The sequence below is a fragment of the Lygodium microphyllum genome, chromosome 13 (genome assembly GCF_053477565.2).
Source record: "Lygodium microphyllum isolate KBCC chromosome 13, Lygodium_microphyllum_v1.1.10, whole genome shotgun sequence".
NCBI classification, from domain to species: domain Eukaryota; kingdom Viridiplantae; phylum Streptophyta; class Polypodiopsida; order Schizaeales; family Lygodiaceae; genus Lygodium; species Lygodium microphyllum.
This window is the reverse complement of record NC_141147.1, coordinates 17232637-17304725: the sequence shown is the minus strand read 5'-3', so window position 1 is coordinate 17304725 and position 72089 is coordinate 17232637. Positions and strand designations below refer to the sequence as shown.

The 72089-nt window shown below is 40.3% G+C and overlaps 1 protein-coding gene across 1 annotated transcript; it reads right to left on the bottom strand.

Moving 5' to 3' along the window:
• Positions 1–19241: 19241 nt before the first annotated feature.
• On the bottom strand, positions 19242–62884 carry LOC148026380 (Chaperone DnaJ-domain superfamily protein). The gene is made up of 5 exons (XM_087690819.1): positions 62485–62884; positions 24127–24201; positions 23895–24034; positions 20214–20351; positions 19242–19633 (listed from the first exon to the last, which is right to left on the bottom strand). The coding sequence occupies exons 1-5, from the start codon at positions 62855–62857 to the stop codon at positions 19424–19426; spliced, it is 936 nt and encodes a 311-aa protein (XP_087546945.1). The 5' UTR covers positions 62858–62884; the 3' UTR covers positions 19242–19423.
• Positions 62885–72089: the final 9205 nt, after the last annotated feature.

Here is a 72089-nt window from a genome sequence, read left to right as displayed (position 1 = left end):
TGCAGGACATACAAATAGTAGGAAGTCCACCTCTTGCTACATCTTCACCTTTGCTAGAGGTGTCATTTCTCATATATCCAATGTGCAAAAATGCACGGCCATATCTACTACAAAGGTAGAGTATATTGCAACCACCAAGGCTTGCAAAGAGACTCTCTAGTTAGGCCATCTAATGGTAGACCTCGGGATTACTGATGTGATCCCTACACTTTGTCCGAATTCTATGAGTGATCTTCCATGCAAAGACAAAGCACATTGAGGTGTGTTACTACTTTATTTGGGAGGTCGTTGAGGACAAGTCCATTGATCTTGTCAATGTCTCAACTCACCAAAATCTTGCAGCTCTACTCACTAAAAGTCTCTTAGCAAAGTATTTTGCCTTCCTTAGGAAGTTGATGGATCTTGGATGAGATGACATCTTTCCTCATCCTGTTATACTTATATACATTTGTATTTTGTCACCCTTTTTTCTTATTCTCTCCTCACTAGGGGCACATTCACCTTTAAGTGGGAGGTTTTTGGGGGCAAAGGTGCATGTGCCTAGCCGCCTGTGTATTAGTTACACTGACAATACTGGCACCATGTATTAGTTACACACACACTTGTACACTGCAGAAGAAAAATGCTCATCAATATTCTTTATTCTTTCAGTGACATTTGAATAAAGGGAAGGCCGGTCACACATTGTGAATATTGGAGTTGCCACATCTCTCTCTCTCTCTCTCTCTCTCTCTCTCTCTCTCTCTCTCTCTCTCTCTCTCTCTCTCTCTCTCTCTCTCTCTCCAAATCTCTTGCTTCCACTCTGTGCTTCCACTTTAGGGCTCACTCCCTTCACATTGGCCTTTAAGTGGGAGGTTCTTGGGATAAATACCAATGGCATATAGCTTGGTAGGCACCCATTGTATATATACACAATGTATATACATATATGAGTGATAACAAAGAATAAGGGTAGCATTCATTTGTACCCCTATAACTGTGCTCTCCTATCTCAACTCTCTTATGCTTCATAGCTTTTGCTTTGCATCCCACCATTGCTTCCCTCTCATTGTCTCCTTAAAGTTTGATAAAGTTCAATCGTGTAATTGCAAGTGCTTTAGTAATCCATCATTTTTATGCTTTAACAACATATTATAAACAATTACATCCTTGGCTTACAAAGGTAAATAGTAGTCTATTAGTTTGGTGTCAAATCAAGGAATGGAGAAGGCCCATTATCAAGCTTATTTTGGTTATTTTAGCCATACAAGGTATGGCCAAGGAGTGGGAAAGTTCACAGTCTAGCCAAGTTAACTCAATGGACCTACAAAAAGCTTATCCGTACTTATAGGCAATAGAAAAGAAGCATTGAGAATATTTGAAATTACCAAAGCAATGCAATGTTTAAAGGATAAAAGAAATGAATAATAGAAAATTTTAATACCACAATGAAACATGCTTTATGGAAACAAACCATAGAAAGATAAGAATGACTTGGATACCCACAACAAAAAATGTTTCATTATTTGCATGATAAAATAGTAGTTAATTTATGAAAACATTCGTTACATCGTAAAAATTGGAAGTATTGATATACTAAGTTAATCGTTCATTGCTATATTCATGACCTCTTTGAAGATGGCCCAGCTTCATCCTCTACTTGTAATGTTTGCTCTTGTGAAGTTCTTCTATATTCAAGGAGTTGCTATTTTTTATATTTTATTAGCAATTTTGGATCTTAAATCCCACACATTAAATTATACAACACATATAGCCATTCTCAACATCCAAGAAGGGCAAAATAATGATAGTAGGAATATACATCTAGTCTCACTCATCATTAGGATAGGGGATGTATTTCATGAGCGGTTTGGTACGGTTTTAGTATCACCCTTCAATAATGTAGAGATAGTGTCCAGACCATCTTTCTATACTCAAATTACTTGCTAGTGCTTTATGGAGTTCCTCATTCTGAACAGATTGTTTGGTTGTTGGAATCCACATTTGCAAAGACTTCGAACATTGCTAACATAGTCACATGTTTCCTTTTTGTTTTTGTAACTTACATTCATCAATTTGACAATCAAGCTATTTGTGGACCCTACTTCCAAGAATCTATTGATGAAGAGGTCCTTAAGCTATGAAAGTCATAACATCATTCAACCAAGTTTGGCCTTCTTCCTCTAGACACAACTTGAAAGCTTGTGCACATTGGCTAGCATCTTTGAGGTTTTTGGCCTCACAAAGTTATTCAAACTACTCTACAAATCTACATGAATCGTCTCCTACCTTGTACTCCTCGACTTGTTTTGTGATTATAGGGATTTTCACTTAGTTCCTAGTGTTGGGTGATATTCCTAATTCACCTAGATTTGAGCTAGAATTGAGACAGTTAATCCTCGCTACTATGGTCATTGGTCGAATTATCTAGCAACCGCTTGGTCATCTAGAGTGGGCTCTACCTGTGCTTGGATTGACTAAGTTCAAGTATCATGACTTTGGACATGTATGTGATACATGTCAGTTTGGAAAGCAAGCACGGTTTCCATTTATGAGACATGTACGGAATAGCTACAACCCTTGCAGTTGGTACATTCGGATGTATGGGGTCTGTCTCATAATGTTTCGTTTGGTGGTGCTCGTTACTATGTATCCTTCATTGATGATTTCAGCAGATATACTTGGCTTTACATACTGAAACATAAGGATGATGTGTTTGATGCATTCAAGGATTTCATTTGCTAAATATCCACCTTACACATACAAAATGAATGGACTAAAGTCTAAAGCGGTGACTCCTAGGCTTTAACAAAAGGTGGTCATGAAGCCTATGAAAAAATGGAGCCAAATCATTGAGGAAGGAATGCATTGAGTACTACACATGTGGAAATGATTGGAAGTTTGGGCTTTCCACATGCTTACCTTTGCTTGTTTGTGCATCAGGGATTATATTTTTGGATGTTTAGTATTGTAAGTGAATCATTTCCCTTTTTTAGTTATCACCCCATTACAATTTTTTATGTTTAATAGTGTAAGGTGGATACTTTTCCTTTTTTAATTATTAAACCTCCACTTGTAGGAGTTCCCATTTGTGGGGCTCATCATTTGACTTGGACTTGTTGAAGAAATGGTTATTTTCTAAAAATGTACTTGATCTTTTCACATTTATCACCTCTTTTGGGCTTTCCACATGCTTATCTTTGCTTGTTTGTGCATCAGGGCTGCCAATTCTTATATTGTCTCCATGGAACGTACCCAATGGGAATCAATATCTCCCCTTTCTTTGCCTGATTTTTCAAACTTTGAGTGGCCTGCGCCAAGTCTAGCTACTAGTGAGGACTATATATGTAAAATATTTTCTAAGATATAGAGAGCATTAAAACCTAATATCTCAAGTAGACTAAGCAAAGTTACTTTGTTCATGCATATTAATATATTTGTCGACTTCTTTTCTAATGCTGAGATAAGAAGATGAAAGGACATGCTTTCAGTGTGAAGAGAATAATATACGATCGTGTCATACAATTTGTTGATGAGGGATGGGATATTAGGATAGAAGGAGAAATTATAAGTAACATAGATCAAGACTCTATAGCTTGTAAATATATGATTGTTACTCAAAATTTCATCCTTAGCTTTTATTATAGTAGATGGCATTATGTTGGTGGTAGTACATTGGGTGCTTTAGACCAAAATCTTGATCATTTTAGCAAAGATCCTATAGTGGATCTTGATGTTTTTGGTTCAATGAAGACATTGTTGCAATCTTAAAGGTTAGATCATCATGTATGCTACATCAAGTGAGGATGGATTTACAAAATGAAGATATTGAACCACATGCTTATTTGTGCTCTAACTTAATAACAAACAAGTAAGTTTTTATATCATATTATATTTGCTTATGTGTATGTCTGATTTCACTTCTTCATTAATAAACATTTGTAACATATTTTTTGTAGATATCAACAAGGAGAGAGAAAAATATACAATGCAAGGATGCTAAAGAAAAGATCTCTTTACTATCAATATAAAATGCACGTACAAATTTGGTGGTAATTTTTTGTCAGCCATCTCCATGGCTTATATACACAAGGGCTTACAAGTAATGAGGCAAAGCTACTTCTTTTTTTGAGAACTTTTCTTAGGAGAAGGGACATCCTTTCTAGAAGTCCTTTTGTCTTTCTTTAATGCTTTGGTTGCCTTGGGTGTTGAAAGCTTCACCTGCTATAGTTACATGCACATTCTCTCCTTCAATGTCCAAGCCTCCACTGTTGTCCATTCTTGTCGGTTGCATACAATTGACCATTATGTACTTCATGACCTTTGCTCTTATATACCAAATATGCTCACTTGTATAGCAATCCTTTGTAAAGTGTCATACATTTATAATAAAATATTTTTAGTTCACTGTTATTTTTACAATGAACTATATTATTATCATAAATTGACTATTTTGCAACAAATCTCTATCTTAAAGTTTACTATATTTCACATTATCTTTATAAGTTTATCTTCATTAAGATAAATAAACTTAACCAATCTTTTGGCATTTACAAGTACTCTCTAGCCACAAGAGTGATTATCATTGTGATAAGGACACTGCAATCAATAATATAAAGTAAAACTATGAAACTTGTTTGTGGTAGTTTATAGAATAAATTTTCTTATTATGTTCTAACCATTCAAATCAAGATCTTACCACAACTTGTCTATATTGCATTGTTGTAAGTAAATAAGAAGACATGGGGGGCTTTTTCTCTAGCACTTCAACCAATCTTTTTGCAACTCTATACCAAAAAGACAATAAAATTTAGAGTAATTACAAAAAAAAAAACAAAAAATCAAGGAGACAATGGATTATATAACTTACAACTTGGCATTTCCATGGCTTCTTTTCATAGATTTGATGAGGAAACATTGCCTCTCCACATAGTCTACTCCAATTGGGCTCCAATGAGAACTGAAAACAATCATATTTCAATAATTTAGCAAAAAAAAACTCATAAAATATAACAACATATCAAATTACTTACTTTTCATTGTATGAAATTAGAAGATCCTCCAAAGTTTCAAAGTCAATTGGATTGAACCAATGATCAAATACACTTGCATCAAGCTCACTCCTCATACAATTTGAGATAGATGGATCAAGAACCTCGATTTTTTATTGTATATCAAAGGGGAGCTAATGCATTACATATCTAGCAAAGGAATGGAGATAATGAGCATCAACATGAAAGCCTATTGCTAGAAAAATATAGTGAGTAAAAACAAATTTTGGTATATTATACCTCATCCTAGCAAGAAAAATAGAGTCATTTTATTCTTGAGGATTTAAATACAATCACAGTAAAAAAATACCATATCATATCTTTTGTTAATATCATTAGGTAAAAAGTAACATACATTGAAACCCTCAGGATCAGCCATGTCAAGAAGGGTAGATAGCTCTTTTTCAAAAGATGGTAGCTATTCTGCCTCATTTTCTTCTATCCTCTTCCTTCTATACTCTCTCCATCTATCTGCCTACTCTTCTGTGGCCTTTTTCTATTTCTTATGTTTTCTTGTGTCTTTTTCATGGGTGACATCTTCAACCTTAGGACCTAGATTACCTTTCTGTTTTCTATATATAAAGGCATATTAAAATATTAAAAGTCTTATCATCGATAAGGGGGACTGGCTCAAGGATCTTTAAAAATCTGTATCTCAACCTCCTAAGAATTATCATGTCTTTGTCCATAAGTGTAAGCCTATATGCATGAGCAGCACAAATATAGGAATCTTGAAAAAACTCAATCAAAAAATCTTCTGTAGCTTCCTAGATGCAATTGAGAGCTGTTCTTGTCCATCGAATACTATCAAGACTATGCTTGTCACAAATTTCTCTGACAAGCCTTTGAAAGGGCAGTTTTGGAATTGCATTATTGAGAGCCTTCATTACAATTTTAATCTCCTTCAGGCATCCATGCTGTGAAAGCTTTCTCCTTGGCTTTGATCTCTTTGTAAGTTTGGAAGGCTTGGAGAATTGATGGATCTTTGAAGCAATACCTCTAGGATCAACTTTCTGCTTTCTTGCAATAGCCTTAGTTCTAGCCATCTAAAATCTCCAGATAAAACAAAAAAAACTCAAAATTAGGACAGATCCCCAAATCTTTAGTTTAATGTCATTTGCAATCACTTAATGGTAAACAAGCACTATTTAGATAGTCTCAATCTCAAGTTGACCATATATTCACTATTTAACAATAACTTATTCTATCAAATGAGAAAACCAAATTTCAATCATTCATCAAAGTTGTGATATCCTTCTAGCTTGAATTTCTATCAAACAATGCAGTCCTTTGACATATAAAACGCGACCTGGACTTCTAGGTAACGAAGATCTATGCCCTTTCACATTTCATACGTCACTTTTTTGTGAAAATTTTGGTCAAATTCAAAGAAAATTTGAAAAATAAGTTCATTAGCAAATTGAATATAATTTTACTATTGAACTAGCTAGGATCTTTCAAATTTCCAGTTCCTTGAACACAAAAGCGTGGTAACCAATACATTTTAGTTACCCAAACCAATCTTAGTTGTGAGTTCAAGAACAAAAGAACCAAATAAAATTAGGCTATTTTAATTAGTTGTATAGTAGTATAAGATTGGGCCAAAGACCTCCAAATCTTTAATACAATTTAATTTTAATCACTCTGTGGTAAACAATAGAGCCTCTCTCGACATATGAAACAGGAGATGGCTACTCTCCATGGAAAAGAGCTATGCCTTATCACATTTCATTCGTTAAATTTTTTTGGAAAAAATTTGGGCATATTCAGAGAAGATTTTGAAGAAAAATTCAGCATTAATATTTAGAAATGACATCATTGTTGAGCTAACTAAGTTTTTTCAAAAAATGACATTTTTGAGACTTTTGAACGTTGTATGTTGGGTGATGATGTCTTACCCTGTGTTGTGGGTGCTAAAGAATTTTGAGCTGTGATTGAGTTGCCCATGCTGGTGTTCCCGAGCAGGGAAAGAGCTTGGTCTTTGAAAATTTGCTTTTGTGGTTCAAAAATTTACTTTAAAAGGACCTTCATTTACACGTGTGGCTATTATAATGCGTAGTTAACTTGACACATGCGACGGGTAAACCGTTGTTGCCTCAGAACTTGTTTCATGTGTCACTGATGTTTTTGGACATGATGGCACTTTTATGGCACCACTTCTTGGGTGTAAAAGAGAATTGTAGCTTCTTCTTTTTCACTTTAAATATAGCTCTTCTGAATGAATGTATGATACTTTTTTGAATGACCATTGACATACATATATAAGATCTCAGGCTTGTGCTTATGTACATTTTTTTCCATGCATTTTGTTTCCTCTTTCACAACCATATCCTTTGTGCATCGCAAGTTGAAAGTATGTGTATTCCTAACAAATCCCATTTATTCTCAAAAAACAATACAATTTTCAAGTAATAAACTTATATTTGTCACTATTTTTTTACAATATTTGAAAAATAGTTGAATGAGTATTTTGAGGAATTAAAGATAATTAAATCTGTTATTTTTCATATGAAATGATTGATTGCAGAATGAAACGCGATATTGTCAACCTATAAAGGGTTTTGAAAACCTATTGTCGTGTTTCATAAGTCCTCCAAAACTGGAATAATATTTGCATGATGAAACATGAAATTTCATGCTTGCTCGGTTGCCCAAAGAATCAATTCATGTTTCATAAGACACTATTATTTTGTTTTGTCCAATTTAACATGTCTGATATGTTATCCAAGCATTTGTAAATGTGGAGGATAATATATGGGTTTAGACATGCAAGATGAATGAAATAAATTGTCATTGTGGTCCATTGTAAGCATGTCAAGTTTTCTTAGTAAGCATGTCATGCATAGCTTAGACACATTTCATAGATGTGAGCAAATGTGGATTGGTATATTATATCCCTAAACTTGTCTTGTTGTTTTTAAAATTTAGTTCTATGAGTAATTAGGATGTCTAAAAGGAAGTTTTCTCTAAAGGGAATGAAGAAAGAGGATTTGGAGGATACCTGTGATGAGAAGCTCTTTGATTTCCTCAACACAAATGGAAATTCATCCAGATTTATTTACATCAGAGATATGCTCAACGTTCCCTTTGATTTGCAAGAGCTCTGGAAGGACCTTGAAGACAAACTGAAGGATTATAAGGAGTTTTATGATAGATAATTTTCAAGGCAGCTCTATAGCCTTGCATTCATGTATTAATCAAATCATGGAATATGAAAAGGGAGGGCTACATACAAATGAAGAGTTCTTATAAATTCAGCAAAGACTTGGTATTGATGACATGGGATATGAAGAGAAATTGAAGTCTCCATTAAAGGAGAATCCAAAAAGTTCAATAAATCTTTATGATGATAGTCTTCTTGAAGAAGATGAAAATCCTAAGGTACGGAAGATAATTCTAAGATATCCGTTGTGGTTTATATTAGAGTATGCTATGGATTATAAACAAATATTATTGGATATTTATCTATTGACATCTTACACTATTGCAGTTTATTGTGCAAATAGAAATTGAAGATGCAGACAACTTTATTGAAAGAGCCAAGGACTCAAGGCCATTGAAGCTTGGCAAAAGTCAAGGCCTTGGTCATTATATTGGAATCTTAAATAATCAAATAGTTGCAATTTATCATAGCAAGTTGTCGAGCTCTCCAAGCTTACCAATGATAGCTTTGAAAGTTATCTCCAAGGTGATTGGATCCCAAGTTTTCAATAGAGGATCAGATAAGATACTTTTGGTGGAGAAGGAAGAAGCTATAAGAGTTTTTGGCTTCATGTGTGGATATAGTGGATCTAGGGCAAAATACTTTGGAGTTCTTAGCTCTTATTTTCTCTCCCATATAGGAGATGCTAAGAATTTGAAGCTCCTTCCAGGCTATAGGAAACAAGAGTTCTTAAAATATAGAGGTCTCATTGAGTGGGATGAAACAAAAGATTCCTCTAGAGGACCTAGTAAATTGCTTGAAACTAGAGACTCTTTTGCAACAGAGTCAAACTAAAAGATGTCAAGGGTTTCATGAAACCGATCTCTTTCTATCTCTTTGTCTAGTTTGTAACCATTCTAAAAATCTTCCTTTTCACAAGAGTTTAAATATCCCTCTTTTCTTCTTTGGGTGACAGCTTGTATAGTCCTTGCCAAAGATAATGTATTACATGATGCACTTATGTCTTTGAGCTTGAATTTGTGCCAAATTTGTATGTGGAACCATTGGAAGACCTCTAATAAACTATTTTCTTTGTATCTTCCACCTCCATGTCCTGCGTATCTAAAGTATTTTGTTCTTGCTTGATAAAGTGATTTTTTCATACCTTGGATTGACCAAAGAGATAGAAATCCATATTTCTTAATAAAATATGAAGCATGGTTGTATAAAATATGTTGCATACACTACAAGGGAATGGGATAATAGCGACGGCCATTTGCGACGCAAAAAAGTGGTGTCGCTAAAAGCGTCGCTATTTGCATCGCTATTAGCATCGCTAATTCTATTAGCAACGCAAATAGCGACGCAAATAGCAATTAGCAACTCAAATAGTGACGCTAATAGTGATGCTAATAGCATTGCAAATAGCGACGCATATAGCAATGCATATAGCGATGCCGATCTGAGGAAAAAGTTTTGAAAACTCGAGCGTAACATTTGCCGAGAAAACATTTGCGAGAAAGAATGAAAGAGAGAGCGAGAGAGCTTAAAGCTTTGAGAGGGAGAGAGAGAGAGAGAGGAAGAGGGAGAGAGAGAGAGAGAGAGAGGGAGGGAGGGAGCTCATCACCATTGTCACCGCCGCCGCTGCTATACACGAAGAAGAAAGAGAAGTGTGCAAGGGAGAAGGGAGGGAAGGTGCAAAGAGAAGGTACAAAGGGTTTCATCTTCAGGCCTTTGAGGTAGGTACATTGCCTCTTCTTGCTTTATTTTTGTGTTCTCTTGTATTCTTTTTTTGTTTTTCTTTGCAAAGAGATACATGGAAAGAGAGGGAGGGAGAAGAATGAAGGGAGAGGAAGAGGGAAAGAGGGAGAGAAAGGAAACAAAGAGAAAGATGAAGAGAGAAATGAGAGATGAAGGGAGGGAGAGAGGATGAGTGAGAGAAACAACGAGAGAGAGAGGGGGGAGAAACAAAGAGAGAGGAAACAAAGAAAGGGAAATAGAGAGAGAAAGAGAGGGGGGAGAGAAATAGAGAGAGAGAGAGGGAAGGAAGAGAGGAGGAGGAGGTAGAAAAGAAGGGTAAGGTAAAGAGAGGAAGGAGAGTGAAAAGAAGAGAGAGAGAGAGAGTGAGAAAGAGAGATAGAGAGAAAAAATAGAGAGCGAGAGAGAGGGAGAGAGAAATAGGAAAACAATGAGAGAATGAGAGAGAAGGTTAATAAAGAAAAGTAAAGGGAGAGGGGGGAGACAGAGATAAAGAGAGGTGGGGTGACATTTCTTTCAATATCTTTATTTCTTAAGCTTTTTATTTTCTATCTTTGATTGTCTTTGCAATGAGATGAGTTGAGTGAGAGTGGGGAGGGAAGGAGGGAGAGAAATAGAGAGAAGAAGGGAGGGGAAGGAAGAGAGAGATGGAGAGAAATAAAAAACGAGAGAGAGGGGGGCTTCATAAAAAAGTGTCAAAATCGTTCATTTGCCCTATCGACTCTCTATGCTCACTTGGGATTGAGATAGTTATTGTCTAATTCACCCTCACCACTAGTAAGGTGCATTGATAGGTAGGGTCTAGGTCATTTGTTTCTCTTGAACATTTCCAAGAGTTGTATTGTGTTCCTTAATCCAAATTTTGTCCTATGGTTTTTTTCAAAGGAACCTATTTAAGTGTTCTGTATTCCTTTTAGTGACAAGAAATCCCCTTGCCACTTTGTGCAACTAACAGTGTGCGGTGCACAACCAAGCTTTTGGTTTTCCATAAACAATGTGACTGAATGTTTATGCGGCTACTCATGTGACAATGTTGCTTCAAGTAAACATTCTTGTTTTATTTTAGTACAATGCATGAACAAGCATTAACCCTTAAAAACACAATACAATCCCCAAATTCCCAAGTTCAATTTCAATGGTCTAGAAAATTTGCCAATTGTGTGATTTAAACTTGTCGCTATCTCTTAGATATGGGTAGTGAGATTGGCATGCCTGTGGTAGTTTATTGATTGAATACATATGCCTTCACAATTTTTTTCATTCCAATTTCCCACTCAAATCTCTCTTGAAATTGGATCTAGTGATCCATAATAGGCCCTTGCACCATTCCTTGAGTCTCTCAAAAATCCCCAACCTTTTAGAAGGTCTTTCTTGTGATCCACGATGCAAGAGTGAGGATCTCTCTAGCTATGCGTTTCAATTTTCTTTAAATTGCAAGGATTTCAAGTACTAAGGTTTCCACGCCCACTCTCAATCACTAAGAGTGGTGATATATCCCAAGTCAAGCAAGCATTTCCCATTCATAGTATTTAATAACTTTGTCTTGCATTATCTTGGTCTTATGGTATAGGAGATGCCACCTTGCACTACTTTTGTTCTTCTAAGACTTCAAGTCAAGCTCCGTGTGACTCTCACTATAAAAGTTCGTGGCATTGCATGATAGTTGATTGATATGGGTAGCTCCAAGATTGAGCTTACAAGGGGATGATAGCTCAAGTGAGATATGCTCCTTAGTATCATAACAAGGGTAGTTTCCTCAAGGTCTATCATAGAGTGAGCTCTTCTAAATTCCAGAATAAGATTCAACTCAGGGCATAACACACTTAAAGTTATCCCAACTCCCATTGCTAGGTTGTTTCGACCTTGATATTCAAGAGTATATAGCTCAAGTAATGCCTAACGAAGTGGTCATAGCTCCAAGTCCTTGTACAGTGCAATTGACCCTTGCCAAGGTGTGAATGCTTGTCTTCTTCATTAGGGGCTAGGGTCTGTCTAAAATGCAAAGAGTCCTAGGGGCTTTTTCCAACTTGCTAGCCAGGATTGTTCTTGAGTTTGTTCTTAATGTAGCTCTAGTTGCTTCCTCTATTCCTTGTCTTACATTGTCACATTGCCCTTGCTATGGTCACACTACCTAGAGTTTCTAAGTTGTTTGTATTAATTGTGACAATGACCTTTGTACTCTAGTTCTTTGATTATGGGATACCCACTTGAGGGTCTTAGATTCCTCTTGGAAGCATACTATATTCCCTTAGGCTCACTGCACAATAACATACTATTAGGGTGCTATCATGATGAGTTCTACCTACACAAGTCGCAAGGATTAAGGGGATACATGCCACATTCAATGAGTTTTTGAGTTATTCCAAGTTGAGTAAAGTAGCTATTACTTGGCAAGCTAAAGTGTGATGCTCCTGTGCCTATTCTTGGTAGTCAAGGCCTTTCAATCAGCTATGTTATGGCCTTTAAGGCCCAAATAAAGGCCCTTTGACTAATTAGACAATGTAATGGCCTCTAAGGCATCAGTGCAATCCAATACGACTCGTTTCATTGCTTCATGGCCACTAAGGTGTAGGATAATTATGGCTAATGGCCTTTAAGACCCATCATAAAGCCCTTTTGCCTAACTTAAGGCGAATTGCCTTTAAGGCCTAATTTGAAATGTGATGGCCTTTAAGGGCCAACCTTGAGGATCAACAATCGAATTCATAACTCATGGCCTCAAAGTCCTAACCAATAGCCAACTGAATTAAGCATACAATGGCTCTAAGGCCTACAACTATGGCCTTTCAGCCAAATTGTCAATGCTATGGCCTCTAGGCCTAATCCAAGGCCTTTCGGCACATTGTGTAATGATTGGCCTTTTTAAGGCCACCTCAAGCCTTTAGCCGATTTTATTTTTACTTTTTCTAAATAATATTTTTAAAAAGTTAAACTTTTAATGCCTTATCAGTCGTTAAATAGGCTGAATAAGCCTTATGGCACTTATTCATCCATTATAAGCCGTCTACAAGGTTGTGAGCCTTATGGCTCTTTTTAGGCCATGTGTGGGTCATTTAATGGCTTTTTTAGCCTTAGCTCAAAATTGCAAATATCTTCTAGTAGATTCAAACATCAAGGATAGAAAATTCCACTCTATTACACTTTAACTATGATTTACAATTACGCACTCCGACACAAGGCAAATCTTCCCATTGAGAAAGAGACAAAGCAATGCAAAGAAGATTATATCCAATATGGAGAGACCATAAAATAATTTAACTCCTTTTTCTTTGGAGATTGATGAATCCAATATTAGATATAGAGCAATGAGTTGCTTATCTATGGTGAAAATCAAAAGTGTATTTCAAGCTTTGTTCTTATTTGGACTTATATAGAAATTTTGTGAGAATCTTATTTTTATTAATTGTGTGCTATTTTACAACTTTTGGTATATGACAATGATTTTATTAGTCATATATATGGAAAATGCGAGGGAGATTTGGGCAAGGATTCTGTTTTGGGTAGTATATTTAGCACCTCGCCTTTTTTATGTTTGATATTTTTCATCGCAAATGCTTTAAAAACCATGTAGAGATCCCTCTTTTTGCAATAAAGACAATATCAAGGTATCTTGGAGGGTTTTTCTATTATATGGAATGCTAGGAAGATAGTATTTATGAAAAAATAAGAAGCACTACAAGAAGTTGTGGAGCTCATCCTCTCTATCCAACATTATGAAACTACACAACATGCGGATCTTGGGCCACTACATCAATAGTAGGCTATAACAAGCTATCTAACTAGGGCTAGCTATAATGTAACAAGAGGCTCCTCTTGAAAGATCACCCTTCATATCTCAACTACCTGCTCTAATCTCATATGCATCTTTTCCTCATAGAATCTAACATCATGGTTGTGGATAACTTGTGAGCTTGCACATCCCAAAGGTGATAGCCCATCTCGTCTACAACTCTATACTTAAGAAAAATGCATTTGACAGACTTTAGATCTAGCTGATTGTATTTTTCCTTGAAAATATGGTAGAAAGACTTACATCCAAAGACTCGCAAATGAGCATATGAGGGAGATTTTCCAAATCATGCTGCTTGAATTACCCGACCACCAAGACCAATGCATGGGAATCTATTAATTAGATGATAGCGATAGTAACTACCTCAGCCCAGAAGTACTATGGTAAGCATGCCTAACTACACATACTAGAGACTCTTTCTTAAATAGTCCTATTCATGCACTCTACAATACCATTCAGGGATCGGATGTATGGGGCGATCAACTAATGCATAATATCCCTCTCATCACAAAACTGCTAAAGTGCCTTGGAGACATATTCACCCTCGTTGTCAGATCACAGGCATTTCAATCTATGCCCAGATTGGTCCTCATGCATAGCTAGAAAGCACTGAAATATAGCCAAGACATTCAATTTCTACGCCCAAACCTTATGCGAACAATCATCAATAAACGTAACCAAATACTTAGCAATCATCTAATGTCTCACAAGTCATGGGATCACAAACATTTGAATGCACAAGAGCTAATAGCTCACCCATGCATGTAGAACCAGACTTTTTATGAGAGTATTGATCTTGCATGTCATATAAACAATTATCACAAGAGTCAAAACATGAGTAATCAAAAGGTGACAAATATTGCAAACAAGTGAGTGCTTTCATTCCTTTAAGAGGCATATGCCCAAGACGATGATACCAAAGAGATACATGAGGAAGATTACTCACGGCCAAGACATGAGCAACAAATCGAGATATAAGCAAAGAATAGGCTACTAACCTTGGCACCTCAAGCAAAAACAAGACTACCACGAGTAATCTTCCATATAGAATCAACAAAAGAGACTACGGTACTTATCATCATCCAACCATCCAAAGAAGATAATACTTTTAGTCAAAGCCAAGACATAACATATATCATGAAGCACAAATGGAACACCAATGCCAATTTGTAATCTCATATCACCGATGCTAATAATATCCAATGTAGTGTCATATCCTAGTCTAATTAAACTTGTGGTAGTATGGTAAGTATAAAATCAATGACAATGCAAGGTAGCATAAAATAAAGCCCTTAAATCAAGATGTCAACACTAAAAGTAAGAAGACAAGAGCATTGGTCAACTGAGTAGCATTAAATGATGAAGCAACAAGTATGTAATCATTTGAGTTGTACTCTTAAGGCATTTATATTTTCTATCTGAATATTGAACTTAGAAACAATATTGCACTCATCAAAAGATTTGGCGTTATCCTACACTTTTCCCTTACCTTTCTCATTGGGTATTTTATGGCACTGCGGCCCAATGTAACCTTGCTATCCACAATAATGGCATGTGAAAGAGAACTTATGACCGCGGGACTTTCTACATGATTGCCTATGAAACTGAGATGCCCTTGTTAGGCTATGAGTCCCTATAACAAATATTATTATCATTTTCACAATTTTCATAATTAGCTATAAGTGCATTAGAAATACATGCTACATCAATATCCTTCCTGTTTACTTTTTTCGTAAAGCACTCTTGATATTACTATATTTAACGTCATCTTTAAGTGAGCTAGTACTCATAGCAATACAAAATTTATCCTACAACTCTCATATTGTGACAAGCAATAATAATAGACTTATCTTGAAATTGAATGCTCTATGAGATAAGCTGACTGAAAATAAAGTGTAACTCATTGAAAGGAGTAGACATAGGGGTACCCTTGTTTATGCCACGGTCCACAAGCTTCTTCAACTAATACAACTAAGATGCAAAACTCTGCTTATCATGACGATCACATATCTTCTGTTGTAAATCATATGCACCACCATTAGTGAAAATAACATTGAAGTACACATACTTAGACAAAGACCATGTAATAGTAGACTTACGTAACTCATCAAGCTCATCCTAATTATCATCTTTTTTATTTTTTGACTTTATAACCTTGGCTTTCAATGGCCTAATATGCTTCTTTTACACCAATACCTGCCATATTTATATCTTCCAGTATTGAAAGTTACCATCCAACTTTTAGATGTTAAAAATAGCAATACCATTTAATTTATTAAAAGTACTTGCCATTATATTTACAAAGGATTGCAAAGTACGAGAGTATGGAATACTGTATTTATAGTATTTATAGTAAAACATCTACAAATTTGAGCCAAAGGTGAGGGTAAGAAATGGGGTACAAAAGAGTATATAACTTCTACAAACAATAGTTACTAGATTGCACAAACAAGGCAATTGCTCTCAAAGAAGCTACTCACATAATATTTGCTATTGTTATCCATAAAACTGTGATAAATGACCATATATCTATGGGCAAATGAACAAAGAAGTAAGCTCCCACTACTAGAAATATTTCAATAGTAACCGAAATATATAAAATGCAACTAGCAGTATAGCAATCAAGTACCATGAACTATTAAAACATACAGGTATCACATACATAGATGCATACAACAATGTGTATCAAGCATGCATCTACCACTAACAATGATAGATATAAAATATCCAAGCGCAAAAGCAAATCAACCCACAGTCATGAATCTCTACAATGAACAATGTAGCATAAACCAAAAGAGTATAAAGAGTCTCCCATTGACTCAACGAACTAAGTTCTACAATATAAATATAAATGGCTTCCATTGGAATCAAATTCAAAATGCCCAAGAGTAGAATAAAAAACTCAATACATCAGGCACATGACATTTGAGAAGCCCAAGCACATAAATGATATATTTGAGAGCATATACATCCAATGTCTTTAATTCACAAGTAAAAAATCACTAAAGAGAATAATTAATACATAAATACACCCAACAAAGCTCAAATCCAAACTCCATAGATCATCATAAATATATCTGAGTATAAGCATCAATGTTGAGAATCAACATAAGCATATGAAGACCCAAATAGCATATAAGCATATAATTCATAAAGTCTTCCACTTGTAAGCTTGTTATCCAAACTAAAATTGTTTTATTTCATGTAAAACAAAGAATTAAAAACTATACAAAATCAACTTTGTGAGTGCTTAAATCTATAAATCTCACTACACTTTTCATTTTTAGCTATGAAACATCTAGATCCAATATAACTACGCTCTTCATTTTCAGTTATAAAACATCTCAATTTGATATCGTATGCAAAAGTTAAGGCCAAAATACGAAAGTGTTGCCAAGTTGTCCATAGCTATCGATGACTTCTACAATATACTTTGAATCCACTCAAAATGGATAAAATAGTTGCTACTTAACTCAATAAGCACTCAACATGGCTCAATTAAGCCTTGGAAAGCTCCTTAACCAACCTAAAAAAGTATTGAATATAAGGAAGCTAATACATATTTTACATGGATTGAAATTGAGCTACCATGATAATTATAGGTCAAGCTATTTTCCTTGGCTGAATGCAATGTTTGTAAAGCTTTTGAATGCCCACTCTAATACCAATAGAAAGGTGGAGTAAAAGAAGTAAGAGCTATGAAACAACCACAATGTGTGATCTACCTTCTCTTATTCTATTATCATTATCATAATAAGAATAAAGAATAAAGTGACAATAACGAGCAATCACTACTTGCAATGTTTACGTGTGGGGGTAATAAGTACAAATAAATGTAAGAAACTAGACACAAGCAAACCCTTAACCCCCAACAAAACATATACTACATGATGTACACAAATACATTCAATAATTGTTTAATGTATGGCTATGTACTTGTAGACATACTCTTGATCACATACCTTGTTCATTGTAAGGTAGCCCGAATACCTTGTATCATGATCTACAATGCTCATTTAAAAACAAACATCAACATTGATATAAAGGAAATCCAAATATGCTTCTCTCTCTCTCTCTCTCTCTCTCTCTCTCTCTCTCTCTCTAAATTTTGTGTTTCCTATGACCAACGTTTTAAACACCCTTTCCCCTTGGCCTCCTTATATAAAAGAATGTTCTTATGCAAGAGTTCTTTCTGATCTTTTGCATCACCTCTCTACAATGCAAGAGCAAGATATTGGCATGAGGACTAGACTTGAGCTCATCCTAATACTAAGATACACCCAAATCTTTCTGGACAATCTTAACAAAACCATCCAAGCCAACCACAGAGACAAGCCTACCTACATTAATAAGTTTCCAACTTGAAAGTAGAGAATGTAGTTTTGAAATACTTGCCAAATTGCTAACACACTTTGCAAAGCTAGAGAAAAGCTCAACAACATAGGTGGCTACAACCAATAAGAAGATTGAGAATAAAGTCAAGAAAATGACAGCCAACGCATGTGAGATACAAAAGAAAATTGAACATGTAGATCTTCCTAACTAGTGGTATGAAGCAACACAAGAGATGATGAAGACTGCCATACATACTCAAAGTCATATAGACTAGAGACCAAACTAAGGCCAATATTGGAAGAAAAAGGGTTCGGTTCGATGGTAAAGTTGCAATATTTAAGCAATCAAAATGTTCGAAGGAAACCAAAATGTGAATGACACATGCACTTAAAACCATAACATAATGATGGAAGTGTTGGGCTTGTGGTGGTGAGAGAGACAAATGGGCAATTTATCAAATGCAACAAAGCCATCATAGAGGAGTTCAAATCACCTAAACATTGAATTGTTTTAGGGTCATAATGTACTTAGTAATATTTCTAGCTTTGGCAATTGGTTTTCTTGTTGTGTCAATGGCAACCAAGTAGATTGTAACCAAAACCTTGATGCATAGCTCTTCCTCTTATACACCTTTTAAGGCGTCTTAGAGGATTGTGTGTGCGCGCACAGACGCACTCCTTGAGACTCATGAAGTTTTCAACCTATACTCTTTATTTAATAATTTCAATACCCCGCTCACTATGAAATCGGACATTGAAACCAAAGCATTGATGCATAGCTCTTCCTCTTACACACCTTTTAAGGCATCTTAGAGGATTGTGTGTGCGCGCGCGCACTCCTTGAGATTCATTAAGTTTTCAACCTATACTCTCTAGTTAATATTTTCAATAATACCCCACTCACTATGAAATCGGACATTGAAAAAAGTCAACTTGCAAAACCAAAATGCAAAAATTAGGTTATGCTTTACCCATGCAACGAATGGAGGAAATTGGACACCCTGCCTATAGACTGCTGAACCTAGCTGACCATCAAAAAAAAGGAATCTCCTTAGTGCATTATTCACTCAACATGGATGCATATGTTACATAGGCTTTTATCTAGAGATGTTTAAGCCACAATTTCCACAACTGCCATAGGCCTTCAATGATAAAAAATTTCCTATATGGGACTTGGTTTTTACTGCTTAGGGGTACCCCATTGGGCTAACAATGAATAAAATCACATATAGATCAACTTTTTAAGAATCAGTTAGAAGTGACCTCAGCAGTGCAGTGATGTTCAGATTCAACACAGTCTGAGGTCCAAAGCTTCCTTTCTTTACAGGTCTGTACAAATATACCTATATACAAATGGCATCACCTACCTTCAATCAAGGTCGCTTTCCTCAGCAAGCTCAAGTCCTTCCGCAGCTAGAAGATTCTGCACTAATTGTTTCTGTGCATTTGCATCTGCTTTCCTCCTCATCAAATCCCTTTTCTTAAGAACCAGAGTGTGCCGTCTTAATGTATTCTCAAAATTTATGGCAGATGCCTGTTTCTCCCTCGTCAATATCCTTCTCTCCTCCTCAGGATCCATCTGTGTAAGTGGTTATGACTTAGCATTAGACCATAGAAAAGTAATTAAAAGTGCATGTTTAGAAATTGAGAGAAGAAATTCAACAGTGATGCTTACATTTATGAGTGAAAATTTAAATTTACTATGCCTTTTTTTAAACAGCCACATAGCAAATAAAAAAGGCATTTAACAGCAAAATATGGGAATGATTATGTCCCATACAGGATTCTGAAGTTTACTGTAGTGAATCTGAAATGTTTAGAATTAAGAATGAGAATCCCCTCACTCAGTTTGAACTTGCATTGAATTTTGTATTTTTGTCAACATTGGACAGGACAGTCATACGTGCAATGATGTTGTAACCCAATTGCCATCATATTCAGATCAAAGAAATGAGAATGCAAACTCGCGACAATTGAGGCTGTCATAAAGGCAGCCGCCAACGATCATGCATGTGGACATATGTGGGCCAGTATCATGCATTCATGAAGACTGAAATCATGGCCGCATTTGGAAGGCTGATGAGGAGTCGGTATGTATGTCTTGTGTGCAATATTCACTTCAGTTTCTCTTTTTATATTACCAGAATCGAAAACACTACCTTATGCTTTGCTAAGCGCCTTGCTTTAAGGTTCATCTCCCGTTGTTGCTGTTCAGCCCAAGCAGATACTGCCATATCCCCCCTCTGTTCAAATGCTTTCTTTTTTTTCATAATCCATTCCATCCATGCTTTGGAAGCCTACAGGCATAAGAGACAAAATAAGGATAAAATTAAGTTACAAATGAAATAAACATACATCTACAACTTGTGAGACAATATACAAGTTGGCAGTAATTAGAACAACAACAGTATACTACCACAAGTTTACCTGCTGTCCAACAAATTGCATGAGAAGATAAGAAATAGTGTCACTAACAATTACTAAAGGCCAAAATGACCTATGCAACCAAGATGGTGAGTACAACTGATTCATGATATCTTACATCATGGATGGACAAAGAAGATACAAACAAACAAAAGATAATGACATCAATGAACACAAAAGCTCGAGGCTTTCCTGCCATCATCCATCCTACAAGATCCATCATAGAATTATGGTGGACGGATCTCATATGAGTCACATGTATGATAGAGTCTATAATTGAAACTCCTCCGAAGGTCCAGCAGTGCTAAGAGAGAGAGTATGATCCTTAGATAATCTCATGGGCACCAACTAACCCAAGGATGGGGCCTCCTAGCTCTACATTGCTTTGTAGCTCTTTTCTATAGTCAACCCAAATAGCTGCGTAAGCTAATACTCATGGTCAACTCTTATCTTGGTGGTACCACAACCCTGAAGAAGTTTGAGTATGCATCTTCAACATGTCCTGTCCCCTCTTATGCCGCTCTGGGGTATCTCCATGTCTCAACCCAGAGCTAGTATGAGGAAGTTCACACCTCAACTATGGCACATTTCATCCCAAATGACTTACGCATGTCCACGTATTGTCACCTAATCATAAAGCCATATTCAGAAAGCTGAAAAAAATGGCCCTTGTAGAAGGCTATCTTTATGCCAAGTGGGTCTCTATGGTGCTCTGAGGTTTCACTACTAAGAAATTCTGTATCACATGAGTCCAACCCTTCCATATTTTTATGAATTAAATGACCCCTTTTTTTCCACAAATTAAATGACCCCTGTTTTTCCACAAATTTATGGGTTTTTTCTAAACTTGATTCTATGAACCCCTTCTATAACTGCAGGACAGTACATTTAACTCCAAAATATGAATTTAAAAACCCCTCCTAATTACTCACATGCTACACTTAATAGTTCAAGGTGAACCCCCTTGGGCCTTGTGAGATACATGCCCTCTTGATGCATATGCACATCCATCTAGAGCCCTTGGTCCCCCAACTATGCACTGATTGGGCAAACAAACACCCAGTGTTCTTACTGCAGCGAGCTGCTATGAAGATTGTAGCACCAAGTTCCATGAGGGGGTACTTGTCTACAGTCAATTACTGCAGTCTATGGACGTGCATGATCACCTAGAAGTGAGCCTCAACCACCGTGGGGCAGCAGCTACACAATCTTGTGTGTACTGCTGGTTTGCTGCAAACCATCCTGGCGATTATGATTATTGGTAGCCTCTCCATCCTCAGCCATCTACAGTGAAGGTCTACTCCCCGACTCCATACATCACAATTAGGGTCACTAGTGCGGTAACAAGCCATAGCTTTGTCATGGCTCTTAAAACCAGATCGAAGCACTCTCTCTCTCTCTCTCTCTCTCTCTCTCTCTCTGGGGCAGCCATGAGCCCTCATATCAAAGTCTAGAACCTACAGCTCTCCTCATAGAGAACTTGGGTCCAAAGAGACCCCAAGGTAAACATAGAGGCATGCTTGCTCCACCATATCGCATTGGATGGTGAACCATGGTATTTGAAGTGTTGACACAACTTGCTAAGGTGTTACAAATCATGAGTTTGGTCTTCCCTAGATTTCTAAGGTGTTACAAATCATGAGTTTGGTCTTCTATAGATTTCTAATGAGATCCCTTCCGGTGAAAAAGATAAAGGGTATCAAGTTGTTTGGCATGCCAATCCCATCAATAGAATAAGGTATCTCATTGATGCATACTCCAAAAGACATTGAGTGAGAAAGGGCAGCCCTGCTTCACAATAATCATGCTTTGGACTATGTCAGGCATCACATTTGGCGCATGTGCCCTGTCTCACCCTTACTCAAATTGTAAGAATCCCCTGTCATCTCTGTGATGGTATTTAATGTCCTAGAGTATAACCTGGCTCATGGTATTGTATCAAATGCATTACAAAAAAATTTAATCCACAGCAGAAATTATCCTCTCTCCATGTGCCCGCAAACCCTCCTAAATGATAGACCATTATATGGTCAGCAATAGAGTATCTTCATCTAAATCCCACCTGTCCAGCTGGTCTTTGCTCATGGCTCTCAAAGCAATCTACTCCACTAATGCTCAAAGTTGAATCAGAAAACTTGGCTAGACCATAATGATGGTTTGATAGTGTTGGACTCTATAAGGTTTCCTGCCTATGGATTGACACTTTAGTGTTGATGGCCCAACAAGAGAACACTGCACACATAGCTCTATTAACGATATGTGCTACCAAGGGGACATGCAAGAAATGGTCAGTCCCTTAATCCATCATCTCGGGTTTTTGGGGGGGCACATCTAAATGATAAGAAATGCTTTTCATCTTTGACTATCATTTGAATTTTGTTCATCAAGGCCCTTATTGCTAGAATTCAAGTGGCCATTTGGCATTTTCCAATACAGGGATAGCAAAGTTAGAGGACAAGATAAGCTACATGTGACAAACTTTGTTGAGGATGGTCAGAAGTACTAAATGTAAAGGTGGTGTTCATCTAGGATCACTATGAGTTTCAAACTTGAGTTTATATGGTCACTAGATAGTAGAAATACATGAAAAGCAGAGGAAGAAGGGAAGAGGCACCTAGGGAAAGAGGGAGGCACACGGAGATGACAAGAAATGCTTTTCATCTTTGACCCTCCCCTGACCATCAAAACCCATTATTGCTAGACTTAAGGTGGCACCTTTGCATATGAGGATGGCATATGTTTGAGACAAGACAAGCTATAGCCTTGATTAAGCATGGTAACAAATGCTAAATGTCTAGCTGACCCTTATCTAGGATCACTGAGTTTCAAATAAGCTTCACATTGTCACTGGAAATCTGTCTGATTATTTTCTAATACACTATGAGTTTCAAAATGGGCTTTACATGGTCACCGGAAATCCATCTGATTATTTTCTAATACAACAACTACTACAGGAAAAAATACACTCACACAAGTGTGCTGAGCAAACATGAGTTAGGAAGGCAGAAACTTACATATGACAGATTTATTTATATCATCGTGCTATCAGCTCTCTAAGGCTGCTGCACATAATCTATTAACCATCAAGCTATCAAGCTATCAAACAGTTACATATGACAGAGATTTATTTATATCATCCTGCTATCAGTTCTCTAAGGCTGCTGTACATAATCTATTAACCATCAAGCTATTAGGAAGGCAGAAAATCAAAGTTACATATGACAGAGATTCATTTATATCATCATGCTATTAGCTCTCTTCTGCTATCAAGCTATCAAACAAATGTGTTCAACCAGTTATATGGTTATGATTGTGCATATGTCAGTCTCTCATATACTAACATTAGAATGTCCATTACTATCCATCTACACCTATAGAATGAACCTTCAAAAATATTCATGTGGCCATCAATGAACCTTCATAGGATTTATGCGATTGTCATAATCATATTGCCTCCTTTGTTCCTTGTCAGCGAGAAGCTCATAAGCTGCCTGAATCCTGATAAAGCGTGATTCCGCAGTTTCTCCTTCTCTAAGCTCTATGCTGCCATCATAGACTGACCTGACCGTGTCAGTTCTGGAATGTTGCAGAGTCAACATAACCACTCACCGAAAGCTGAAGTTTACAGAGCACATTAGAAAGATTTACCATCTGGATGGTATTGTTTGGCCATCCGACGGTATGCAGACTTAATTCCATCTTCATCTATGTTCCATTCCACTCCTGCAAATCAATAATGCAAGTGGATTGTTATTAAGGAAAGCTTATGGTTAAATAGTGTAATAATTTTAACCAAATAACACCCATTCATGAATGCATAGGTCAATCACTATACGGTATAATAAGAGAATAGAGCATCACAATAGCCCTGTGAAAGAGCGCAACAAAAGAGAAACACGAACAAGGAGAGTGAAGGACAGAGAGAGACTGCAATGAAAGAAGAGAATGGAAGAAGAAAATCTGGCTGAACTCTGAATGAGAACTGATACAATGTGGACTGATCAGCCCCTGCAAGCAGCCCAAGGCATCAATGAGGACCCCAGATCAAGCTAACGAAAGAAGGCAACACCAGAAGACGGAGGAGAGTCACTGAATGTCTGTGTGTTGAAACATGAAAAATAAAATGATTGCAGCCAAGTGCCTCAGCTCCCCAACCCCAAAGATACACAAGTACAAAAGTTTAAGGCCCCTTTGTAGCATATCTAGCATACGGCATCCATTCATTCATTCATCTTCTAAGTTCTCTCCACCTTGAGTTCTATATTACACTTTGTCTTTGTTGTACATGATGTGTTTTTCTGTCTGTGCTCAAGAATTTCATCATAGGCTGTTCAACCACTCTTTCTCATGGAAGTGGTCTAACAGGTAGTCCCAAAGAGTGTCGTCCTTCATGAATGGATCCAAGTGCAGAAAACCATCAATGTCAAAGTAAAACTCTGACGTAGAGGGCTGATGAAAGCAAAGCAACAGGCTAGATGTCAAAATGTGGCAATGTTGAGGCTGAAGATGACAAAGTGCAGCCATGTACTGCCTGGCAACAGGCTGTGGGTGAGGAAGGACAGGAGACTGAAAGCATAGCATTCCAGGAGTACCCAACAGTCAACACCAGCACTAGAAGCCTGAAAATGCAGCAAATGATGTCCATGTGGCATGCAATAGTGCAATCACCTGGAGGCCGAGAAAACACAGCTGTCCAGGGATGACATCATCAAGGCAGAACTGTCATAGGGACATGTATTTTTAATGCTTAGCTTTAGAATTATTAAGTGGTGCACATGTGAGGTACGTTGAGACTTTAAGTCGTTTTGTTCATCATATTCCATTATTTCCTATTTTGGTTTCCTTTTACAGCCCCAAAAAGGCTTATTTGTATCATTAAGTTCAGTGGCTCATGTGCCTATAAATTGTTGGCCTAGGTGTGGAGTAATTGTGGGATTCATTTAATAGAGGATGAATTCAAGTGAAAATTTTAATCGATGCACAACAAATCACAAATAAGAAGCAATGTCTTAATGAGTGAGAGAGGACACAACACTCAAGACAATCGCAATGAAAATGCCATACTTGTGTGCTAATGACACACAAAGTGTCCTTTTATAATGAAATGAAACCCTAAATGGCTAATTGTCATACGTAACCCAAGTAAAAACCTAACCTTGTTGTCACTTAGTGCCTAGAACACTAGGGGCACCAACCGCATTTAATGGCAGTTCAAATGCCTAGGGAACCAAGATCATGGATCAAAGGGCATCAACATATAGCCCATGAGATGACCTACATACCATGAAATGGGCAAACCAATCTAGAAACAATGACAAATCCTAGAAAATTAAAAAAAAAAATATAACGTCATGGTTGCACAAGTTCATCCAACTGGATATAGCAACTTATGATAGTACAGTGTATGACAAATCATGGAACAAATGGAATCAAGTTCAAGGCTTGCTAAAAAGCCTGGAACTTTGATCAAGGAAGAGTCTTCATGAAAAGATCTGTCAAGTTGTCTTCGGTGGGTATGCAAAACAACTCTATATCTCTAGCTAACATCTGCTCACAAACATAATAGTAATGAACTTCTATATGCTTTGTGCGGGCATGGAACACTAGGTTCCATGCAATGGCCAAAGCACTCTAGCTATTAGTGTAGATAAGTGTCAGAGCCATCTGGTACACATGAAGATCTATAAGTAACTTACTGAGCCAAACACACTCCAATGTGGCTATGAACACTACTATGCTCAGCTTCACAATTGGAAGTAGCAAGTGTAGTTCATTTCTCGTTGAACCAAGAAACAAGAGATGTACCCAAGAAGAAGCATTTGCTATTGGGAATAAAGGCTCATCGTGCCTTTCACAGTGCTTGGGTGTGCACGCACCCATACACTTGTACTTTATATATATTATCAAAAACCCAAAGTGGTACTAGGTATTGTACCCATACATTGAGCGTTATGCTCCCACTCTCTTTCTCACTCTCTATTCTGAACTCTGCACTCACTCCCTCCTCACAACAAATCGGTATCAGAGCTAACAAGAGGCAACTTAGGAGAGCACACTTCTCAAGGCGCAATGAATAGGCTTGAGCTAGACAGTTACAATCTGGGCGAGTAGTCGACGTGACCAGGCAGGCAACACATGAGCAGGCAACTACCTAACAAAGGAAGTCGACACATAGGTCCAGCGAGCTAGGAGCAAGCAACGGATTGGGAGCAGGTGGTTGGGAATAAAGGCTCACCGTGCCTTTTACCATGTTCAGGTGTGAACGCACCCTTTCACTTGTACTTTATATATATTCAAAACCTAAAATGTGGTACACAAGTCTTTGTACCAAACATCAAGTGTCGTGCTCACTCTCTCACTCTACTGCTCTCAACTCTCTGCACCTTCACTCTCAGCTCAGGAACAACCTTCACAACAAACTAGTATCAGAGCACACAGGTTGTGCACACTTCACGAAGCTAGTGACGGCCGTCAGGCCACGTGACAGGAGAGCAGGAGCTTCAGGCACCAATTGTTAGTGTTCAGCAGGTGCAGGAGAGGCAGATGGACCAACAGGTGTAGCAAGCAAGGAGCAAACTGCACCACAAACAGGCGATAGGTTGACGCAGGCCAAACGGGACCTGCACATGACCAGCCAGTGCACACATGACCAGGCTCAGTGTGCATGACACAACCAGGCCCAGGCAACATGGCGATAGGTTCACCGTGGATGAGCAGCGCTGACGAGACACGAGGCCAAGCAACGACAAGCAGAGGTCAACAGTTTTTTTTTTTATATCCTTATTTTTCTTTTCTTCTTCATCGGACGTTCACACGCAAAGGCACAAAGCGAAATTCTCCCCAAGAAAATTGGGGCTTTTCCCGGATTTGGGAACTTTAATGCAGAAGTGGACAATCTGACTCAGAAATTGCAAAATCAATGCACATTTGCTCATGAAATTTTGGGGCTTTTCACAATTCAGTGAAATTTCTTCAATTTCAGTGAAATTTGTGCACACTGTAACTGAGAAATTTGGGGCTTTTGCAGAATTTCATCAATTTGTGCAAGAATTACTTGGTATATGCACTTGGGTACTTGAATTGATGTAATCTGAATGGATTATCCTCTAAAAATTTGGGGCTTTTGATCCAAATTGTCAAATTTGTGCCCGGGAATGCCTTTGGAGCAGAAATTGCAGTAAAATTTTGGGGATTTCACATGTAACTATTGGCTTGGTCTCTAATTGTGTCAGAAATTGCTTGAGGAGTGCAGCAAACGACATTGTTTAATTCTGAAAATTCATTTACAGATCTGAAATTTCTGCAATCTTGGGAATTTTCATTGCTAGTTAGTACTCTTGTGCACTGTGGTCACTTGTGTCATATTTGGGCTTACCTTTGGTGACTGGTTAGTCAATTTGGGACTACAAATTATGGCTGGAAACAGTGACAGCAGTAATCTTTTGCACATTAAGGAGCTTGAGGGTGCCCATAATTTTGCAATTTGGCAAAAACAATGCTATAATGTCTTGGTGCAGAAGAAACATGTAAAGCCCATCAAGACAAAGGGAATCAAACCAGCAAACATGGAACAAGACAAGTGGGATGACTTGGACGAGCTTGCTCGCTCTACCATTGAGCTCTCAGTGTCAGACAACTTGCTATTCAGCATTGAGAAGCTGAATTGAGCATATGCAATGTGGCAAAGGCTTGAAGAATTGTATGCTCACAAAAGTGCAGCCAACAAGGTTTATTGGCTGAAAAACTGATGGACTTTTGCATGAAAGAGGATACAGCCATGTCTGTACATTTGAATGAGTTTAACTCAATTTTCAGTCAACTGATTACTTTGAATTTTCATATTGATGAAGAGTTCAAAGCTACCTTACTATGCACCCTACCTGAAAGTTGGGATACTTTCAAGACAGCTTTGAGTAATTGGAATGCTCAGTTGTTATACTCTGATGTGGAGAGTTCTTTGCTGATAGAAGAACTCAATAGGTAGAATAACTCAGCAAACGAGTCTTCAAATGCATTACACACTAGAGGTAGATTTCAGCATAAGAGCAGTTCTGAAAACAGAGTACACAGCAAATCTCATGGAAAGAATGTGGAGTACCATCATTGTGGCAAAAAAGGGCACTACGACAAGGATTGCTTTCAACTGAAGAAAGAGAAGGACAAAAACAAAAACAATGAAGCCAACAAGGCTGAAAACAAGGACAGCCAGCCTGTCAAAAAGAGCAATGTGAAAATAGAAGAGGTTAATGTAGTCATTCATGATAATGACAGTGATGGTGATGTACTTCTAGCTTCTTCTTTGGATGCACATGCATTGATTTCAGATTCTGAGGATGATATTCACACTTGGATGCTTGATTCAAGTGTGTCCTTTCATGTCACACCCCATCATGAGTGGTTCTCTAACTACAATGGTGTTGTACGTGGTGTTGTCCACTTGGGGGATAACTATGCATGTAAAAATGCAAGCATTAACAATGTGAAACTGGAATTTCAGCATGGCTCCATGTTTGTTTTGCATAATGTGAGACATGTACCTCAGCTCAAGAAGAGTTTAATAAGCACATAGCAACTAGATGATGAAGCCTATCACACCACCTTTGGGAATAGCAAATGGAAAATATGTAAGGGCTCCCGCATTGTTGCCAAGGGGTCCAAAAGTGATACTCTATATCCTTTGCATGTATCTAGTGTGCATAACCATGTTGTCGCCATAACTGAGCAACCAAGTGTTTCTTTGTGGCATAGCTGGCTGGGACACATGAGTCAATCTGGAATGAAAGTGCTCTCTCGTTTGGGTTATTTACCGTCTTTGAGGTATGCTTATTTTGAACAGTGTGATCATTGTATTTATGGTAAACATGCTCAAACCTCACACAAAAAATCTCTCTCTAAAGTCTTTACCCTTAGAGTTAGTACATTCAGATATATGTCAAATGCCAGGATTATCTCTAGGGAAAAAGAAGTTTTTTATTACCTTTGTTGATGATGCCACACGCAAAGTTTGGGTTTATCCAATCCGTCGCAAAGACGAGGTCTTGGATAAATTTAAAATATTCCTGGCACTAGCTGAAAATCAGACCAGCAAGACGTTAAAATGCCTTCACTCTGACAATGGTGGGGAATATGTGTCCAAAGCCTTTCCAGACTTTTGTGACAACAAAGGGATTAAAAGGGAGCTTACTGCTCCCCAAAATGGTGTTGCAGAGAGCATATGAATAGGACCATTCTGTTAGCAAATTAGTCAGTTCATGGTTGAGTCTGTACATGTGGTACAGCATGCTAGGCACAAAGGCCAGCATTTATTGTGTTTTGGCATTATTTGCAGCCAGTCATATTTTTGGCATTTATTTGGCCTATATTCTCTCAGGCTCCCTCCTCCACATTCATTCATCTGTATTGTGTTCTTTCTTTCCCTTTCTCTTTTGTCTTGTGTTTCAACAATTTATTACAACTTATGTTTACGCTTCCATTGCTACACCACTTTTGACATGGTTTCAAACTTTCCTATTGTGTTTTCTTACTGATTTCAGGATTGTTTTCACCCTTGTTGATCAGGCAGCTTCTGCTCCAACCAGGCAACCTGTTTTACTTGTGTTTTTTGCTGACGTCAGCATCCGTACAGCCTGTGCATCCGTTTCAGCCTACGTTTTGGTGCCTCAACATCTCCTAACTAGGCGCTTGCATTATCCGGTCGTTTTTGCTGTTTTTGACAGTTTTTGACTGATTTCTTGACTTTTTACAGCAGCTTTTGTCTTATTTTGGTTAGATTTTGGGTTATATTGTATGTGAACTCTTGCTTTTTGTAGTCTATGCTCGTGTTTTGACTACGTTCCCTCTCCAAATCCCTTCTTTTCTCTACTTCTTTTCTCAATCCTCTATAGATGGCTCCTCTATGCACATCCACTGATGACAAGCTCCATAGACCTAATTATTACACGTGGAGTGCGGTGATGAAGGCTTGGTTTATCCAGAAGCGGTTATGGTACGTGGTTGGCAGAGCTATGGCACGTCCTCAACAGCCTTCTCCTGTTCCATCTGATTTTGATGAAGACAACTATGAGGAGGCAGTGCTTACATGGGATTCGGATGATGGCTGTGCTTATTCGGCCTTACTTCTGTGTATTTCCAAAGAAGTCCTACCGACGGTCACCTCTTGCAGGACAGCTTCAAAGTTCAGACCTATGGTCGAAGTTATAGTTGATGTACGAGGCTCCTTCCACCATGAGGGCCGTTACTCTCTATGGCCAGCTCTAGCAACTAAAGTTTGAACCCAAAGACACAATTTAATCATTCCTACTTTGAGTTACCCAACTCCAGGACCAGCTTCGCATTATGCAGTCTGCCCTATCAAAGGCACATCTTGTTGATACGATACTCTACAAGCTTCCTCGGGTTTGATGGAGTGGCGAATGCTTTAAGGGCGCAGACATCTACAACTCCTATCAATTTTCTTCATATATTCTCGATGCTACTTGAGCATGAGGAGACTTTGCGACTACAGGGGAGCCTTCCGTCATATTGTGGAGGTTCAGTTGAGACTCTTGCAACTTCAGAGAGGGTTTCGAAGATGAAGAAGTCGAAGGCCCAGTGTTACCACTATGGCAAGAAGGGTCATTTACGAAAGGACTGCAACGAGTTAGCGGCTTCCAGGAAGAACAAGGAGCAGAAGACAAAGCGGGATGCGGACTCCTCCGATGAGTCATCATCTGCCTTAAATTCCAACTCAGCTCCTTCGACCAAGGTGAAGTCCAAGGCACGGAAGGAATCCTCTTCTTTGGATTGTGAGAAGGGCTTGGTGGCCCCTTCCTCAGCTGCTTTCTAGTGGTGGTGATGCGGTCATTCATCACGACTCTCCAATGCCACAGAGGGAGTGTGAGAGGGTGGTGAGATGGGGCGGTCATGCCTCATCTATATTTCTATACAGATGCACATGATCCAACGGGGGACGTCCCTGACCCATCGATCGAAGCCTGGTAGGTTCAAATCCTGGAGCTGGGATTGACATCCAGGTTCATGATGGGCTGGTTACGTGACAAAGAGCGGGTGGCTTTTGTCTGGAGCTTACATGAGGGGACACTTTGGCAGTCTGGCCAAAGAAGGGAAATTCATGGTCATTTCTGTGCTGCAGCATTGGTGACAGGATGGTCATGTATGCTACATTAGAAGCATTGTTGACAGACATTGAGAGTTGCTATGATCTTCTCTATCTTTAGGAGCTGGTACGATCGACATCAACATTGACATCAGGTTCTCTCCGAGGCACCTTGGTGGTGGCTTACGCACCCACTACTTGGGTATTCATGGTTCTACTATGATGGACATTGTTGTATATACTCTGATGCGACATTATCATTGTATATTGTATATTGTCACATCACCCATGATCTGAGAGAGGGTGTTAGCAAATTAGTCAGTTCATGGTTGAGTCTGTACATGTGGTACAGCAGGCTAGGCACAAAGATATTTTAGGCATTTTATTTGGCCTATATATTCTTAGGCTCCCTCCTCCACATTCATTCATCTGTATTGTGTTCTTTCTTTCCCTTTCTCTTTTGTCTTGTGTTTCAGCAGTTTATTACAGCTTATGTTTATGCTTCCATTGCTACATCACTTCTAACACATTCAAGACAAGGTCCGTACAATGCTGTCACATGCTACTTTACCCCATGGTTTTTAGGCAGAGGTTGTCATGACAACCGTACACTTGATTAATCGGTCACCAAACAGGTCTTTGGGAGGGGAAGTTCCCCACAAAGCGTGGTCGGGTAAGCCACCTTCGTATGCACACTTGAAAGTGTTTGGCTGCGAGGCATTTGTGCATATACGCAAGGAAAAACGCAACAAATTTGAACCAAAGTCATGTAAATGTATTTTCCTGGGATATGGTGATGAAGGTGAAATGGGGTATAAATTATAGGATCCCGAGAAAAGAAAAGTAGTACGCAACAATGATGTCATCTTCAGGAAGATACAAACATCCCAAAAGAACAGAGGAGGTCGGAAGGATTGTATTCCAGGAGGATGTACCAAAAGGATAGCAAAGAATGCCCGTTAGACAACAACAAATACCTGCTGAAAATGCAGGGAATGGTGCTGTAAATGAGTAGCAGGATCTTGCCAATGATATCCCACAAATTTAGCAAGAACATGTGCACCTAAAACAACCTGAACCAGTTATACAGCAAGCTGTGCCTACAGAACAGCAACCTGTTAATGCAGATTTGCAGGCTGAACAGCTAGTAAATATTGACCATTGGGTCCGTAGGTCGACCAAAGTGCAAAAACAACCAAATAGATTTGTTCCTGGAGTAAACTATGTGGCTGATTATGTCATGTTAACAAATTGTGGTGAACCGTTATGCTTCCAAGAGGCAATGGACAGACAGAATAGTAAAAAATGGCAAAAAGCAATGCTATCAAAAATGGAATCTCTCACGAAGAATGGCACTTGGAATTTGGTACATTTATCAAAAGGACAAAAAGTGCTACCCTACAAATGGGTTTACAAAATGAAAGTCACTTCTCGTTCTTTGCCAAAGTACAAGGCACACTTGGTTGCTAAAGGGTACAAGCACGAGCATGGAATTGATTTTAATGAAATCTTTTCTCCTATAGTCAAAATGACTACTCTGCGAACCATCTTGGGCTTGGTTGCATCTGAGGACATGAAACTCATACAAATGGATGTAAAAACCACATTCTTACATGGTGATCTGCATGAGGAAATCTATATGCAGTAGCCTGACGGTTTTGTTGCAAAGGGAAAAAAGCACATGGTATGTAAACTCAACAAAAGTCTGTATGGGCTAAAGCAAGCACCACGAGAATGGTATCACCAATTTGATACATTTATGCAATCTCAAGGATTTCATCGTTCTCAAGTTGATCACTGATTATACACCAAGATGACAACAGATAGCAGCCTTATTCTCTTGGTTTTATATGTGGATGACATACTAATTGCAAGCAGGGATGTTCATGCCTTGAACTCCCTGAAGCAGAGTCTACACAATAGCTTTGATATGAAAGATCTTGGTGAGGCCAATCACATTCTTGGCATTCGTATACTCAAAGACAGATCAAAGGGTCTTCTTTATCTGTCACAGTAGAAGTATATCACGAAAGTTCTGCAACGTTTCAATATGGAGGGGGGGAAAGCTCTCAGAGTACCATCGCCTCCATATGTGAAACTTAGTCAGATGACAGCCCTACATCAAATGATGGAAAGGCTAAAATGGCCAAGATACCCTATGCTTCAATTGTTGGTAGCTTGATGTATGCTATAATTGCTACACATCCTGACATTGCATTTGAGGTGGAAGTGGTTAGCAGATACATGGCATATGGCAAAAAGCATTGGGAAGCAGTGAAGGGTATCATGAGATATCTCAAAGGCACAAAGGATTTGTGTATCTGCTGCTTTGATAAGCAGATGTCATCTATTGTTTCACGGATGCAGACTATGCTGGCCATCCTGACTGCAAGAAGTCTACTTCAGACTATGTGAGCCTTCACAACACAGGTGACGGGCTGCGATGGTCAGGAGGAGCATGCGCAGCACGTAAAGCAGGTTGGGGAGGCCTGCAAGGAGTGGGGACTCTTCCAAGCGCTGAGTCACGGGGTGAACCTCCAACACATCACGGCAGTCGTCCACAAGCTCTACAAGCTGCGACGAATCAGGTGATAGGTTGCGACGGGCTGCGATTGGCACAATAGGTCAGCCATGACTAGGCGAGCCACAGCGTCACGACTCTGCAACCAATTTTTTTGTTTAAATTTATCCAAATTTGTTCCTCTTCCACTGACGAGCATTCACGTGCCCTCGCACAGTAAGCAATTTTGACCCAAAAAATTGGGGCTTTTCTTGGATTTGGGTATATGCACTTGGCTACATGTATTGATGCAATCTAAGCAGATTTCCTTTTGAAAATTTGGGGTTTTTGACCGAAATTGTCAAATTTGTGCCGAGAATGCTTTTGGAGCAGAAATTGCAGCCGAGTTTTGGGGATTTTATATGTAATTGGTGCATTGGTCTATAAATGTGGCTGTAATTGCTTGTGGAGTGCAATAGAAGACATTTTTTAATTCTGGAAATCAATTTGCAAATCTGAAATTTCTGCAATTTCTTGATTTTCATTGCTGGTTGGTACTTGCAGTGTGCCCTGGTCATTTGTGTGACATTTGGGCTTGCATTTGTTGACTTTTTAGTCACTTTAGTGCAGCAAATCATGGCTGGAAATAGTGACAACAACAACCTTTTGCACATCAAGAAGCTTGAGGGTGCAGACAATTTTGCAATATGGCAAAAACAGTGCTACAATGTCTTGGTGCAGAAGAAACGGGTGAAGCCTATCTCAAGGAAGGGAATAAGACCAACAGGTATAGAGTGGGATGATTTGGATGAGCTTGCACGCTCTACCATAGAGCTCTCAGTGTCAGACAATCTACTCTTTAACATTGAGAAGCCGAATTCTACAAATGCAGTGTGGCAAAGACTTGAAGAATTGTATGCTCAAAAAAGTGCAAGCAAAAAGGTTTATTGGCTGAAAAAGTTGATGGACCTTCGCATGAAGGTTCAGTCATGTCTGTACATTTAAATGAGTTCAACTCAACTTTCAGTCAACTGATTGCTTTGGATTTCCACATTGATGATGAGTTCAAGGCTACTTTCTTGCTATGCACTTTGCCTAAAAGTTGAGATACTTTCAGGACAGCTTTGAGTAACTCAAATGCTCAACTATTATATTCTAATGTGGAGAGTTCTTTACTAATGGAAGAACTCAACATGCAAAATAATTTAGCAAACAAGTCTTCTAATGCATTGCACACTAGAGGCAGATTTCACCAAAGGGCAGTTCTGAAAACGGAGCACGCAACAAGTGTTGTGGCAAAAATGTGAAGTGTCATCATTGTGGCAAGAAAGGGCACTACAAATGGCACTGTTTTCAATTAAAGAGAGAGATGGGCACAAACCAAAACACTAAAGACAGCAAGGCTGAGAAAAAAGACAGCCAACCTTAAAGAAGAGCTGTGTGAAGATAGAGGTAAATATAGTCACTCATGAGAATGACAGTGACGGTGATGTACTTCTTACTTCTTTGAGTGCACATGCATTGATTGCAGATTCTAAGGATGACATGCACACTTAGATACTTTATTAAGGTACGTCTTTTCATGTTACACAACATCATGAGTGGTTTTTTGACTACAATAGTGATGCACGTGGTGTTGTCCACTTGGGGGATAACTATGCATGTAAAATTGCAAGTATTGGCAGTGTGAAATTGGAATTTCAGTATGGCTCCATGTTTATTTTACATAATGTGAGGCATATACTTCAGCTCAAGAAGAGCTCGATTAGCATATGGCAGTTAGATGACAAAGGCTATCACACCACCTTTGGAGATAGCAAATGGAAAATTTGTAAGGGCTCTCGCATTGTTGCCAGGGGCTCCAAATGTGATACTTTGTATCCTTTGCATGTATCTAGCATACATAACTATGTAGTCACCATAACCAAGCAGTCAAGTATTTCCTTGTGGCATAGACGGTTGGGACACATGAGTCAAACTGGAATGAAAATGCTTTCTCATTTGGGTTATTTGCCATCTTTGAGGTATGCTGATTTTGAACAATGTGTCAGTGTGATCATTGTATTTATGGTAAGCATGCTCAAACATCACATTAAAAATCTCTTTCTCTAAAGTCTTCACACTTCAAGTTGGTACATTCCAATGTATGTCAGATGTTAGGGTTATCTCTAGGGGGAAAGAAGTATTTCATTACTTTTGTTGACATTGCCACATGCAAAGTACAGGTTTATCCAATCCATTGTAAAGACGAGGCCTTTGATAAATTTAAAAAATTCCTAGCACTTGCTGAAAATCAAACCAACAAGACATTAAAGTGTCTTCGCTCTAATAATAGAGGGGAATATGTGTCCAAAACCTTTTAGGACTTTTGTGACAGCAAAGGGATTAAAAGAGAGCTCACCACCCCTCACAATCCACCCCAAAATGATGTAGCAGAGCGTATAAATACGACCACTCAAGACACGGTCATGTTGTCACATGCTGCTTTACCTTATGGATTTTGGACAAAGGCTGTCATGACAAATGTACACTTGATTAATAGGTCACCAAACATGTCTTTGGGAGGTGGGGAAGGGGAGGGGATGTGCGCGTAGTCAGGAAAGCCACCTTCGTATGCTCACTTAAGAATATTTGGCTGCGAGGCATTTGTGTACATTCGAAAGGAGCGCAAACTTGAGCCAAAGTCCTGTAAATGTATTTTTCTAGGATATGGTGATGAAGGTGAAATGGGGTATTGATTATAAGATCCCAAGAAAAGAAAAGTAGTACACATCAATGATGTTATCTTCTGGGAAGATCGCATGCACAAACAGCCCGAAAAGACAGAGAAAGTCAAAAGGGTTGTATTCCGGGAGGATGTACTAATAGGACAGCAAAGAATCCCCATTCGACAATAGCAAATACCTGCTGTAAATGTCCTTGAAAATGCAGGAAATAATGCTGAAAATGATAAGCAAGATCTTGGCCATGATGTACCACAAATTCAACAAGAACAGATTCCTTTGGAACAACCAGAATCAGCTGTACAGTATGTTGTACTTGCAAAACAAGAAGCTATTAATGCAGATTTGCGAGCTAAACAGCCAGCAAATCTTGACCATTGGGTCCATAGGTCAACCAGAGTGCAAAGAGCCAGATAGGTTTGTTCCTAGTGTCAATTATGTGGTTGATTATGTCATGTTGACAGATTGTGGTGAGTCATCATGCTTCTAGGAAGCAATGGATAAAAAAGACAGCAAGAAATGGCATAAGGCAATGTTGTCAGAGATAGAATCTTTCATGAAAAATGGCACTTGAGATTTGGTGCATTTGCCTAAAGGGCAAAAAGTGCTACCATACAAATGGGTTTACAAAATGAAAGTGACTTCTAGATCTTTGCCAAAGTACAAGGCACAACTGGTTGCTAAAGGGTACAAGCAAGAACATGGAATTGATTTTGATGAAATCTTTTCTCCTGTAGTCAAAATGACTACTTTGCGAACTATTTTGGGCTTGGTTGCATCTAAAGATATGGAACTCATACAGATGGATATCAAGACAGCCTTCTTACATGGTGATCTACATGAGATCTATATGCAGCAGCCTGAGGGTTTTGTTACAAAGGGTAAAGAGCACATGGTATGTAAACTCAACAAGGGTTTGTATGGGCTGAAACAGGCACCACGAGAATGGTATCATAAATTTGATGCATTTATGCAATCTGAAGAATTCCATTGCTCTCAAGTTTATCACTACTTATACACCAAGAAGGCAACAGATGGCAACCTTATTCTCTTGGTTTTGTATGTGAATGACACATAGATTGCAGGAAAGGATATTCGTGCCTTGGACTCCCTGAAGCAAAGCTTACACAGTAGCTTTGATATGAAGGATCTTGGTGAGGCCAATCGCATTCTTGGCATGCGTATACTCAAGGACAGATCAAAGAGTCTTCTCTATTTGTCACAGCAGGAGTATGTTAGGCTTTGTAGTGTTTCAATATGAAAGGGGAGAAAGCCATTGGTATATCATTGCCTCCATATGTGAAACTTAGTGCAGATGACAGCCCTACATCGGATGATGGAAAGGCTGAGATGGCAAAGATTCCTTATGCTTCAGCTCTTGGTAGCTTGATGTATACTATGGTTACTACACGTCCTAACATTGCATTTGTGATGGGAGTGGTTAGCAAGTACATGGGATATCCTGGCAAAAAAGCATTGGGAAGTAGTGAAGGGTATCATGAGATACCTTCAAGGCACAAAGGATTTGTGTATTTTGCTTCAAGAAGAAAAAGTCGTCTATTGTTGGCTTCACGGATGCAAACTATACTGGTCATCCTGACTGCAAGAAGTCTACTTCAGGATATGTATTCACATTCACAAGGAAAGCAGTCTCTTTGATATCCAAGCTGCAAAAGTGTGCTGCATTGTCTACTACAAAGGCAAAGTATGTGGCTATCATTGAGGCATGAAAGGAGGCTTTATGGCTTTCAAATCTCGTAAGAGAGCTTGGTATTACAAAGGTTTCTCTCCTCCACTGTGATAGTCAGAGTGCTATCATGCTAGCACATAATCCAGTCTTTCATACAAAGACAAAGCATATATAGTTAAAGTACCATTTTATCAGGGATGTACTTGACAATAAAAGCATTGAGCTTATTAAGATACATACAGATGAGAACCCTAGACCTTCTCACGAAGGGTCTTCCAACAAAGCAATTTGCTCATTGCCGTCGTATGATGGGGGTTGGATAGTATATGTTTATTTCAACTTTGTACATACATAGACTTAGCTGATTCTTTTCTCTACCTTCAAGCATGTTGCCTTTAGGTGGAAGGTTGTTGGGAATAAAGGCTCATCGTGCTTTTTATAGTGTTCGGATGTGCACACACCCTTACACTTGTCCTTTATATATATTATCAAAAACCTAAAGTGGTACTAGGTATTGTAGCCACACATTGAGTGTCATGCTCTCACTCTATTCTGAACTCTACACTCACTCCCTCTTGACAACATTTGCCACTATGAGAGACACGAGAATCTAAACATCCAACCCAATCACTATCAAAATATCCATGCAAAGCAAGTAAAGAATCAACCTTGTACAAAAGGCCAAGATTTTGGGTACCTTTAAGATACCAAAAGACATGCTTCACTGCTTGCAAATAAAGTAGTAAAGGGCTATGTCTAAATCTGCTCAACTGGAAGACAACAAACTAAACATCAAGCCTCATGTGACATAGATAAATCAAGCATCTGACAACTTGATGATATAAGGTTACTAGTATCAAAGAATCCGCTACCATCATCAGAAGTGAATCTGAAACCAACCTCCAAGGGAGTAGACATGGACTTGAAATCCTTAAAGTGAAAGCGCTAAAGAAGCTGTTCAATATACTTGGACTATGTCATGATGACGCCCCCCTCAAAGGTGGCAAATTGAATATCCAAGAAATAGTGAAGTCGACCAAGATTTGACATGGCAAAGGTATGCTATAAACCAGCCTTTAATGCTGCAATATGACAAGTCTTGGTCCCAATGATAAGCATGTCATCAACATGAAGTACAAAACTAATAAAATCAAATCTCCATCTCCTTATACTTGATGCCTTGACAAAGCAGCCAAGTTTGTAGAGATAAAGTTTGCTCATGCACCAAGATCAAAGCACATCAAAGCATGCGATCTCTAACTTTTTCTACATGCGATCCAAGTCTATAAAGATAAAGTTCGCTCATGCAACAAGATCAAAGCACATCAAAGCATGCGATCTCTAACTTTTTTTGCATTCTCTGCAAAGCTTGGTAGCATCCATATTAGGCCAATTACTAAGCACATTGGAGACAAACCATTGGTGTATTGGCTCTTTTACCGTTTGGATCTTCTTTGCTTTCAACCTTTTCAGCTTGCTATTTACTAGGATAGTCCCTTGCCATATACCCCTTCTACTCACATATGAAGCACTTATTTGTAGCCATCAATTCTTTACACTGGGCAGCATTCTTCCATGTCCTTGTTGTTTTTGCCACCCTTTTCTCAGCCTTGCAAGTCTACTTCGATGATTTCTCCTCATCACCTTTGAAGCTCGAAGACTTTCCATGCAACAAAGCACGCATGCCATCTCTATGAGTTGTGGCATGCTGATCACACTAGTCTTAATGCAAAAATCACAAATCTCTTTGGGCAACCCACAAAAGTACTTTCCAATTTCTTGAGGAAGAGGGCCAACACAATACAAAGTGATAGGCAACAACAGCTCTCAAAACTTCTTATTATATCATTCCAAGTTCTTGAATTGCGATGCATTCAAATTATGCCATGCAATCATTACATCAACTTCAAAGGTACTCATCCACCATGAAGAAGCAAATGACTACTTGAATTGAATCCAAGTTGACCATGCTCTACCTTGCATCAAAAGCAATGGCCACCACCGCAATGCATTCCCTTTGAAAAAAGATTTTTTTGTATTTATAATAACTTAGTGAATTTTCTCTTGAGTAGGCTATATCAAACCCTTGAATGAAAGTCAAAGATTTCAATCTTTCCTATGAACCATTGAAAACCTCAAACTTCACTCCTTTACCACCATCATCATAGTTTTTTCCTTTGCCTTTCGGTGTCAAATTATCACAAACGAGTGGCTAAAAAGAAAGTGCACCATTCTGACCAGTATTAAATGGTGCATATGCAAGATCAGCAACTATCCCATGAGTCCCAAACATGCTGGGCTGCATACATGCCTTACCAAACATACCACTTTGTGCCCCAAGCATCATGCCACCGTTGCTATACATTGGGTTTTGCATTCCACTTGCCATACCCGAATACATTGGGCCTTATATGCTTGCATGGGTGGCTATATACCATGCACATTGGATCCATGCATTCCCATCGCTAAAGGATTACCAACCATTGGTTGGAAAATTGAGCAACCCCCAAAATACCCCAAGTGACCCACATTAGGATACATGCCTTGTTATCCAAGAACCATTGGATTGGCACTTCCAAGTTGGCCTTGCATTTGCATTGATTGCTGGCACCAATTGCTTTTGTTCATTGGCCACATCTGGAACATCATTAGTCAGCATCAACTCTTTCGATACATTTTGCTATCCCAAAGCTCTAAAGGACTTCTTCTTTGTCTTGCCTTTGTTGTCTTCCTTTGAGGAATTCAAGAATCATGTGGACTGAAAATCCTTAGCCAATTTGGCAAAGATATCAGCTGCTGTCCTCGACCAACCCTTAAACTAGTCATCATATTCTTAATCTTCTTGTTGGTCATGAGCATCAAGAGGCCTTGAAAGACCCACATTTCCGTCTACACCAACATTAATAGCTTGCTGCCCATGCTCAGCACGCATCCAATATCAGGCAATGCATTTCCCCCTTCACTTTGTGAAATTTCAGACTCTCATCATCATTTGCTTCCATCTTGATATATGGGGACATGCTTGTTGAAGCACTCAATAAATCACAAAATCGGCACTCCTGCAATGCTTTTGACTTCCAACCAAGTGTCATGGGCCTACCTATTCAAGGGAGTTACGATATCTTGGTAATGGAAACATGAACCAGCCTTCCTTCTCTGAAAGGGTAGTAAATAAGGATTATACACTTATTACAGCAAGCAATAAATGTGAGAGTGCACAACGGAAGAGAAACACAAACACAAAGAGGAAAGAGAAGAGAGAACCAGCAAGAAGAGAAGTGAATGAAGTGACAATCTGCACTGAATCTGAAATGAATGCTGAATACAGTGGCTGATCAATCCTTGCACACAACCCAAAGGCTCAATGAGGGTACTAGATCAGGCTGATGATGATGACAACACCAAGACAGAGGCAGCTGAAGTCGAAGTGTGCATAACCTGCAGAAAAATATGAATGATCTGCCCCAACAGAGGGCTGGCTGTATATAGCCAATAAATGCCTAAACTGGCCAACTGCTACCTGGGGCCAAAAATGGTGCAGTCAGCCAGTCAAAAACTGGTCAACCAGCCTACTAAAATGGCGAAAATGCAGCCTCTGATGCCTATGCAGGCTAACCTGATCAGATTGCACGTATATGCACCGCCTGGCCACTGCAAATGCTGGAAACTGGCCAGAGAGTGTGTGAAACACACCCGATGCTTGCTGAAGAAGAAATGCACACAAACTAAATAGACAAAAATAGTCAAAGTTCCAATGTCTCCGTCACACTCTAACAAAGCTCACAACCAAGAGAGAACAAACTGACAAAAAAAGTAGGCTTGTTAGCAGTCATGATTGTCCTGCCTTGTCATCTCCTGCTTGTGAGCCCCAGTCTGAATCAGACAAGGACTTTAGGACCTCTGACCTATCTTTCACCTGTTTTGACGAAGGAGATAGCTCATTCTAGAGCACTCAATTTATTGCCTTTCAATGCATTTTCTCCTCTAGTTGGAATTTTGTGTGCATTTCTTGGGCAACTTTTGCATACATCAGTCTACCTCACTTGCCGGACATTGTCTACTCTTTTCGGGATTTTTTCTAATCAATTTGGCATTTTTACCAGTATTAAATGCTGCTCAGCCATAATTATTGGCCCCTAATTGCAGTCAGCCAGATTTGGAGTTAGTTGGCTATATATATATATATATAGCCAACCCCTCGCTTGGCATTCATCTTCCTCCTTCCTTGGCAGGTGCACACTCCGACTCCATCATCTTCCTCCATTTCCTATGTTGCCATCATCATCAGTCTATCTTGGTCCCCTCACTCACGCGCTATGGGCTATGTGCAGGGACTGATCAGTCCTCTTTTTGTATTCAGCATTCTTTCCTTGTTCAATGCAGATTTCTTTCTTCTTTTCTTGCAATCTCTCTCTATTGCTTTGTCTCTATGTTCATGTTCCTTCTAATGTGCACTCACACATGGTATCATCGCCTAAGAGAGACGAGCTGATTTCTCACAAAGGAGGCCACCCCAGACTGCCAGCAGGCGGCCTTGCCACATCAATGTTTTGCTAGAAACACAACTTTCTTCTAGAAAGCGACAGCTTCTTTGTGCAACTCCCCTAGACAGACCCTCTACATCAACTTCCTTGTGATCCTATAGCCGTTTCCTCCTATTTCAAGGTTGTCTACCATCAAAACACAAATTCCTTATGGGTGTCTTGCAAGATTTTGAAGATGTCTTACAACCAATTTCACGGCTTTGATGATACAAATGATTATCACACTCCTCCAAATGGCAATGAGATTATTGCACTGATCGTGAAGCACAGAGGTCACCTAGCCCGTTTGTTCAAGCACCCTCTCCTCCTCATTCTCTCCATGTCTCACAGACGGTTTGTGCTACTAGTCTCCATATGCCATCAATGGCACCCTCTATACAGGTGTCTGTACTCTCTTCTTTACCCAAAGAGGACCGGCTTAATGGTTCAAACTACCGCTTTGGTCGTGTAAGATGAAGTGTATCCTTGATACCTTCAATCTTTGGGAGTTTGTTCCATTCAGTGGAGGATCCCACCATTGGGTCATCAATGGATCGTGCAGCCTTATGGGATCGGCTCTAGAGCCTGATCTATCCTCTTTATGAGCTTACAAGATTCTGTCCTGGTGCATTTCCGCAGGCTGCAGAAGTGTGGACAAAGCTTGCTTCTTTGTATCGTCAGAAGACATTTGCCCACTGGATTACTCTCAAGAAGAAATTGTGGATGCTCACTATTGATGATTCTTCTTCTATAAAGAATCGTATTAATAGTTTGGAGGATATAGGGATGAGCTTGCGTCCCTTGGCAAGATGATCTCTTCAGAGGATATGGCTATGATTCTTTTGACTTAGCTGTCATCTCCCCGATTTGATGTCTTCTACACCAACCTTCTTACATCAAGGACCCGTAAAAAGCTTCTAAGGGAGGAGCTTGCTCTGCTTGTTTTGGAGCATGATGAGCATACCAAAGAGATTGCCAATGGATCCACCTCCACCGAAGCTTTTGTTGCAGTTTCAATAGGGGAAAAGAAAAAGAAAGGGAAATCCAAGGCTAAACGATAAGAGAGTTCTTCAAGCTCTAACTCTGATTCGAAGAAGCCCAAATGCCCATATTGTGAGGGACACATCCAGAGGAGAAATGTTAAAATAAGTACCCTTACCTTCATCCGAAGCAAAGGATGGAGCTAAAACATCCGAGCCTTCTACCTCTACTCCAATGATTACCCATGAGTCGATGTTTTTCATATTGTTGACTTAGAGGAGCCTTCTTTAGTGGTTGCCTCATCTTCTGAGAGGCCTTGGATGGTTGATAGTGGAGCTTCTAGTCCTATGACTCCACGAGGAGATTTGTTGCAGAATCTATGCCCTTCTATGAGGGTTCACTCACTATTGGTAACATTGTAGCAATGCTTGTTTGTGGTGTTGGCACTTTGCCTTTGTTTCCCAACCGCGCTTCAAGCTCCCTTTCACAAGCCCTTTATGTTTCAGACTTCAGCTTTTCACTCCTCTCAATCTATGGCCTTACTAGGCTTAGTACCCGAGTTGTATTCACCGAGCAGGCCATTTGTATTGAGGATTCTTCTATAGGGGTTGTTATCGCGACAGATTGGCAAGAGAGCAAGTTTTACAAGCTTCATTCACCTTCTCTTATGCAAGGTCCTCCACGGTAGTTGCCTATTGCTACACCCATTCTTGCTTGTGCGCCACCTATTTCACAAGTTCCTTTCCATTCCCCACCCTCTCCTCTATTGGTTTCCTCATACCCCCCATCCCTTTTAGAGGAGGGATGATCTCAATGATGCGACTATGGATTCCTTGGCCCCTAGTGTTTTCAAGGGGGTTTCCCAAGATCATGAGGAGCTTCTTCATTGGCAATCTTCATCGCTGGCCTTCATCGACATTGGTAGTCCTCCTACCACCCTAAGATTCATTTCTTCCTTAGCCTTCTGCCACATCTAGGATCTAAGAGGGGATGTTAGCAATCATGATTATGATGTCTTGTCATCTCTTGCCTGTGAGCCTCAATCTAAGTCAAATGAGGACTTCAGGAGCTCTAACCTGTTTATCACCTATTTTGATGGAGGACGTAGCTCATTCTAGAGCATTCAATTTATTGCCTTTCAATGCATTTTCTCCTCTAGTGAGCCCAAGTAGAAGTCTTCATAAAAGAAGACAATAATGCCACCACAAAAGAAACATATGGCCTAGGATGGATAAGTCAAATCAAAGATCCAACAAGACACCTATAACGAGTAGCATTAGGAAGGGGAGGGGATCTCTGGTAGTCACCATCTTGGACTCAAGGTCAATGGGACATAAAATGGGCTTACACTTAGCCATACCAAACTCCGAAAGAAGCTTGAAGATATGCATGTGCTAGGAAATAAAGATGCCCTATGTCAACTAATAAATCTCAAGACCAAGAAAGGAGTGTAGTCGGATCCCAAGGTCCATCATATCAAACTCCTAGCGTAAAATCTTTGGACTCCAATCCACTTGTTGTAAGTCACTCCCTATAATAATCAAGTCATCCACATATAAGATGACCAAAGCACAACTGTCATCCTCAACCTTGTAATAAAGGTTAGGGCCATGATCAGAACAATGTAAGCCACTTTGTAGAAAGAACTGATTGATCCACTGGTACTAGGTCCTAAGAGCTTGCTATTGAACTAAAAATTTCATTACCCATTAATAGCTCTTTAAAATAGCACCAAAGCAGTTAATTATCAAATGTTTCATTGATCAACAAGTGGTTCTAGAGAGTTTCTGTGTCCAACATGCAAAACCCTAATTTGGGAGAATCCCTCCATATTTATAAATAGACAAGTTGCCCATCATTCAACCCTATCCTTGTGTGCAAGTTTCTCACTCCTATGTTCAGCGATCAGCCCTCATCCACATGGCATTTTGTGTTTAGCGTTTTCTGTTTGTGTTTTGCATTTTGCATTTTGAGTTTAGCGTTCGCATTTATTGCTTTACTATTCAAGTTATTGTATTTTAGTCGCATTTGCACATTCTATGTTTTCCTAGTGCAAACCCTAGCATATCTTTATATGGTATCAGAGTCGGTACTCTTGTAAAGAGTATCCTATAGATATTGTGGAGGCTTGGTTTTGTGCAAGTTACACGGACAACACGTAACTGATTCATAATGTCATAAACACCTTGTCTTATCAGGCTTCCCCATCATTGGAGGCCGTGAGGAGGCATTATGGACTCGGCGAGAAAGACAACACCCCACCTTCACCTTACCTTCTTCTTCTTGTCCTGTTCTAGATTTCAATCACTTGACAGAGGAGGATTTTGAAGAGTACTTGTGCATCACGTATAGTCGAGTTTACACCCCTCCTACTAGCTTAGACCAATTAGTAAGACTAATCACCTCTTTGATCATGGAGGGCATACGACATGTGGAACAATTGGCGATCCATCTTTTTCATCTCAGCCAAGCCCAGTGTCAGGTTCGTACGACCTTCTTCTTAGAATCCCATTAGGTCTTATCAAGATTCTTATCATTGGAGACCCTAAGGAGGCCTTATGGACTCAACGAGAAAGACGACACCCACCTTCACCTTCACCTTCTTTTTCTTCTCCTATTCCAAACTTCAATCACTTGATAGAGGAGTTTGAAGAGCACTTTCACATCACGTATAGTCAAGGTTGCACCCCTCCTACTAGCTTTGCTACTACATCCAGACCAGTTGGTGAGACTAATCACCTCTCCAATCATGGAGAACATCTGACATTTGGAAAAACTCGTAACCCATCTTCTTCATCTCAGCCACGCCCAATGTAAGATTCGTACAACCCCTTTGAGTCGTACAAATCAAAACCCTCTCTTGTTTCTCCTTTTGGTGTGTAAGATCCAGATGATTTTCAGCATGTAAACTTCAATAGAGAGGTCTCTCTAAGCAGAAATCCTTCATCAAGTATATCTACATCTTTCATTTCATTTAAGCATGTAAATCACTCTTCTCAAACCCCTCCCATCCCACCTCTTCTAATCCACACCTCAATTTTCTCTCTTCTTCATTCCAAAACCTCAGATTACGCTCCACTTCCGTGTCCAACACACTAGGAGTTGGATCCTCCATCTCCGGTCCTAGCACTCTCTTTCTCCACACCATATTCTATCTACTCTCACTTCACTACCGCTTTGCACCACAATACATCGTTAAGGCGAATGGCACCCTTTAACACTGTGCCTTCCACATACCTACACATGAACATTCTTTTCACCTTGGGATGGATGTGATGGGCATCCCCATCACTACCCCTGGTCACTCACCTCCCCACTTATCGACCTTCCAAATACAAGGACTCCCATCCTCTGCTTATGGTGCGTCATCACACACTCCATGGGTCACTCCTATGCACAAATTTCTATCCTCTACTCCATGTGTCCCTCTCTCTCCCCCATGGGCTACTCATGCGGTCACCATCCCCATGCCCAGTCAAGCCATGCCTGCATTTGGATCCACTATGCACACTTCATGCGTGCCGTGCCCAAGGTAAAGAGATAGCCGCAATGGGAATCCCCAGTGTTAGGATCTCTTGCCCAATCAGAATCAGTATATCCCTGCAAACATAAACTAGAACCGTATGTTAGGCCATAAGAAAAAGTACACCGCAAATAACGCAACACACGAAGACATGCAATCCAATGTGACATCCTAGGTGCTGTGAAATACTGATTGAGTATGCTAACTGAGTAAGCTAAATCTGGCCTAGTGTGAATTAACCAAAGAAGTTTTCCTACAACAGAACGATAGGTGTGTGCATCGAAGGATTGTCCTAGGACATCCTTCGACAAGTGGACAGTAGAATCAAGAGGCGTGGCCACTGGCCGGGTCTGATCCAAAGTACACTGTTCCACAAGCTGAAGTGCGTACTTCTGCTATGACACAAAAATACATCCTCCAGAATGAACTACCTCCATCCCCAAAAAAAAAGACAACAAACCAAGGTCTATCATTTCAAATGTAGCTTTAAGCTTAGCCCTAATTTTCGCTATGGCAGCAGAATCTGAACCTGTGATGAGTAAGTCATCAACGTATAGCAGGATATAGCTAACCCCCTCTGGTGTAGATCAAACATATAAGTTCGAGTCATAAGGGGTAGAATGGAATCCATGAGTCTAAAAAAACTCATCCATTCTATGGAACCAAGACTGCAGCGCTTGCTTCAGCCCATGAAGAGCTTTCAGCAAGCGGAATACCTTATCCCTAGGGTTCCCAGAAGAAAAGCCCGATGGCTGCTCTACATAGACTTCCTCCTCCAAGTATCTGTTCAGAAAGGCACTCTGGACATCCATCTGATATATCGGCCAGCCGTGGTGAGCGGCGAGCGCGAGTAGCAACTGAAAGGAAGTCAACCGTGTAGTAGGGGCAAAGGTCTCTTCTTAATCAATGTTGTTCTTCTGTCGAAACCCTCGCATTACAAGGCGAGCCTTGTACTTGTTTAAAGTCCCATTAGCTTTTAGCTTTGTCCTAAAAATCCACTTTGTCCCGATGACTTTCTTGTGGCTCGGACGATCCACCAATATCCAAGTCTCATTTCGGTCAATACTCTCTAGCTCCTTTTCCATGGCCTCTCGCCATTGAGGATGCTGAAGAGTATCGTGCCATGTATCTGGCTCAAAATGCGCTATGTAATCAGCTATAAACAGCGTTACAAATGATGCCTGAGGAGCAAGCCATGTAGATTTTCTAGATCCCTCCAGAGAGGAATCCGGTGGTAGCATCCCCGAATCCCGCATGGTCTATTGGTACCACCAAGGTAATGGGTCTCGCGAAGGGGGCCTGGGAGCAAAAGAAACTGCAGAAATGTTAGGAGCGAGAAGTAGACTAGGCTTAGTAGGCACGATCTTGGATGATGTGGAAGAAGGAAGCGGATCGGAATCCGGTGCAAAAAACTACACAATATCCCTCTCGTCAAAAACATCCCGTCTAACGATCACCTTGTTTGTCCGAGGATCGAACAAATGATAGGCTTTCGCTTCACAGGAATATCCCACAAAAATAAGGAGATCAGCTCGGGGAGTAAGCTTACCTATCTTGTCATCAGGCGTGTGTGTGTACGCACGACACCCGAAGACTCTAAAATGGGAAATAACAAGCAGAGAGCCAAAAAATACCTCATACGGGGTCTTTTGAGGAAGAGCTGCAGTCGGGCACCAGTTGAGGATGTACACCGAAGTATTAACAGCCTCGACCCAAAGACGCTCAGGAAGCTCTGCTACGAACATCATAGAGCATGCCATTTCCATGACTGTGCGGTTCCTATGCTCTACGACTCCATTCTGAGAGAGGAAGTTGATAGATAGCGAGAAATGCCATACTTCTGTAGAAACTCCGAAACTTGTGGGAGATAAACTCACCACCGCTATCACTCCTCATGCACCCGACACGACGACTAGTCTGGTTATGAACCAGCAGCACCCAAGCAAAAAAATATGTAAAGGCATCTTACTTATGCTTGAGGAAGTACACCCACAGAATGAACATCCACTATCAAAAAGAAGTACAGCGTACTATTTAAATTGGTAGTGGATGTCAGCCCGCAAAGATCAACGTGAATCAATCTAAGAGGCTCCTCTGCTCTATGTGTAGACTGCCCGAGCTGACAAGCTTTACAGACATCTCGAGCTAGCTTCAGGTATGGAAGGCCCTAAACCAACTCACGGTGTGACAACTCATAAAGTGTGTCATAACCAAGATGCCCTAAGCAAAAATGCCAAAGACGCTCATTGTGCGTAGGCTCCCGAGATATGACTAAGGCCTGGAAGCTATGAAACACGAAGCCCTCGGCAGTCGGCTTGGTAAGAAAGTGAGTCATGTGGTATAGACCATTAGGCTGTGCCTCACTGCGAGCAATCACTAAACCAGTCTGAGAGTCAAGGACCTCGACTGTGGTCGCTATAAAGAAAACTGCTCGCCCCAACCGACAAAGCTGCTAAACAGATAACAAGTTCACCCCAAGCTGAGGGACATGATATACATTGTCCAGCGAAGCCACATCCGAACCCTTGTCAGTGGCAAAACTGACGCAACCTTCAGCCTGAATCTTGACCGAGGAGTTGTTTCCTACACGGACCCGCCCGACTGCAAGGGCTGGGGTACGGAAAATGTCCTCTATAGGAGTCATGTGATGTGGAGCTCCACTGTCCACAATCCAAACTGAGGCTGAAGTGCTCGACTATGACGAGTGGACCTCTGCAGTAACCTCGTTAGGAGGCAATTCACAGATGTGAACGAGACTCGCATCAGATGTCTCTACGAAGATGATGTGGGCCTCTGCAGACCAATCAGACAAGCCCTCTAGAGCTGAGAACGTTGTCGACTGAGATGGCTGTGTGGTGGCAGTGTGAGTCTGACCTTTAAACTGCCCCTTGCCATCACCCTGCCTCCCCTGCTAGGGGTTGCCCGACTATGGGGTGGGGGTTTGAGACTTAGGTTTTGGTGCTATGTCTCATGCCTTTGATCGACACTCGTCGTCAAAATGGCCAGCCTTTTGACAATGTTGACAGTACCTATTCTTTTTAGATACATTTTGTCACCCTTGTTTAAGTTGTGACTGGGAATTTCGTTGAGAATCCCAGATTGATTTAGCTTTTGAGTTTGATTTTGATTTTGAGTGGAGGTTTGGTTTGGTTCGCCCTTCCCTTGTTGCCCTTTGTGAGAATGAGCAAGAAGAACCCCCTCTGAAGAGAAATTCATATGAAACTGATTGAACAACCATGCATAATGCAACAGCTGACACTCAGCCAACTTGACTTTCAAGTCATCCCGGTCAGTGATTTTGAAAAGTCGAAGCTCATGGTCAAGATTAATACGACGGGTCCTATATTGAGCCACATAGCGGTCAGTCAAGTGTGCCCATCGCTCTAATGCTAAGTCAAAATGCTGAAGCTGAGAATGAAACTCAGGCAATAAGCCCTGCATCAGCTCGACAATAGCAGAGAGGCATTCCTAGCCTTCCATGAGTGGACAACCTCATATGGAACAAATGCGGGATCGGGTTGGGGTTTCAACCCCTGCACAAGATTCCATAGGTTCTGTGAGTCAAGGACATGTCTCATCAAATTCGACCAAGTAGTAAAGTTTGAGGTGTCGAGTAGGTGGTGTAAGATGATGGTGGGAAAGATGATGGAGGTGGGTGTGTCTGATAAGAGAAAGAGGAAGGGGGAAGAGGTAGGTAGGCAGGAGGCTGTGAGTGTCCACTGAGTGCCGATTGATACGGAGGCACTGGAACATGAATGTTTCCATAAGATACCGGTATAGGTGGAGACACTGGGATACGGTAGCCTTGTCCAAAGTGAGGCTAGGACACAATAGGATGACCAAAAGGTCCACTAGGCAATGCCATGGAGGCAAACTGTAGAGGCAATTGATCCACACTCGGGAGAGCCTGAGTGGGATACCCAGGCTGCAATGATCCCGAAAGTGTGTATAAGGTAGATGGAACACCACCCGGCTAAGCGAAGAATGAGGTCTTAAAGGATGTGTCTATGTTTCCATAGCCCCCCAGTGTGATGTGCGGTGCGACATGAGGTGTCTGAAATGAAAATATAAATGGTGTAAATGGAAGTGGTGAAGCAACGGAAGAATGTGGTGGGATGGGTGGGTTTTGAAAGTGAGGTGTATGAGGTGCAGATTCTTTTTGTTCATTTTTATCATTTAAAGACTGAAAATGAAACTGCGAAGATGATGATGCACAATGTAATGAAGTGAAAGGAACACCAAATTCATTCTGATTATGTGAAGTAGACGGAAAAGAAGGAAGGGCAGAAGAAGAGGTACCTGACTTTTTCTTATAATCCCCGCAACGTATGTTAACATAAAGAATTGGTCCTCAAGAGGACCTTTTCCGTAGTCAACAGACTGGACTCTTTCTTCCACATGATCTCTACCAATATATTACAGAAGAGGTAAAAGAAGGCAGCACAAAAGTCGAATCAAAAGTACCTTGCACCGGAGAGGACGGAAGAGTCTGAAAAAATGGAAAATACTCCGAATCTTGCTCTCCAAGAGGGGGACCCATCCCTGATGGAGGTCTCGACAGCCCTGCAACATCATCAGACTTACACGCAACATCTGAAGAGTGAAAATCGTGCATACCTTCATTCAGAAGCTTTTCTTGAAGGACAATCCTTCGGTTGAGCTCCTCAATCTTCTTTCATCGATAGGCTATGATCAGTTTATATTCTTCAGAGGTCAACCCCTATCTTTTCTTCCATGTACTCAAATGTGTATTCCACCATGTTGGAACTTTGTGGAGCAAGCTAATCGACCCACTCTCGCTCGATTCTCGGCATAGGCTGTTCTGGAGACAGAATCGGTATTGATATGTTCGAAGTCATTTGAACCTACTGTTGTTCTTGCTTCTTGCGAAGAGCTCTCAAAAAAAAGACCTAGGTTTCTCAGACAGTACTAGGCTCTGATACCATGTAAAGAAAATACCCTAACACAGAAGCATAAACAAAAACCGTACGATAAAACACAAACTAATAAAAGAACACAGCTAGAGTTAGAGTTAGGGTTAGGGTTAGGGTAACTCAGAGACAATGAACACAGTTAATAAATGAAATGATATGACTACTAATAATACGATGCTCATGCAGCAAACACACTATACGGTGAATGAATACTAAACCTCGAACTCCTGTATCTCAAGGATCAGGGCAGGGGTAGTGAGCTGGAGAGTGTGTCGTACTTCGAACGGATCCCGAATTGCAGCAAGGCAGCCTCCGAATGTCAAACACCAGCAAACGCAGCAGTGAAAAGCTGGATCTGATACAGTCAGCAATGAGGAGAGAGAAAAACTAAAAACGCAAGCAAGACAGCTTGCAAGAGAGAGAAATACCGAAAACGCAGGCAACAGGTGAGAGATAGACTAAAAACGCAAGCAAGACAACCTGCAGGAGAGAGAAAGGCTGCATCGACTGCAGCAAGTGAGAGAAAATTGTCAGGGCAGCAACTGGAGCTTGCAAACACAGCAGTTTGCTGACGTGGCAGGCTGTACGACAGCATTGCAGATGATCAGCAGTCAGTCGTCAGGCAAAAACAGCAGCAATCAGCATGTGGAGGGCTGGAAACAAATGCCAAACTGTAGGGAACAGTGATGGACAGCAAGGGCTGAGATGTCCTTTGCAAACGGGGTGTGGGCAGCAAGCTGATAACACCTGAAACTTGCAAAAACGAGATTGGGAAAGAGTGGAGGGTTGGCTGCCAATTTATAGAAAATTAGGGTTCTAGATCCTCTCCCACTTAACTCTCTCGATCCACTCCCTGTTTTAGGGTTTTCGCTAAAATAAGCCTAAAATAAGCATGTTTTGGGACTGTTTAAGTGGCTAAGAGCAATTCTTAGTACAACACCATGCACATATGTGACATCTTTCAACACAAGCTCTTGCCCATAATCCAAAGACAAGTGTACAGTGCCTATCCCATCTATGCTACAAGCATGGTTATTTCCAAGATATACTTTTCCATAACTGTCTGCATTGAACATAGCAAAACACTCCAAACAAGGAGTTACATGAAAAGAGGGACCAAAACCTACAATCCAAGTCTGAGTGACACCACCATCAACTGACAAAAGCGCATCAATCACATCAGCCTTGGTAATCTGCATATCTTGCATGTGACATACAAGGGCATCATAATCTACTGCACATAGTATATCAGCCTCTGCATCCGAGAGCTCCTCTGTGACTACACTGGAGGCCTTATTGGCCTTTTCCTTGCCTTTGGCTGCCTCAGATACATCTTTCTTATCCTCTTTTTTATTTTTGTCTCCTGCATTCTTCTTTCTCTCTTTTCCTTCTTGTAGTACCTGCAATCAAGCTTCTCGTGGCCCTTCTGACCACACTAATAGCAAGTAATATCACTCTTTCCCTTTCCTTTGCTCTTGCTTCTGCTTCTCTGTCCAGCATTTGCATTTTTCTTTTCAGCCCTGCTTCTAACATTGTAAGCTGAGTTGATGCCTTCTCCACTAGACTTACGTCTAATTTTTTCATTCAGGATTGAACCCCCTACATATCATATGAGAGATTGGGGTTATTACTGAGAGAAACTACCAAGGTCTCCCAGGAATCAAGCAATGTCATGATCAGAAAGATTGCCCCCCAACTTATCATCAAAATCCAAATTAGCATCCTTGAGCTGATTTAAAATACCAATAAATGCACTCAAGTGCTCAGCTGCAGGCTTGGACTCATCTAGCCACATATTCACCAACTTGCGCATTAAATGCACCTAATTAACAAGTGTGGTGATCTCATAGGTAGTTTTCAACTTCTCCCATATTGCATGACCAATATCTAAGCCCTTAATGTCTGTCAAAATGTCAACAGTGACACCCATCTTTATATAAGCCACAACCTTTTTGTTGACTCTGGCCCAATCTGCATCAGACATTTGTGCGGGTTTATCTTCCTGCAAAGCATCCTCACAATCCTTTAAGAACAGTATGCCCTGCATACGGTCTTTCCAAAGGTCAAAACCCTGACCATCAAACCGCTTGATTTCCATCAAACTCTTAATGTCAGAACTGGAAGAAGTTGCAGCCATTTTTTTCACAAACACAAGTGTAAATGCACTGAACTGCAAGAGCACAAGCTAAACCAGCAAATACACTGCTATTCTTGCCCAACCAGCAATAAACCTCTGCTGTCTTTACATAAACCAGCCACCACACGGGCAAATACTGCAGAAATTTACCAAAATCTGCACAAAATCCCAAATTTCCAGGTCCAACAATGCGTAAATGTCAGCCAGTCTGACCCAACTGAACAAAATTTCATCAATACATGAAAAGCCCCAATTTTTTCCAAGTCCAATGTCAATAAATTTTACTCTGATGAGTAAAATTCCAACAAATTTGGCAAAATCCCCAATTTAACTGAGGTCAACATGTGCAATGTCTGCAATTTCTATCACAAATGTCACTGTCAGGTATAAACAACATCAAATCTAGGAAAAGCCCCAATTTCCCGAAGCAAATTTGCACGAATTTAAGATCTCTGCTTATGCATGTGAACGCCCGAAAGGGGAGAAGTAAAAATGAGCTAGAATTTCTTATTTTTAAAAATGGTGGGGGGGCAGCGTCGTTGCCCTACCTGTCACGTCGCGTCCGTGCAGCCCGCGTCTCCTATCACTGCCCGTTGGCGTCACGACCTATCGCTTGCCCGTCCCGACGGCTTGTCACGCGACGCCTCCCCGCTAGCCCCCGTCACCCAATCGCGAGCAGTGTTCGCCTACCCGTCTTCTCCTCGGCTGCTTGTCTGCTTGCCTGGTCATGCTCTTGCGTGTTGACTGCAAGAGTCACCTTAGTCTGCTTGGTCACCCGCTTCTCATCTGTCACATCTGTCGACAGCTAGTCCAACTGCTACCTCTACTGGTCTTGGGAAGCATGCACAACTTGTGCTCTGATACCAGTTGTTGCAAGTGTGTCTATCGGGAAGAGTGAAGATTTGCAACAAGTGTGCACGTGAGTGTGAGAGAGAGAGAGAGAGAGAGAGAGTACGATCTAATTTGGGTGTACCAATAATGTGTTGGTACACAAAGAATAAAATGTATTTATACTTAGGGCACGTAAGGGTGCATTCACAAGTACAACATAATAATACACGTGTACGAAACACGGAGGTGAATGAAAGACCTTTACATCCCAACAATCATTGTATTCAACATTCATCTTCAATCAGTGCAGTATTTCTTCCTTCATTTCCTACTTTCTCTCTCTATGTTAGTGTTCCTTCTTCCGTTGCGCACTCTCACGTGGTATCATTACCTAAGTGAGAACACAAAGTTGAGATCTATTACCAAGGAGCAGCCCAACCATCAAACGCAGCCATTCAACCTTGTGTTTGCTGCAAACACAGCTATCAATGGAAGAGGTGGCAGCATCTGGTGGGTCTACATTTGCGTTTTCAGCTTGGCAACCCTTGACTGCAACATTTATTGCTCAGCGGTAGTCTTCTTCAGCTAGTCGTCATCATCTGGAGGCTGCGGCATCTTCTATGGCTGCAAGCAACAGTATTTCCTTGTTCAAGCGGCACATCTACACCTTCTGTAGTTGATTGCCTAATGACATTTGCAATGTTTCCATCGACATGAAATGTATTTGGTAATTGCAAATTTGGAAGATGTCTTACCAGTTTACAAGCTTTGATGACATAGAGGAGGAGTTTTTGTCTCACCACTCTTCTGAGCAAAGACATGATTATCGGGAGTTTCGACAAGAGGAGTCTCCTAAAAACCGTCCCTTTTCTGCTCATCTTTCACAACGGACCCCATCTAAAGCCAAGGCTCCTTCTGCTCTAAAGATTCATTCCTTGATCCCCTCTATACAGGTGCTTGTTCTTCCTTCCTTACCCAAGAAGATAAACTCGACAGTGCCAACTACTCATTGTGGCCTTGCAAGGTGGAGTGCATCCTCGACACCTTTGATCTTTAGGAGCTCATTTCCGAGCCTATTCCCTGCTCTCAAGAGGATCCAACTGATGATACCTTGCTGGACTGTGCTACCTTGTGGGATCGGCACAACTCTCGAGCCCGATCCTTTTTGTTTACGAGTGTTCGGGACTTGGACCTAGTTCATGTTCACACGTTGAAGACCACGGTGGAGGTGTGGCACAAGCTTTCATCTTTGTATCAACACAAGACCTTTGCCCACAAGTTTTCCCTTGAGAAGAAGTTGCGGGTGCTCAGTCTTGATGACTCTCCTTCTACGAAGGAGCACATCACGAAGATGGACATGAGAGGTGAGCTTGCCTCTCTTGGACAGAAGATATCCTCCAAGGATATGGCTATGATCCCATTACCATATGGCATAGCTACCATCTCCTAGATTTGATGTTTTCTACACCAGTCTCATCACATCGAGGACCCACAAGAGACTCTTATGGAGAAGGAGCTTTCACTGCTTGTCTTGGAGCATGACAAGCAACTTAGAGAGATAGGGGCCAATGGTTGTGGCTCCTTCAAGGCTTTTAATACAGATACCAGTGGTGGAAAGAAGAAGGAGAAGGCCAAGGACAAGAAGCAAGACAAGAATGATGAGAAGAAGAAGCCTAAGTGCCCACACTATGGGAAGGGGCACTCACCCCAAGGAGAAGTGTTGGCAGAAGTACCCCCATTGAAAGCCAAAGGAAAAGGATTCAAAGGATTCGAAGGCCACACCCGCCACGACAAAGTCTGACTTCGTGCATGTCTTTGCCAAATAGGGTACAGTCCTTGCTTCTTCCACTTAGGAGAATTTGTGGCTTGTGAATAGTGGAGCTTCTTCTCACATGACCTTTCGGCAGGATTGGCTTCAAGACTTGAGTTCCAAAGAGGCGTGCCGTCACCATTGGTGACAACTCTACAGTTCCAATTCGTGGAGTGGAGACCATTCCCCTATTACCCGACAGGCAATCTTCCTCTACCAAAGTCCTTTATATACCTAATTTGGGCTTTAACCTTTTGTATATCTATGGTCTTGCCCAGCTAGGTACACGTGTGATCTTCACCAAAGATGAAGTTGCAATGGAGGATGAGCCTATAGGTGCAGCTCTTTCAACAAGCACACAGGAGGGGGACTTTATACACTCGCAGCCTTAGCCATAAGGTCTTCCCACGAGCTTGGGCTACTTTGGCATGCTTGGTATAGTCATTTAAACATGGATGCAATCCAACGGGCTTCTCGGAGGAAGATGGTAGAGGGACTTCCAAATTTCCCTTCTATTCACACCCTTTGCCCTAGCTACTTAAGGGGCAAGTAACATCGGCAAGAATGTCCACAGGTTGCCACTCAAGGGGCTTCTACACCGCTCCAGTTGGTTCACACAGACCTTTGCACGCCTATGGGCATGGCCTCCCTTGGGAAAGCCAAGTACTTCATGCTGATTGTTGACGGCTTTAGGCGTGATGTGTGGCCGTACTCCTTGGAGTAAAAGAGCGAAGCATATTTCTACGAGTGGAAGGTCTTTGCTAAGAAAAAAACGACCTTCACAATTTGTGGTGTTCGAGCCAATCATGATGGAGAGTTTACTTCTCATTTCTTTCCTCAATTTTGTAGTAATCACGGCATTCGGGTGGAGTATACCCATCCGAACACACCATCAGAGAATGGTGTGGTGGAGCATATAAATCAGACCATGCTAGAGATAGCCTTGAGTCCATATGAGGCTTTCTTTGGATGAAAGCCTTCTGTGTCTCACTTTCGTATCTTTGAGTGCGATGCATTTGTCCATGTGGACAAGAAGAAGAGGAACATTGAGCTCGACTCTATGTCGAGAAATCTCGTCTTCGTGGGGTACATCACTACCACGAAGGGATATCATCTCTATGATCCTACGACACAGAAGATTGAGGTGAGCAAAGATGTGATCTTCAACGAGGCTGCGGCCTCCGAGGATTCGATCAATGGTTCTAGTGCAGGTGATTCTTCGACATCGACTACCCCGCCCTCAATACCTCTCCCTCCCCCTAGGTTACCTCTCGGCACCCCTCCTTTGTCATCGGCTCCTCCCCCTCCACCACCACCTCCTTCTCCTCCTCCTACTCCAGTTTCCTTACCACCACTGACGAGTTCCTCTACTCCTTCAACGAGTACCCCTACCCCTTCTGTATCCCCTCTTACCTTCTAGCCCCTAGGGATGCTTAGCCATTAGCTAGGGAGCTTCCTTCAGACGAGCAGGATGTACCTTCTCTTAGTGAGGGGGAGTTCATTTCCTAGACAGGTGCTTTGCAGGTACAAGAGGCTCCACAGCCTCTCGGCAGCATGATGAGCCTATCACCATTCATCGATGATATTAGCGGCTCATGGAGGATGCAGATATTACCCATTTTCCTGCTACTCCTACAAGTCCATGCAGATCAGCTCGTTTACGGACCTAGCGGAATAGTTCACTTTGTGTAAACTATGCTCTTGTGACCCAGATTCTCCATAACGATGAGCCTACTTCAGTTGATGAGGCTCTTGCACAGGATGTTTGGAGATAGGCTATGCAGGATGAGCTCGATCTATCGAGCAAAATCAAACTTGGGAGTTGGTTCTGCGTCCTTGGCAACGGAAGATGATTGGTGTGAAGTGGGTCTATAAGACCAAGTATCTTATGGATGGTTTCTTGGGCAAGCATAAGGCCAGGCTTGTTACCAAAAGTTTTGCCCAAAGAGCAAGATTGGATTATTTTAAGACCTTCACACCTAGGGCTCGTATGTCTACCATTCAAGCTATTTTGGCTCTTGCAACTCATCACCATTGGTCTGTCTATCAAAGGGATGTTAAGTCTGTGTTCTAGAATGGCGTCTGTGAATGGGAGATTTATGTCTCTTAGTCTCCAAACTTTCCTATGCAGGGAAAGAAGGACTATGTTTATCAATTGCAAAAGGCCCTCTATGGCTTGAAGCAAGCTCCAAAAGCTTGGTACCAAAGGATTAATCGCTTCTTTCATGACAGTGGCTTCCAAAGATCAACTCATGACCGTAACCTTTACTATAAGGTCGAGGGTGGCAGGTGTGTTTTGATTGTCTTATATGTGGATGATCTTATCATCACAAGGAGCACTTCTACAGAGGTTGATTGGACTCAAGATATTCTAAGTCACGAATTTGAGATGACGGATCTTGGGATCCTACACTTCTTTCTTGGTCTGGAGATTTATCAGATGGTACAAGGCATCTTTATCTTGCAACAAAGGTATATCTCCAAGTTACTTTTAGAGCTTGGTATGGCTGAGTATCAGCCTATTTCTTGCCCCATGGACCTTGAGTCCAAGCTTGTGGTAGCAAGCAATCCCCTTTTAGATGCTACCTGCTACAGGTGCCTTATTGGCTCTCTTATCTGGCTCATCTACACTCAGTCAAATATTTCTTTTGTGGTGGCTTTGTTGTCTTCTTTTATGAAGACTCCTACACAAGATCATTGGAGGGAAGCTTTGGGTGTTCTTCAATATTTATATGGGACTCGATTCTACAAGATAATGTATGGAGAGGAGGTTACTCTTTCTGGATGGAGTGACTCTAACTGAGCAGGTGATGTGGATTTGAGACGGTCCACTAGAAATTATGCCTTCTTCCTTGCATCGGAAGCTATCTCTTGGAGCAACAAGAAGCAGCCTATTGTGGCCCTTTCTTCTAAAGAGACTGAGTACCATGTCCTATGTTCAACGGCTATGGAGGCAATTTGGCTCTGTCGTATGTTGGCGTAGATTGGCTTTCCACACACATGATCTACGAAGCTTCGCGTGGACAACCAAAGTGCCCTTGCTCTAGCGAAGAACCCGGTGTTTCATGTCCGTACGAAACACATTGAGGTTCAGTATCGCTATGTTTGTGAGCAGATCCTCGATTTCAAGATAGTGGTGGACCGTGGCCTACTATCCCACGAAGGACAATGCAGCAAATCTCTTCACGAAGCCTTTGCCCAAGGCTTCAATGCTTCATCATAAGCAATTGTTGGGTCTTCAAACACTCCCACGATTTGAGAGAGGGTGTTAGCCTACCCTACTTAGTCATGTCAATCTATCATCTCTTGGATGTGAGCTCTTGTCACAGTTTGATGGAGACATTGGAGCTCTGATAGTTTAGTGCTCATTTCCTCCATTCTAGGCGCATTTCTTGTGCATTTCCTCTATTTCTCAATTGGATTCCATCCCCTGACAGTGTCTAGTTGCTCCACAACTGCCTAGGATATTTTGTCATTATTTTCCCATTTTTTATGTACAGTCAGACTGCATTTATTGCACTCATATCACCTATTTCAGCAAGTCGGACAGATTTAGAGGCCTTTTTAGCAGTCGACCAGTTTTAGAGGAGTTTGGCTATGGCTAATCACTTCTTCTTGCACATTTCAGCACACTTTGGCTCCCACACACTTTCCAATTTGGTGCTGCCATCATCTCAGCCAGATGTGGTGGCCTCAATAACGCCTTGAGCTATGTGCAGGGACTGATCAGTCCACATCATTGTATTCAGCATTCATCTTCAGCCAATGCAATATTTCTTCCTTCATTTTCTGCTTTCTCTCTCTGTGTTCGTGTCCCTTCTTCTTTTGCGCACTCTCACATTCCCCCCCCCCCCCCCCCCCAAGCTGGATCACACAACATCTCTCTTGATGCTCTCGTAGCAACGACTTCTACCTTGCTCTTCTAGTTCAGGTGCTTCATCCTCATCTTCATCTATCATCATGGTTCTCAACACCAGAAAAAGACTAATATCAAGCTCCTCTTCCTCCTTAGGCATCGACATCTAGGGTTGAGAGGGGGTTTCTACCCTTTCATGGTATTCTACACAATTCGACACTTGTCGTTGACATCGGCCTTCCCCCTGTTGTACCTTCTCCTTTGCAATGCATGATTTCATTATCTTTGTAAAGGGTGATTAGGCAAGTGAACAATTTTCCCACAAGGGACACTGTCCAAGTGGCACCTACTACATGCACATTCTTATCATGTAGCATACTATCAGTCCCTACATGCAACCCAAGGCATCAGTGACAGCACCGCATCAGGCTGAATAATGATGATAGCACTATCGACAGTGATGGTGATGGTAATAGTGACAGTGACAGTGACAAAGAGTAGAGCAGCCTGCTATCCACAGTGGAGACAAAGAAGACTACAGCCACCTGATAGAGCACCTATGAAGGAGAAGAGTGAGTAATTGACCAGCCAGCTGGGTACAGCTATAAGTAGCCAAATATGCTGGAAACTAGCCGAGTAGCAATAAAATATGCCAAAGATGCTGGCCGACCTGCACAACTGCTGATGTGGCATCACAAAATGCTAGTGACTGCTGACATGGCAACAATAAATGCTGGCAACTGCACAGTAAATGTTGAGGTGTCAAATCGCATTTAGGTTCTACTTTAGCTCCCATTTTAAATCTACATTTACATCTCCTTTCCTATGTTTTTCCCTTTCGCTCAGGCTAGCTTAGATCCTCTTCTCAGTTTAGGGCCTTGTTTAGGTACTCCTCACTCTCATCATGTGTCTATCACTCTGCAGGTCTCCCGAGTGAGATTGAAACAAATGGGACCAACAAGATCTCTACATACACATGGATGTGGGAATATAGTCAAAAGACAAATGATATCGAATCAAGATGTCCACTTGCTCATGTCCGACACTGAACACTGCTATAGAGATGCAGAACCAGTAAAATATCAACATTCGCATGGATCTATGCACAACACTAATAAGCATGGATTGTTCTGTCCGATAACCGGATGAGCACTCACCTAGAACGTCATAGAGTGATGCATACTGGCGCACAAGAGTCCCTCTCTCTCTCTCTCTCTCTCTCTCTCTCTCTCTCTCTCTCTCTCTGTGTGTAAAATCCTTCACTGCAACACTGAAACGTCGATTGTTCTGATAATGAGAATGAGATGAGATGAGAGCGTCGTAGGGTGATTCTGGATGGCACAGACGCATATATATCATCCGTCCCTGCGACACTGATATCTTAGCGTGAGATCAGAGCTCACCTAGCACGTCATAGGGTGATTCGTTGGCACTCCACGAGGAGGTCTTCGTCGCGAATCCAAAGAAATTTGCACGGGGCGTGTATTGGTGGATGAAAGGGGACGCCGAGAGAGGGCCCTTGGCAGGAAGTCGGGGAAGACGTCGAGAGGGGGAAGAAGTGCGAATCCATGGCCAGGTCTGCTTGGTCAAAATGCGAGGGAGAGGCGAGGAGAGATGACATAAACGCGAGGTCGAGAACGAGGACGAGGACGAGGACGAAGATGCTGATGACGATGATGACAATCGAACGGACGAATAGAGGGGGATCTGATGAGCTCGCGAGGCAGCCATCCTCCTCCTGTCTCTCCTTTTTTTCCAACTAGACTTTCCCCACATCAAAATTCATAACAATCTTGTATTGATTCATTGACGGAACCTCGTTTTCGTGCTGATTGAATGTCGGGGCTTACATCCATACTTGTGAGTTAAGCGCTGCCCAAATTCTTCATTACCAACTCCCATTACAATGCCTATCTTAGTGACCACCCAAGTGAAACCATAATCACTTTTTACAACATTGAATGTGCCTTTGCTATTGACGATAACAATCAAATACTAAGAATGTGCTTTCTCTAGATAGTGCATACCATTTTGATCACTTGTATATAGGGTAAAAGGGCCAAAAGTATGGCACTTATCAACAACCCTCAAATTCACACAGATTTTAGAACATTCATGAGAGGCATCGATCAAAATCTATTCATCGTGCCATGACAGTACTATAAAATAAATTTTGTGCAATTTCATGCCATTTTTGGCTTTACAATCAAGATCCTCAAAGTTCATGGTATAAAAAAACATTTGTTGACATGTGGCACATGAGGACCAACAAAGAAACTCGTGTGCACACTAGTAATGGGGTAGGAATTGAACCCTCGTCTAAGAATCACAAGAATCCACATCATGTTGAGCATACCACTTCACCCTTCAAAGCGCCACATGACTAGCTTCTAATTGTATTATAAATTTTAATAATAATAGGGACCACAACTTTACTAGTCCCCCTTACCCTGGTGGATCACCATCAACAAGTAATGTCTCCCTTTCCTCACCCTTCCTTCCACCATATGGCAAGAAGAGAAAAATTCTCACCACATTGTTGGGGGCATGTGATTTACAACTCAAACTTTGCACCACCAAAATCATTGTTTAACACCAATCCATTAGAGTTTTTGTTGAGTAGGACATCCCTTGCATGCCCCAATTCAACTCTATTCAAACAAGGTATCTAAACAGATGCCTATTGGAATATCTGAAACATTGGATGGAATTTGAATAATTAGTCTTGGTAAAATAAAGCATTGTGCACATGAAGCTAGTCATTTTAATAACACATTTGTGTGCATGAAGCACTAGTCATAATGTTCTATGCTTATAAGGTGAGGTAGAGTAAATCATGGATGTAATATACTACTTTGGGCACAAAAGCAATAAATTTCTATCAATATCTACATTGGGAGAGCCCTCCCAATGCATGGGGAGATGACTACACCCAATTTGTGTCATACTCTTCTTTGTGCATTCGTCTCTTTATTTTTTATTGTGTTCTATTTCAATAATGTATATTAGCCTATGAAATTGTGGTTCATGGTGGATAATTCATAGTTGTAAAAGCTAATGCAAACATGCTATTTAGCAATTCAAACACGTTATCAAATATTTTTAAGTACATATCTACCAATCACTTTGATGGTAGTAGGGGATCTAGCAATTCAAACACAATTTCAAATAATTTTAAGTACATCTCTACCAATCACTTTCATGGTAGTAGGGGATCTTTGTTAGGTGCATTTATTCTATCTCAGCCCTTGTAGTTTCTTATACTACTTTTAACCCCAATAATAGATGAGTTGCCAGTCCATTTAAGCTACAAGAAATGCTTATTTGTTTCTCTTTATGTTTCTTGTCCTATAGCACACCAAAGATAGTTCATGAGACTCCCTCCTAGCCTTTTGATGTCCTACAATTATTCATGATGACTTTATATATGGTTGAAGATATCCATGTATATTTCAAGGTAAAGGTCCTACCACTAGATGAAGAAAAAGGACAAGTTAGATTATTTGTAAGAGCTTTTATTGTCTTATGGAAATCATCCCCCTCTTTGGGTTTGCTTGGACTCACAATAAAAAAGGGGCTCAGCTTAGGAAAGCTAGATTGGACAGACCTTCATGAGCACTCCCAACAATTATCATATCATCCACATAGAGTATCAAATACATAAAGTTGCCATGGATCCATATCACTATGGGTATATCCTTGTGAACGCATGAAAGCATTGAACTTGTGGTACCATTCCCTAGATGCCTGCTTAAGGTCATAAAGGCTCCCTCTCAACTTGCACACCAGGTGTTCCTTGTTTTTTTCCTCAAAGCCCTTAGGCTATTGCGTATAAATCTCGTATGTACTCCAAATACAAAGTAAGGGAAAGCCCTTAATAATCATTAGGCTCTAGCCATTTTAATGATAGCCTTATTAGTTCTTTATTTCAAAGGTGAGCTTCATGCAAGTCTCCATGTAAGAAAGTTGTTTTAATATCCATCTAATAGAGGTCTAGCTAGGCAACCAAAGCCAGTACCAAGTGTAGGGTTGTCATATTGATGGCATGAGAGAAGACTTCATCAAAGTTAACACCGTGCTCCTACTTAAAACCCTTAGCAACAAATCTGGCCTTATAAATTGGCTTGGGGTATCCAGGGGTACTTTTCAACTTGTACACCCACTTACATGGTGAAGCACGTTTTTCACTAGGCAAAGGAATCAAATCCCACGTACGATTTTTCAACAGTGAGTCATATTCTAACTTCATGGCCCTCCCCAAGAGTGACTATCACCTTTGTGCATGGCCTCATCATAGGTAAGAGCCTCACTAGCATCTATCACCATAACATAATCCATAGAGGATGCAAACTGATTAGGCTGACATCTGTCTCAGTAGATCGTCGCAAAATAGGTTGTGGGGCCTATATATCATGTCTAATATCAAGGTCCTAGGCCATTGGAGCATCAAATGTTATAGGATGTCTAACTGGCTATATAGTAACAAGAGGCTCTACCTGAAATGTCACCCTGCATACCTCAATGACCTACTCATGTTGATTATGCATTTTCTCCTCATGGAAAACAACGTCATGGCTGTGGATGACCTCCTGAGCCTATGGATCCCATAGGCGATAGCCCATCTCACCTACATCTCCATAACTAAGATATATGCATTTCATGGACTTAGGATCTAGCTTATTGCTATTGTCCTTGGGAACATGGTAGAAAGCCTCACAACCAAAGACACGCAAATGAGCATATGATCGAGGTTTTCTAGACCATATCTCCTCTATAACACAATAGTCAAGAGCAATGCATGGGGATCGATTAATCAAATGTATAGAAATAGTAGCTACCTTAGCCCAAAAGTGTTGCGATAAGCCTACCTAGCTAAGCATACTATGAACTCGCTCTTGAATTGTCCTATTCATGCACTTAGCCATACCATTCTAGGGTGGGGTGTACGTGGCAGTCTATTGATGCTTAATACCCTTCTCATTGCAAAACTACTCAAAGGCCTTAGAGACATACTCTCCCCCATTATCAGAATGTAGGCATTTTAGTCTATACCCAGACTGGTTCTCAACAAAAGCAAGCCAACACTAAAATGTAGCCAAGACTTTCAATTTCTGCTTTATGGGGCATGCCCAAACCTTATGCGAGTAATCATCAATGAAAGTAATGAAATACTTTGTGCCACCTAAAGACTTGCAAGGCATAGGTCCATAAACATCACAATGAATAAGAGCCAGAGGCTCACCCATGAGGGTAGTGCCAAACTTCTTGTGCAAATAGTTTTCCTACCATAAAGACAATGATCACAATAATCAAAATACTTATAGAGTCAATGGACTAAAGATATTGCAAACGGGTAAGCATTTTCATTTCCTTTTTTATGACATGTATCCAAGCCAGCAATGCAAGAATGATACATGTGGTACTACAACCACTGCCAAAACATGGTCGATAGACCCAGATACAAGTAAGGGGTAAAGAGTGCTAGACTTAGCACCTCATGCCAAGATAAGATTCCCACGGTTAAGCTTCCATGGGGAATCACTAAAAGAGACAACATAACTTGCCTCATCCAATTGTCCAGTTGAAAGTAGGCTTTTAGTTAAAGCCAGAACATGGTGTACATCATGCAAAGTAAACATATTGCCTGAAGGAAATTGTAGCTAGACATCTCCAATACCAACATTATCCAATACCAGGTCATTATCCCATCTAATAGATCGTGTCATGCTATGATAGGAATGAAACCACTCTTGATGAGGGGTGACATGAAATGAAGCCCCTGAATCAAGTAGCTAACATTGAGATTAGGTAGACGAGGCATCACAATTATAAAACATTAAGAGAAGAAGTTATAAGTATGTAGTTGCCATCAGAATCAGTGTGCACAACATTAATCTCTTCAATCTTGACACTAGACTTGCTAGAGACAATGTTACAATTATCATTTTTTTCATACACTTTTTCATTTCCCTTTTCCTTGCACTTGTCATCACACATTTTATGGCATTATGGTCGAATATGACCCTACTTTCCATAATAGTGACAAATCAATGTAGACTTATGGCCCATGACTTATTGCAAGACTATCCATGTGGCTAAGAATGAGACTTCTGAGAGTCTCTCCCATAGTAGTCATTACCGTTTCTACCATTATTGCCTCCAACTGTCAAAGTATGAGAGGTGTGGGAAGCATCAACATTCTTTCTATTAACCTCTTCATTTAAGAGCCGACCCTCTATATCATGCAATTTCAGCCCATTAGAAAGGAAATTTGCACACATCGTAGTACATAATGTGTCCCCTAACTTAAGTAATATAACTAGCAAGAATAAGGAAGGAACATTATCCTTGAATTCAATTCCCTGCGAAGATAAGTGGCTGAAAATAGAATGAAACTCATTTAAGTGGATGGACATGGAAGTTCCCTCCTTTATACAAATGTCCGTGAGTTGCTTCAACCCACACATTTGAGAGACAGGGCTTTGCTTATCATAGACATTGTGAATCTTATCCCATAACTACGAGTCAATATGCCGATCAGAGACAACATTATAGAAGACCTACTTAGAAAGTGACAAAATGATTATAGATTTATATAACTCATCTAGTTCATCCCAATTCTCTACATCAAAGCATTTTGGCTTTACATCCTCATGTCTCAATGGCTTAATCTACAACTTTTACACTAGAACCTACCAAATTTGTGCCTTCCAATAGCTATAAAATGTGCCATCCAACTTCTTAATATTAAATATAGCACTATCATTCGACCCACCAACCATAATATAAGAGATGAAAGCACAATCTAATACAAATGAACTATTGTAAATGATAGCAAAATAGCCCCAAAATCACAACCAAATCAAGGGCTGAGCAAGAGAAACTACCAGAAGGATGAGTTGTTTGCTAAGTGTAATCAAGTAACTATCAAATCCAAGTGATTACCCTCAAATAGAATGTATAAAACTGAAATGATACACTGTTGTAATAAATTGCAGTAATATGCCAATAACCAAGTGTAAGCAATCAAGAAAGAAAGTCTAGAAATAATGAGCATTGAAGGCTGTCATAACTACAATGTATCAATAGCCATAAATGCGGTGGGCATAGACATCATGCACATAGGAGATCTTAGGTTAAAGAGAGGAGAGATAGCAAATGCATAACTCATTGAGCAAAGCTCAATACATGACCTAGAAGCACATAACTATCACTAACAACATGTTGGTAGACATAAATGCCATATCCAAAGTCAGTGATCAAATCAGCCCACTATAGGGTAACTACATCCAATACATATCAAGAGAGCATGCACATGAAGTAGGTGTCCCACAGTCTCGATGAAAGTAAGCTTAAGCTTGACTATATAAATCCAAATCTCTATGTAACATCCAAAATAGCATAGGTAACTCCCACTGGAACCAAATTGAATGCCAAAGGAGCAATGCAAACTCAAAACATCAAGTACATGACATTCGACTATTCATGATACATGAAGCATAAGTCGGGAGCATAAAACCCAATAGATTCTTAAAGTCCATAATTGTGTAAGCCACTGAAGTAACCAAGGTATGCAACCATAGCCAAGATCAATGTAACAAAGCCCAAATCTTACCTCAAAAGCAACAACCAAAGTAGGGTACATCCACTAAGTGTTCTGTAAAGTATCAATGAGCTTTAGATATAAGCTTTTCACTGATAAATGCTTATTGCCCTACTATTATAGCATTGAAATGGCAATGATATCTAAGTTTTTTCAAGCTCAAATCAATCCCAAAATCATAACCATACTATCCGAGCATCAAAATAGCATCCTTAAAGCATCAAACATGCATTATGGATTTTATTGTTTGTTATCGAAACTAAAATTATTCTATTCTATGTGAAATAAAGAACATAAAATTTCACAAAATCAACTATGTGATGCCCAAATTTGTAGCTCTCATCGTGTTCTTTATTTCTAGCTATAGAATGCCTAAAATTGATACCATATGCAATAGTTATGGCCAAAATACTATAGTATTGTCAAGCTGCCATAGCTACCAATAACTTCTATTGCATGCTCAGTATCCACCTAAAATGGATAAAATGGCAACTCCTCAAAGCAATAAGCACTCAATAAGGCTTAACTAAACCTGGGGAAGCTCCTCAACAAGCGTGGAGCAAGTTAGAACAAGCTAAAAGAAGGAAAGACTCAATGTATACCTTGTGAGGAAGAGACAATGGCTACCATGAAACCTTGAGTTGAAGCTTTGAATCTGGGCTTAAGCAAAGGATAAAGAAGCCCCTCAAATGGTTGGCTTTGATACCAATTGAAAGGTAGATTCTGAATGGAAGCACACAAGTGGAAGCAAGAGCAAATCAAGAGCTATGGCGGATGGAGCAAGAAAGCAAGAGAGAGAGAGACACTATATGTGAAAACTCCAATAGTCACAATGTGTGACCAGCCTTTCCTTATTCAAATGTCATTGAAAGAATAAAGAATGAAGTGATAGCGATGAGCACTTAATACCTGTAGTGTACAAGTGTGTGGGTATTGTCAGAGTAATGAATATACAAGTGGTTAGGCATAGGTGCCTTTACTCCCAACCGACCTTACATCTCCAAATCTCTCTTGTCCACCTTCACTGACGGCTTTGTAAAGCTAAAAATTTATAGAATCATCTCATGACACAAAGCCCATAATTTGGAAAGGGAGATAGTTTTTGCTAGTCAACTTTTTCCTACTAAAGCTTAGACCTTTGCTATTAAATATTCTCAAAATTTCCTTAAGGATGTCAAAATTAGAATCACTAATGTAAGAAGAGAAAGAATAGATCACACCTATGTGGTCTCCCAACTTGTAATTCATATTGATTGAGAAGAGACACATCTCCATAGTGACCCCCTAGCGGCCAAAGTTGGGTTGAGGAAATAGGGTTTCCCCTTGCTTTATGCCATACACACTAATGGTTTGGGATGGTTGATTCAAAATGAATGTCAAGGGTAGTATAAGAAGTATCTTTTGTCTAAATAATCAAAGAGATACAGTTCTCAATCTATCTATTAATGATACTAGCCCTAGTATTAGGAATAACACAATTCATGAGAACCTTATAGGGTGGCCTAAATATCTTATGTTTGGCTTCATTTTCCAACAATAGAAAACTAGTATTAAGACTTTGATTAAATATCCTCCTCAATTGATCATGGATATTGGATGCCTTCTTATAACAAAGTAACGTCTCCAAACCTATGGGCATTCTTATGGGGTTTGGAGTTACTATTAAGCAAGGATGGGACATGATTGAGCTAAAAGCCAAGCTTGATTTGTGGATGGTTCTTAGAAAGGTTTTGCCTCTAGGACCATGGGTCTTAAGCACATAGTTATCCTAGCAACAGTATATATGATGGCATGTTGGAATCCTCCTCAATCTATTTTCCACTAGATGTGAGCCCTTTGTAGGAACTTCTTATGAGCACAAGACTTTTCCAATTTCGAAAATTCCAAAGTTGCCTATAGCTTTGCACCCTTCTCCAAACTAAGGTTGGTTTAGGTCTCCTTAATCTCAAAAGTTTAGCTAATCAACTTAGTTCCAAATGGGTAGTTATTGGGATCATCAAGATGAATATTGGGTGGTTCTCTTCATTCTTTCTCTTAATTAATTTTCATGTTGGTGGAGAGTTGTCTAGAAATCCCATGTAGGCTAGACTTTAGCAAAGCGACCTATAGATCCTCACCAGAAGAAGAGATGGGGATGATCTCAACACTTTGTTTAGTAGTTCTCCTACTATAATTAGGCATTAGGGAAAAAATTTAGCCAAAAAGGGCCCTTTAAATATTTGGATTAATTTCTTAATCATATCTCAACTAGATTAAAATAGGGAGGAAGGATGTCTTATTAATTACTTGATTTTCTCTACTTTTAGGATTAAATTCATATATTAAATAAGGGTGGCAACTCTCTCTTTTCTTCACTTTTGTGTTTCACAAGCCCATTCTTGAATATTTTATTTATGACCTTGAAAATAACATCCCATCTCCCAATAAATTTGGTTATGATCTCTAAAGACTTACTTAAATTCTAGTCACCTTTTGTTTTTTGGCAACATTTTCAAATCCTTCTCTTTTTTACCTTCCACATATTCTTTTGTTTTTTTGTTCACTTTTTTCTTTCCTTCTCAACGTTTCTCTTTCTTTGTGTTTTATCCATACATTAGGATTGAAAGAAGCCTTCTCAATATATCTCTTTCTTTGTATTTCAACCATGCCGTTGGAAGAAGCTTAACATAACATTTTAATTGCAAGAGGCAAGAAAATTGCTAAGGTCTTTCGATACCAAGAGCACACACTTTCTTTGTATTTATATTTAAAAGCATTTATGAAGTTTTTTCCGTTACTATCAATCTTTCTATTAGTCTTCTATATTTCGTACGATTATTGTTTTTCTTTTTATGTATTTGTAAATGTAATTTGAAAACCTTGATAATCTAGCACCAAAGGACAAGGTTTCAAATGATGAATGAAAAAGAGCATAGTCTTTCAAGCTTGTATCCTTTCAAACATCTGCAATTGTATTATGCCTATTCTTTCAAGCTTGCATCCCTTTCAAATACTTGCATTAAGAAATGTGAAGACTCATAAACACAATCTTGTGTATTGACAATGACATGACACTTTACTGGAAAGAAAAGAGTACTATCATTGTATTAGAAAAAGAGTGCAAGTACAATGCTTTATAGGAATTGAGTGGTGGTACTTTCACCTACTGTGCATATGGGATTCTGGTCTTGAGCCCTCACTGCTTCTCAAAAGGGACTAAAGTAGGTGTGATTGCAAATATCTCAACACCCCTCCTCAATCACAACCAAAAGTACAAAGTGTGTAGAGGCTTTAGTGAAAGCAACACCTGCAAAGTGTGGGCACACCATAAACATGGCAAAAACACCAGAGGCTATCTCAGAAAAGGCTTAGTGTGGGTACCCAAACATGATGGACATCCAAAGGCTGTAGCAGGGACCTCACAAA

Bases quoted from the DNA above. Each gene is read 5' to 3' on its own strand.
- LOC148026380 (XM_087690819.1), bottom strand. From the start codon at position 62,857: ATGTGGGGAAAGTCTAGTTGGAAAAAAAGGAGAGACAGGAGGAGGATG. The intron at 24,035-24,126 runs GTAAATCTTTCT...CGGTCAGGTCAG, and splicing joins CAAACAATACCATCCAGATG to TCTATGATGGCAGCATAGAG. The intron at 19,634-20,213 runs GTAGTGTTTTCG...CCACTTACACAG, and splicing joins GGCGCTTAGCAAAGCATAAG to ATGGATCCTGAGGAGGAGAG.